This window comes from Oppia nitens, unplaced genomic scaffold (assembly GCF_028296485.1).
Source record: "Oppia nitens isolate AA-2021 unplaced genomic scaffold, nextdenovo-longstitch-racon4-pilon3 scaffold6_pilon_pilon_pilon, whole genome shotgun sequence".
Classification (NCBI taxonomy): domain Eukaryota; kingdom Metazoa; phylum Arthropoda; class Arachnida; order Sarcoptiformes; family Oppiidae; genus Oppia; species Oppia nitens.
Window position 1 is genome coordinate 2,982,957 of NW_026533250.1, and position 60,948 is coordinate 3,043,904.

General features: G+C 26.6%; 3 protein-coding genes across 3 annotated transcripts; 1 reads left to right on the forward strand and 2 right to left on the reverse strand.

Annotated features, from left to right (window-relative positions):
* Positions 1 to 34,662: 34,662 nt before the first annotated feature.
* Positions 34,663 to 39,642, forward strand: LOC128962044 (iroquois-class homeodomain protein irx-4-A-like). Its single transcript, XM_054308366.1, has 6 exons — positions 34,663 to 35,409; positions 36,231 to 36,560; positions 36,622 to 36,885; positions 36,950 to 37,253; positions 38,528 to 38,747; positions 38,829 to 39,642. Exons 1-6 carry the CDS (start codon positions 35,353 to 35,355, stop codon positions 39,580 to 39,582), a joined length of 1,929 nt encoding a protein of 642 aa, XP_054164341.1. The 5' UTR covers positions 34,663 to 35,352; the 3' UTR covers positions 39,583 to 39,642.
* Positions 39,643 to 54,174: 14,532 nt separating this feature from the next.
* On the reverse strand, positions 54,175 to 56,517 carry LOC128962064 (tyrosine aminotransferase-like). The gene is made up of 6 exons (XM_054308392.1): positions 56,339 to 56,517; positions 56,088 to 56,260; positions 55,031 to 55,464; positions 54,845 to 54,914; positions 54,638 to 54,766; positions 54,175 to 54,559 (listed from the first exon to the last, which is right to left on the reverse strand). The coding sequence occupies exons 1-6, from the start codon at positions 56,487 to 56,489 to the stop codon at positions 54,230 to 54,232; spliced, it is 1,287 nt and encodes a 428-aa protein (XP_054164367.1). The 5' UTR covers positions 56,490 to 56,517; the 3' UTR covers positions 54,175 to 54,229.
* A 963-nt stretch (positions 56,518 to 57,480) lies between these two features.
* On the reverse strand, positions 57,481 to 58,577 carry LOC128962495 (DNA polymerase beta-like). The gene has a single exon (XM_054308869.1). The coding sequence runs from the start codon at positions 58,480 to 58,482 to the stop codon at positions 57,481 to 57,483; it is 1,002 nt and encodes a 333-aa protein (XP_054164844.1). The 5' UTR covers positions 58,483 to 58,577.
* Positions 58,578 to 60,948: the final 2,371 nt, after the last annotated feature.

A 60,948-nucleotide genomic window follows, 5' to 3' on the forward strand; every position in this document is an offset into this window, starting at 1 on the left:
AGTCGTGTTATGAGATGAGTGTAACGTATGTATCACTCAAATAGATTACCCATTATTTTTTCATTGTTTGTTCCCAATAGTGATTGCAAGTGTTAATACATTATCGCTAACAAACTTTATGGTATAAAACATGTTTTACTCGACAACATTGGCTGACTTACACCAGCTGTAGACTTACTCTTTAATGGTGAGTGACATATTTGGTTTGGGAAAGGTAGATAAAAACAACAGAGTTAGGCAACACATGTGGTCAACCAAATAAAAAGAGACAAAAAGAAAAAAAGTAAAACAATTGGAGCGAAAAAAGGGTCTCCAAATAGTTTACAATTAGATTTGACATCAAATGCAATATCAACTCAAAACTCTCTCTCTCTCTCTCTCTCTCTCTCTCTCTCTCTCTCTCTCTCTCTCTCTCTCTCTCTCTCTCTCTGTTTGTCTTTTTTTACTTTCTCTATTATATGTAACACATTTTGAAGTATCGATGAAAAAATATCTCGTAAACAACACATGAAAAGTGATGTTTGAAATGTTTGATCCATTTTAAAGTATTTCATTTTTGTTGATCATTTCATTGACATTCCTCTCAAAACTTTTGTATCATATATTTCTTATTTTAATACCAGTGTTAGCCAAACACATACACATTGATACATACGTCACATGTAATAACCGAAAATATAAATATATTGATATATGAAATAAACAGATCCTTTTTGGTTATGTTGTATAGTATATGTATGACATAAGCAATCATTTTTGTGACTCCAATATTCATGGATCAAATCAGCCATTCAAGCGATATAAAGAGTTTATCGCACGGATCCCACTCTTAGAGAGTATAAAACTGAAAGAGACAGCGATTCATATATTTAGAGACCGTTTGCCCACACATTCAATGCATTGAATTGCATAAAAAAGTCAACATATATTCCATTATAATCTGGTTTTATTTGATAAATAAATGTCAAAAATAGTAATAAAATTGCTTATCATCTCTCCAGATATGAATCAAATACAAGTTTAACACTCATATAAATATAGAAAGGTTTATGAGATTAAATACCACATGCAATGCAATGCTAAGAAATATTTTAATTCATTTCAACCAAATTTCATATAAATGTTATGTTCATATCTTATGATGTGTTATGATATTATATCATATGATATGATATGCAGTGCATATTATGCACCACATATTATTACTTTAACATTTACAGTATGTTATGTATGCTTACGATGTCTTATCATGTATTAGGAGTAGGAGTAGGGTTAGGGTTAGAGTTAAACTATTAAATTAATATTGCATTTAAATAAATTTTATGTACAAAATTAATTTACTAACTTTTTAACTAAAATAAGATCTGAAAAACAGTTATTTAATAAAGAAAAAGATATATATTTTATAAAACATTTTTATTAAAATTTATCAATGTTTACAAATAATAAAAATATAATGATTTTATTTAAGATTTATTTATTTAGAACTTTTTTACCACTTCCTACTGTATATATATAGATATATTATTTACAACAACAACACCAACACAACAACAAAAATAAATCTATTGATTGTTTGAACACTAGTTATAGTAGTGAGCAAACAATAGTATATACCTTTAAAGGTGATGTCTAACAATATAGTCACCAATGTTTTGTTGATTTTGTCAAATATTTTCAAACATTCAATACACGATTTTTCTATTTTCTGATAACTTTTATTTTCTATTACTATATTTATTGACTCGATTTTGATATAAAACTTTTGTTGTAAATACAAAAATGAAGTTTCAAAAGAGAGAGAGAGAGAGAGAGAGAGAGAGAGAGAGAGAGAGAGAGAGAGAGAAAGAAAGARAGARAGAGAAAGAAAGAGAGAGAGAGAGAAAGAAAGAGAGAGAGAGAGATAGAAAGAGAATATACAGTAAGTTAGGCATAAAGTGATGCAATGGTAGGGACTTTTGTCCGCATCACCGCTTCTTTTGACAAACTGATGCGGACGTGAAGGCAATACGTGTGTAAAAGGGCTGTTACATCATTTCATACAACACACACACACACACACACACACACACACACACACACACACACACACACACACACACAGACACACACACACACACACACACACACAGACACACACACACACACACACACACACACACACACACACACACACACACACACACACACACACACACACACACACACACACACACACACACACATACATACATACATACATACATACAGTACACACAGTGACAAACATCTACAGTAAACTTACGGAACAAATACTCATTTTGTCTAACTCTTCATTGAATTGTGTCAAACAATAAACTGGTATATAATTAAAAGTATTGCCAAATAGATTGCTATATCATTTCATATACCACTTCATACTATAGTTCATCAAACAATGCCTTTTCCTACTTATTCAATGACTTTTATATCATCTGTTTTCAAAATTCAACACTACTTTTAACAAACACAACACTAGTCTTGTGTACTATTCATGGCCTCTCACGACATATAAGAGGATATGTTATATAAGTAGTGATATATTCTGTATTCAACGTCAACAGTGATATTATATCTAAATTAAATTCAAATCAATACATGAGTTGAGACTCCGATGTTTTGCACATCAAATAAGTAAAGACTAGTTTTTGTGCTAAATTTCAATAAAAAAAAATTTTATTATTATTTAAAGCCAAACAATAATGAATTGAAGATTTTATCACATGTTCTTTTAAAAGATAATTTTATTTTTATAATGTATTTTTATTATAAAAAACAGATTTATTTAATTTAATATACAAAGTATAATAATAATATAATGAGAATATAAAAAAGGGAAAAATTATCTGAAAGTAGTCATTGAAGCGAATAAGTTAACAATTTTTGAACATTACTGACACTCGCTTTCGTTTCATAAAATCGTTGATACATTTAGTAATCCAATTGAAAAGTATTGTTAAATAAGAGAAAATATGTCGGAAAAGTTTTTTCCCACTAAATTGATGGCAATAAGCAATTCATTGAAGCGTATGAACTGTTTTTTTAAACTTAAGTTAAACAGATTTAAAAATAAAATAAATATAGATTAAGACGACAAAATAATTGATACACAGAAAGGGAGATAATATTTATTTATATATATATATATTTCAATATTGTAATATTAATTTCTTAAATTTCAAGCTTAAGTTATAAAAAATAATGTTTTTGCAAATAGTTAAAACATAATTATGACATACAAATAAAATAAGATTTTTTTATTTTCATATTTATATAATTTCTTCACATATATTTTTTAAGTTATGATTTTTTTTGATTTGAATTTCAATATAAATATAGCAAAAGAAAGTTTATGTAAATAATCTGCGCTCAACCCTAACATTCACTTAACATACAGTAGTAGTTATCTTAGAGTTGCGAATAATAATATTAAATATAATATCATTTTATGATTTTCTGTCAACAATTGACTTAAAAAAACAATTTTATGTTATACTGTAAATACAGTAAACTATATTAAATTTATTTATTAAAGTGTTATAAAAATTAAAATTAATTATTATTCTTAAGATTACAGTTCAATGTTGTGATTATTTGTATTTTAATGATGAGTTCAATGTGTCGGTGTGTGTAATGTTTAAATCACTTCTGACTTCTGTGAATAATAAAAAAATACAATTTTTACTTTATTTATTAGTATTTTTATTTATTTTAATTTGATATCAAGCTAAGTAACTTTTTTATCTCTTTTACTCATTCCCTCACTCACTCACTCACTCACTCACTCACTCACTCACTCACTCACTCACTCACTCACTCACTCACTCACTCACTCACTCACTCACTATTATTATATAACTTTCTTTTTTATTATATTTTTTCTGTAAACTAAGTTAAACATTAAGTATGGAATAATATATTATAGCAAATAACAAAGTATACAACAAATAATAATATAAGAGTAAGAAATATAAAGTAAAAACCATTAGAAATTGTGATATAAAACTTGAAATTATTTGCACTATTAATGTAAAACCAGAAAAAAGACAATTTGATATAACAAACAACAAAAATGTTGATACATAGCATATAAACATACTGTAAATTGTTTATTATGATATATAATATAAAAGTATAAATATAAGTTAGAACTAAATTTTTGAAAATAATATTTCTAATGGTTTAGTATATACAGTATGTAATGTCCTAATATACCGATATACCCGATGCTATCTATTTATATAAAATATAGTGAAAATATATACAGTATTTTTATTATTTAAAGCATACAATATATGATTTAACTTAAGTTTAAATAGTAGTCTCTAATGATCGCAATTTCTTTCAAAGTAACTTATAGTGCAATCAAATACGACTACAATTTATTTTTTCTGTTTAAATGTTATATTTTAAACTTTTTTGATAGTAATAAAGATGAAATTAAACGTTTTTAAAAACATTATCAACAAAACAATAATAGTCTTAAAGTTAGATTATATCAAACAAAAAACTTGATGTTTTAACGTTAAAAGTTAAGTTTTCTTTGTGTTTATTATGTCATAAACCAGATTAATATTAATATAATTTTATAGTAAAATTGTAATAAAATCTAAAATAAAATATACGTTAATTTAATAATGATTTTTCGGATTTTTGCTTTTATTTAACAATTAAATTAAATATTTTATTATAGCTTAATGTATAACTTAAATAATGCAATATTTGTTTATAATAATCTTAGTTCATAACTATAACTATAAAATAGTATAATAAAGTGATTTGATATATCCTACAGGAATAATGAGCTGCAAATGTAATGTAATTTAATTTAGTAGTGAACTCACAATCAGTTAATGGTGTGAGACTTGGAGTCAATCTAATGATGTTTCACATCAAAACATAAGTGGATTTAGTGTCGGGTCGTAGCACTCATTTGCGGCATTCAAATGCCATATAAATACATTGTCACCACTCGAGTACAACCTATCATATGATACACTACTACTCCTCGTCCAAAGTACCGACATATTAATGTACTAAACACACACACATACACACACACACACACACACACACACACACACACACACACACACACACACACACACACACTCACACATAACATAACTACACTCTATATATAATAGTATTAAATTTGTTTTACATCACAACCGAGTTTTTATAACTATAAAATTTAATTAAATTACTTATAATAAGATAATGATTTTTAGCTAAATCTGCGCCAAATGTTTAAGAGTTATGTTTGACACGAATATTAACACTTTTAATGTATTCATTTTAAACATACATCTCTAGTGTTTGTTATTTTTATATTTAAATGATATTTTTTAAGTCAATTTATTTACTTGTATTATCTTTAATTATATCATATAATAATAATTTAAAACATTTTTTAATGTATTAATTAGAACTATTTAACTTAATTATCTAAAATTTATAGCACTATTTTATATAACTATGTTTTATAATATTATATATAATATAATGTTATATTTAAGTTATATTAATAAGTTTTATATGACCACCACATCAACATTTCTAGTCAATTGGGTTTATGTTAATCTAATGATTATTATAAGTGCACTTAAATTTATTTAAAGCATTATTTGTTGTGCAATAATATCAATGGCCAGTAGGTATAAAGCGTAAGTATATCATTAAATTGATGTTTTCTTGTATTATGGCATTCATTGATGGCATCGGATCTGCCATTTCCTTACATTTTGAACTAATATCATCAATGACTAGATATAACAACTAAATAAATGTGAACTTAAAATTAAATTCAATATATTTATACAAACATTTATATGTTATTGATTTATTGAACAATGTTATATTAAATAAATTTATTTATTTCTTTAAGTTATTAATATTTTAAAAACTAAAAACTTTAATGTGATTTAAATAAACATTTTTTCTATATTAATTACAGTACATGAAATAATCAAATAATTATAGATATTTTAAACATTTTCTATTGAAAACATGATATAAAAAGGTAAGGATATTAGGTATTGATAGAGTACTGGTATAATAAATTTAAGCCCCAATGCTTTTATTGAAATTGAATTTTAGACAAAATAAAATCTAAAGTAATAATAATAATGAGAGTGTGTTTGTGAACAGTCATAATAATGGTGTGGAAGTCATCGTGAAATCGATAGCATAAGACTTAACACACATTGTTTAGTATTAGAGTCAATATTGAGAGGAGGCTCGGGATCACTGGTTAACGGCTTTTATAATATATTGATTTGTAAGTAAAAATAGTATATTTTGAATGCAAATTCCCGAGCGCTTCGGCGCAACACTTAATAACACATATGAGTAGTGTTGGTAATTTTTCGCAATTCAATTTTCGATTGCGGCAATTGCGGAAAATTGCGTGAAATTGCTTGAAATTGCGCGCATGAGGGAATGTATAAAAACGAACTTTGATAACGTTAAAAATTTGATTTACTATAGATTAAGATAATTTACAAATCTATTATTATTTTTACATGGTTTTTAGATGACAACATTTTAAGATAAAATAATTAAAATTTATATAATTAATTTATGTTTTTATTCATATTGTTTTACCATTTAAATTTTGTTAGTTTTTAAAAAATTATAATTTATTCTATGTTACAATTGCGATTTTTGCAATCGAGCTTTTCGCAATTGCGGCAATTTCACGCAATTTCCGACCAATGCAATTGCGCATTTTGTAATCGGTACATCACTACATATGAGAGACTAAAGTCACTGTTTGCGAGAGCTTTACATGAATTAGCATTCAATTGAAATGTTTGTGAGACTAAAATAGTACCATAAAATGTAAACATACTGAGAGAAAGAGAAAGAGAGAGAAAGAGAGAGAGAGAGAGAGAGAGAGAGAGAGAGAGAGAGAGATGTATGAAGTGTTAAATTGATGGTAAGTATGTTATAGTTAGGCCTAAGTGGCGATCGACTAATTATTTTTACGATCTCTTTCACACTTAAATAGATAACTGTCGCACACACACACACACACACACACACACACACACACACACACACACACACACACACACACACACACACACACACACACAATATGAATGGTGTGATTCAACTGTATGGCCAGTAATGTATTGCAGAAATGTTGCCTCAAAAATGTTTTTAACTTTATTGCTATTATATTTCTTTCTCAATGCTCTGAAGGATTCACATGAATTACAATAATATTTAGTTTTATAAATATTATGTGAGTATAGTATAGTATTGTATAATATATGGCAAAAGCATAGCATATACTTCTAAATGTAATATTACAGTATTTAATGCCTGTTTATGGCATCACATTTAGTTACTAAACACTATTAGGTCTACAATTCTTATGGTTTTCATGATTGCAATATTAGTATAAAATATTACTATAAAATAGATTGTCTTCAAAGCATTTCCCGAATGCATTGATATCAACAAATATTTAATGACTATAAATATAATATTATTATAGGATATATTAGTTTTTTGAAAATCAAATATATTTTTACTCATATTTTAATGCAATCATAAAGTTAGGAATGGGTCGTCAATATCTCTTTAGCGCGATTTGTCTTACTTGAAGCTAACTGTGCTATTTTCACGACTAATATCGAAGATTAGTGATTATATAGATAAATATATTTTTTATATGCTATTTATGAGTATAAGTGTCATCACATAAGTAATCATCTAAAACTTACCATAATATCAAATATTTATTTGTTAAATCTATGTTCACAACCATTAAATAGACCAAATATAGTCAAATACTTTATGTATAACAGTATAAGTAATACTATAACTACTATAGTATTAAACAAAATTTTATTTTTTTAATACAATGTATTTTAATGATTAATAAAATTTTGTAAATAAATGTGTATATACTATATATATTTATACTGTACTGTAGTTTAATTATTTTATGTTAATGTTTTATTGTAAAAGTAATGACATGAGAACAACAAGTAAACTACTGTATGACTACACCATCACTACTATTATTAATGACTATAAATGATTATTAATGTAAATAAATGTAGTTTTGCCATAATTTATATGACACTTTAATACTTTATTTTTATAAGTATAAAGTATAAGTATAAATATATATTTATATATATATTGTGTGAAACCTTAAAAGAGTTGGCAACCTTATTTTTACAGTGATGAATAAACTTTTTAAATAAATTTAATTAATTTAGTATTTAATGATGTATTTTTTGGTTAAATTTTATTTATTTATTTATACCTCTATGTACTGTAAAGTATCAATTGTGTCACAATATTATAAAATTGTCAACCAATATAATTAAACTAATTTAATGACAGAGACTTTATTATAATATAAATTGACAGACATTGTAGTATACAAACTAAAAACAAAATAAAAAAGTTTGCACTGATTTTGAGTAGTTGTTATTGAAAACATGCTTATAATGGTTTGATTTGCAATTTACACCATTAATCACAAATGATTAGCGACACTAAACTGGTATAACTTTTTTCATTATCTTATTGAGCTGTTGGCTGTGTGATTGTCTATACTGTTATTTGTGATGTCGACTAATTTAGAAATACCCCCAAAAAGCCATCGCCAACCCCTTGAGATAAAAGTACAGTATATGGTCTAACATTAAATGAAAAGCAATCTTATAGTGAACGAGACAGTTATCCAGAGTATAGCTAACGGTGTTAACTAACAAAAATTAGTGACAAAATAAGGCAAATAGACTAACGATTGGCATCTTTTTTCACCATATGTTTACTGGTAAACGTGTTTAAGAGAAATGTACTGTAGATGACTACATGGTTGCGTCATATAGTCGTCCCAATTGAATCCCATTTGAGATTTCAAAGACATAAGAAAAGAGTGAATTATATTTGACAACTTGTTAGTGGAGTTTATTATTAAGAGATATATATACTGAATATATACAGTCATTCTATACATACGATACTGGTTTGCAGTGCCATTAGTCTGGATGGCCATCAAACTGATCCCTTAACTTCTTTTTTAGCCTCATTTTTATTGTATACTATCTATTGGCTCCAGAAGGCAATAGACAATGTGGTTGTCCGGGAAATGGTCTGAAATTAATGGTAGTCGACAAAACTGCCAGAAGTGGCTAAAGATGACACATACACACAACAACAACAGCAACAACAACAACTTGTACTCTATCATACAGTCTGTATGTCTAAGACTATGAGTGAATCAGTTTGAAAATGTTTTTCCATTTGTTTGGATCTCTGATTGCAAAACGAGAGGAAATTGCTTAAAGAGAAAGAAAGAGAGAGAGAGAGAGAGAGAGAAAGAAAGAAAGAATGAAAGAAAGAGAAAGAGAAAAAAGAAAGAAAGAGAGAGAGAGAGAGAGAGAGAGAGAGAGARAGAGAGAGAGAGAGAAGTATCAAAACAAAAGCTAAGACTAATATTACTTAAAATATTAGGCCTCACATCACTTCGTAATGTTAGACACAATAGTAGCCAATATTGTCTACAATACTGTTTACTACTTTATATTGTTATTCAGTCAGTGATAACTTTATACAAGTAATATAAATTGTCTCCACTATTATCATTAAATACAACAAATGAACACTCAGTCAACTCTATAGCCATTAACAATGCATTTCTCTATCACTCTCTCCCTGACTGTCCTCTCTATCTCTCTTTAGTTGTGCACAGGATTAGCCTAATTGAGTTGAATTGCAATACATAGGCAATTGGGTTGTCAAGTCATTTCATAACTAACCTTTCCTTATAGTCGTTACACACTTTTGCCAGAAAATCACATTTACAACTAAACAATTGTTATTATAGTTATTATAGACATTATCACACTTAGGAATTAAATACTGAGTATATATTTTACTAAATGACTAACACTTTATTACAAGGCATACAATCTATTTCTGCTAAAGGATTAAATGTATAGTAAAATTGATATATAAATTATTTTTTATATTTTAAATCTAATTTATTTTAATATATTTTTCGTTTATTTAATTCAAATAAAAATATATATAATTTGATAATTATTCAACAAAAAAATTAATAAATTACTGCAATTTTAGTAATCATTATGATTACAAAAGTTAAACAAAAATAAAATTTTCAATAATTTATTATCTCTATAAATATCATGTGTTTAAAAATAATTACTAAATTCCCAAATCATTTAATTATAAGTTAAGCATATATTTTAAAGTTACACAACAACAAAATTCACAAATAAATTCACAAATTGAAAACAATTTATTAATGCTTACTAAAAATCACAAAATTAAACTTTATTTGTTTAACAGTTATAATTTATTATTTACAAAAAACATTTATAAAAAATATCTTAAAACTAATAATAAAAATTTATTATATTTTGTTGATAAAATATAGGTTTAATAAAAAAATGTTACTTAATAAAATAAAATAATATAACATTTGAAATTTGTTAAACATATATTAATATTGGTTGATATTAAGAGTATATTATATAAATAATAAAAGATGTATGTTTTATTTAAAAATATTTTAAGCACTCAATTGATTTATGTATTAATTTTTTACTCACTCAGTCAGTCAGTCACTCACTTTCTTACTTACTTTAAATGGCATCTGTTTTTCAATTTTAATGTTTGATCTCTCTTTACTAAAAATATTATGTGTTTAATAGCAATAAGTTATGAAAAGTTGTGAAATGTGTTACAAATCTGAGCCCTGATTATTGAGTTTTACTCTCTTTTAATGTTAACTGAAGAGTAATTGTCGCCAATATTAACGAAAAGCGTTGCATTGAATGAAAAATCAATGAAATAAATATTAAAAATGAGTAAAATGTGTGTAAATATATTATGGGTATAACTGTTGTCATTATTGTTGAACATTTGGAAAGTCGTTAAACTCTTCCAATTAATCTAACAGAAGGATAGCAAAGGACAGGAAAACCTCGACACCAATCGACAGGTTGGGGGTATGGGTTGTACCGTATGGGGTATGGGGTCTGGGGTCAGAATAAACCCAACTATTTAGCAAAACAGACATCACAACACACGTAATGATGATTTGACGCTAAAGTATAAATATATGACCGGATATAGTAAACATTGGTATGAAAACCCAAACCAATGAGTGCCTTCAAAATTGGTTAAATGACAGCTGTATTGCATTCAATGAGAAGACTAACTATAGTTACTGTAGGTATTAATAACAATAAAAATGTGTGAATAATAATAATATGAGAGTTTAAGCTTTGTATAAATGCTTTACGTTTTTTGCAAATCAAAATTTAGTGAATGATATTGTGTTTGAGCCCACACTGTGTTTAACAGTTTTTAAGCGCAAATCTATTCATAACCAGAAATACTAATAAATATTATAAGTTTAGCAAATGGATCGCTTGTTTAACCATATATTGTGTGTATTTTAAGGACACACATACAGTGTGTATTTGTGTACTATTTGATACTTTTTGCATCAATTGTCAACCCAAACATGGTATATACATATTATATTATATTATACATATATATCGCATATACAGTACATCAACTATATGAGCAACACTAGAGTAAAGCAAAATTTATTTATATAATGTGAAACGTCTGCTGTCTTTGACTAAGAATTGTATTTTATTTAGTAATACAGTTGAAGAATAGTGGGAACTGTGTGTTGACAGGACTGGGACTAATGTGAGGACCAGTTAGTGCCTATGAGGTTGAGGCCACTTGTCTGGTGGCTGTCATACAGTCATAGCATATACTTTATAACACAAAACACCTTAAGAATAGTTAAGAATAGTTGTGAATTGTATTATTGGTATTATTGGTAAAGCAAGTCATTGCAAAACTCATCCAAACGACAGTCCCCTCTATTGATATCTATTGATGAAATATATACGCTTTTGGATGGCATTCATATATTAGAGGAATATATTTATATATTGTGTATACAATAATAATAATTGAATTGAAAAGAAATAGTGAGTTAGAGACAGATTATATAGCAAACAGTATAGTGAACTCTAAGCCATAGTTCGTGATATTCAGTGTTTAATACGGGAGCTATAGTTTGCCAAAAGTTGACGTATTAAAGAAACACATGAAAAATAGTGAATAATAACACATCTATTCATACAACACAACAGTATCACTGACCTCAAGGTCCTGAGCCCAGCCTCGGGAACGCCTCATCTCTTTTTGATGCCATACAAGCCATTACAAACAATGTGTGCAAACAATGTGCTGGTCCTCCTAGTCCTCAAAATGATGCCAAACTAAACTGTAAGCCATACTCGAGCCATACAGTGTTGATACTCAATAAATCCAACCCCTCTATTGCCATACTAACTAAAAGCTCTAAATTATTCTCATTTAAAAAGAGCAGTTAAACCTAAACACCTTAGCATTACTGAATATATTAATACAGTAGTAAACTATATTATCAATACTAATACAGCCATAGTATACCAATAGTATGCTTTACATTGTAAATGCATAAATCCAATTCACTGATGCACTGGTAGTCAATGGTAGAGAAACTGGGAGAGACTGGGAGAGACTGTGAGAGTAATACAGGAAAGAGAGAGAGAGAGAGAGAGAGAGAGAGAGAGAGAGAGAGAGAGTCAAGCAACGCATTCTTTGCATCAATTCTTTAGCCAACTATTCTCTCTCACATACTTTTTCTCATTCAGTCATCTTTTTATTCAATAATATATCCAACACTAGAACCATAAATGACAATACTATGACTTCAGGGGTGGCCTAAAACTGAAGCTAAAAAGATATATATAAATACATTATATAGTAAAAGATGTATCACTTTATATATTATTCATTTTAGGTGGTCTTTCACGTAATTCCGAAGGCCTTTTCCAATAGGTTTATATCATTTTTAAAGTATTTACAACAAAACATTTTCTTACAATTTCTTTTCCTACCAGTAGTTATTATATTTATATGTGTTTATGTATTATACAGTTTAATCATTGTTTGATATAAATATTTTATTTATTTTTTACTTTTGTCAAATTTTAACAATATATATTTATATGTTTAAATATAAATAACAGGTTTGTAGTATATTTTGACATAAAGTTTACTTTTTAAATTAGAACTATTTTAACTAATATCTGCTATCTATTATAAATTTATTTTATTATTTTAAGATACTTTTAATTAATGGTATATAAATTTATTTAGTTTGCAGTCAGTTCTAAATATTTAACAAATTTATAAAATTACAAAATCATTTTTTATTTATATATTTTTATTTTTTATATTTAACAAAAAATCTAATATTAAGTCGCTTAATAATATGTGAATTGTAAGAAAAATAGGATTTAAATAAATAGCTTAACATTTTCTATTGAATTGAAGTGAAAATATATGAGTATTTTAAGTGATTAGATTTAAATCTAAATCTAATATATTTTGCAAAAAAGTGATGCTTTTTCTTCTGTAGTATTATAAGTGAAAACATATTCTGTAGGTATTGTTGTCGTCTATGACAGCAATTGTTTGATATATTGAGAGACTTGTTATGAGAGTGAGTGAGTGAGTGAGTGAGTGAGTGAGTGAGTGAGTGAGTGAGTGAGTGAGTGAGTGAGTGAGTGAATGAATGAATGAATGAATGAAYGAATAAATGAGTGAGTGAGTGAGTGAGTGAGTGAGTGAGTGAGTGAGTGAGTGAATGAGTGAGTGAATGAGTGAGTGAGTGAGTGTGTGTGTGAATGAGTGGGTAAGAGGGAGAGTATTGGATATATATAGAGCCTATTACTGCTGTTTTCAGTTGTTGACAGGATTTAGTCGAGTATTTTTGAAACAATCTTTAAAAGGATTTTCACTGTACTCTAGAAAGCGCAATGAGAGTCACAAATCTGCCAAAACATAAGGCATTGCATCCAATTTTTCATTGCTTTTATTTGGTGTCCAAATACACACACACACACACACACACACACACACACATCTATATATTCTTAAGTGACTATTTTGTTGGTATCATCAGCGGTAGTTTTACTGCTATTTTTGCATTTGAATTAGAGATTTTAAAAAACACTAACAATTTTTTAACTCTTAAAAACACTCAATGTTTTACCCAATTTTAACAAACAAAAAACTGATGGATAAGCTATTGGAAGACTACAGAGTATTATAGTGTATGTTTGTAGAGAGAGAGAAAGAAAGAAAGAAAGAAAGAAAGAGAGAGAGAGAGAGAGAGAGCTGTATATATCAATAAGTAAAGTGTGAATATATTTGTTGAATCGCATCTAAAAACGCAATTTTAACACAAAATAAAACTTATTTCGGCAGATTTGACTGTTTTTGGATAATACACATACTGTACAATAAAGACACTCAAAAATACCATTTGATTGTTTAAAATGTGAACCAAAATATACAGCAAATAGTGTACCCAAAGTACGCATGATTGGCTACCCAATTGCACCGATACCTCGGCTCATGTATTTTGCATTATATGGACGAATATATTTGGATATATTTGTTTGACATGAGTTTATATATGTATTGTATTATATATTCACGTAATGTATGATTGAGTCATTGAATCACTACATCTTTATTGCAATGAATGGTATTCTTGTGTCGAAACCCTATAGCCATTAGTTGTGAGAAATGCTTCTCCGGATCGCATGTTCCTAATGAGTAAGTCTTTGATAGGAAAGTCATGTAAAATGTTGGGGTCGGGAAAGGCCTACTCAATGTTAAATGTAATGTCACTACTTTTAGTTGTGTTTGTATATTGAAAAAGACTAAATCAGTAAATCAAAAGAGCATTCATTGCCATTCATTGCCAATTCATAGACCAATCAATTGTATGTCTGGTAAGTAAAGGTTGGCTGAGTTTCATGATTTCAGAGCGCTTTTTGATGAACTAAATAAACACATTGTTATTACTTATGTTTTTAGTGTTACTCCAAATAACACATACATATTATTGGCATTACATTACAACATATAACAGCAACCATTGACTATACTTTTTGTTTTATTACAGTAAATGCTTTTACTTTGGACTATAACTTTGTTTTTTCACTTGTAGTGAATAATAAGTGGTATATATTGGCACTCAAATAGATTTGCACATTAAATTCATCGGTAGTGCCCATACTATGAGCCGCACAAGTATTATATTTACCAGAAGTTATTACTGATCAATAGGTGGTAGTAATTCTCTGGCATAACATTAGCTCAGTTTATCACATACTTTGTAATAATGTTTGCCATCAAACCATTGAGAGTTAGTTTCAAGTGAATAGAAAGCACTGTTAGCTTATTTGATACTATGATGCCTACTATTATCATCAGCATCTGTATTATCGCACTACTTATATAAAGGTATCTATGCTATGATGCTGAGCACCATTCAGTGCTATCATATATATAACATAAGTCACACGTTATATACTACTGTATATATAACAACAACAAAAGTCAAAAAATAATCTAATAGTAGAGAAAAAAAGAGAGTTAGAGTAAAATTTTTTATTGTTTGTAAAGCATAGTAACACATACTGTATAACACACACAAACCTAATTGTAAAGTCTAAACAGTTTCACAAAAAGCATCTAAAATAAGGGATGCGTTTGTGATGTTAGAGAGCACTGGGAGTATTGAAACTATGAAAGCAAGAGTAGCTGTTTGGAGATAACATACGTTATGTGTAAAACAAACAGCGGTGCCGTTCAATGTGATGATATGTTAATTAAGCCTCTATTGCAGCGACTTTTTTACCATTGATGCTGACATTGAGGCAAATCCCTACAGAGCTATCCATCACAATGGCCTGAGATGTGAGAAAAGAGATGATATGGTAAGGCATGTCAGCATATAGTCTATACACACGTATATACTCTGTGTATATATATTGCAACTACTGTACAACCATATTGCAGTTGATAATGCAAATTGTGTGCCACTTTACTTGTGTTTAACGGCTAACATAACACTCATTTTGCTCTTGTATTTCATATGAAATATGAAACGTTTTTGTCTATTAGTCTCATAAAATGCATCGACACTTGAAGGCACTGATATGACACACCAGTCAGTCATCAAACAAAGACATAGTTAAGAATAATAATGTCATTTACAGACAACACTTATCACAACTTTTTTTTAATATATACCGGTTTATGCATTTGCACGCTATCTATACGTTAGTTTGATATTATACTTTATATTATATGATGTTATACATATTTATATACGATATCACTATAGTATATACAATATTATTATTATTATTATTTATAAATACTGATGTCTTTCAATCTTATATATGTTTATATAACACCAAATATACACTATGTTTTTTATAATTACCAATACACAGGAAGATAAAATAAAAACATTACTTTATTGCAAGTTTTATATTGCAAATTGTAATTTTTTGAATAAATCTAAAATTATCTTAGTTGAGAATTACATATTGAATTTATTTTGGCTTTATATACTGTAATATAATAAAAAAGATAAAAGATTATTATTAATAACGATAATAATAGTTATGATTCATGTATTTAAATAAATGGCAAACATTGACTTAATCTAATGATTATTTGTAAACACCATTTGAAAAGTGCATTAATATAGCGACTAAACCACGCATATAATGGATTTGTGTGACATATCATATACACAAAGTATCTCTGGTGTGTGTGTGTGTGTGTGTGTGTGTGTGTGTGTGTGTGTGTGTGTGTGTGTGTGTGTGTGTGTGTGTGTGTGTGTGTGTGTGTGTGTGTGTGTGTGTGTTATAGTTGTGTGTAAATATACATTTGTGATACAAAAATGAAATATGGAGTTCAGTAGCTTTTATTGAAAGGATGAGTCGGTAATCGTAATAATTAAGTTCATATATAAGAGTCAATGGGAGAGAAAGTAATAGTGAACTGATGGCAATGGGTTTGATAGCAAATATGAAATACAATCGGGAAATGGTTTGTGCCGTTCACTGGCAGCCAATATGAAGTAGTGGTAAAGTTATGCCTCAAATACTAACCTAACGTTAAGCCTCAGCTCTATTTAATGACAATGTAGTCAATGCACTGGCTATGAGTTTCCCCTAAAATATTAGTCATATCAAGAGATATGAGGATTATATCGATATTGCTATCGACTATTCATTTGGGGCTTTCGTTTGATTTCATTTCTGGATGAATGCCTCAAATGGATAGCAATATACGATCTCTTAAAAGACAGTGACACACGGCATGTCATATCATAGTTGCTATACTTGTGTCAACCGGACAAACCATGAGCCCACACATGCACTGCCACTACCAAAGCTAACACATACAGTATACCAAAAACCCGCTTCAAAACGATGCACAAGAAACCAATGGTTCAATAGATTAGAGGTTGACTTAGTTCACGGACGGGTGCAAAATAATTGAGCAATAGTTTGCAATTGAGCTCAATATACAAATTATTATCAATGGCACAGACATCACCAGACATGTCATGTAATATCAGGTATAACTTAAATATACATATTATTACTTATTAAGCGGCAAATAATCTCAACAAATGTTTGAACAAAACACACCTACGACTATACAACAACTATACAACACCGGACCAACTCTGGACATGTCGTCGCCAATGATAGACAAGACGTCTCTCATTAGACAATATATACATATATATAGAGAATAACAGTTTTGAAGAACAAGATTAAGACCGGAGCGGAAATGGTTAATGCCTTTTGGCTTTAAGTAATGGTTATGTCTAATGAACTGTTTTGGAGGTATACTGTATTACAAACCATAGAGTCAAACGGCAAAAGCGCTGTATTATAAAGATATGAGAAATGGACGCTAACTTACCGACACCATTGCTAACTACACCAACACTTCACTTATCAGTGCTGACACTAAAACTACTAAAACCCTAACCATTGTTTGCTTAGTTTTGCACTTTTTCATTCATTATTTCACTTTTACCGCTATTATTAGTATTACTATTACTATTTGACTATCACTACTACTATATACTAATACTCTTTACACTGAAATTGTGTTAAAACAGACACAACGCTAACATATTGCAGATAATCATTCATTTTAATTGATGTCTATCTTTAGAAAATTGTAAAATAATATTATTTAAAAAGTGTTCTCTAAAAATATACAGTTAAACAAAATATTAATTTATTATTTTCAAACATAATAAAGCGTTTTTAAATTTAAATTTTGTTATTTTTGTGGTGAAAAATATTTATGTCAAAATCTATATAAATTAAAAAGTTTTTTTTAACTTAGTTTGATATCTTTTTTCTGTGAAAAATAATAAAATAAATAAATCTTTAAGACAAATGTTGAATAGAAAACTCAAACTCGTATATAATATTTGAATTCCCACACAATTATTGTGAATTTTTGATGAACCATTAAATCATCAAATAGTATATAAATAACAACATTTGATACTGCATTTCAACAAATTTGAATTTTGAACCAATTTTTTAAATATTCAAAAGATATGTGAGAATGAAATCTAAGCAGAAGTATATTTTTATTGATAATTATTGTCAATTCATAATAATTATTAAGCATTAAATTATTTTTAGCAAAAAGCTTGATGTAATATATTAATATATATACTGTAAGTATATAAAGTTTATATATATATATGTGTGATATCATAACATATATAACAAAAATGTAATTATTAAGAGTCAATAAAATGCAAATCCGATTAAATCTTCACATAAATATAAAAGCGATGGCAATGAAACAAAAACTGATTTCTCATATAATATGAGAGCAACTGTAGCCTCAGTGCCGGCACTCCTCTCGATCAGTGATGTGGAGGCACTGGCGCTACACATAAGTCTTGACATAAGTGCTGAATTTGATGCAAAAATAGCTGACGATGTGATGAAAAAGATATGAGATTTTACTGAATAATGTGTAGGTTTGAGCGCTTAGGCAACATCCAGGCCTGAAGAGTATCATAAGCTGACGACCCATGGCTTGTGGGCTCTCATATCAATGATATGTCATTGAGAGAGAGCACAGGCATAGTGAGAGTGAGAGTGCCGTTCAATAGTTAGTCATATTATATGCGGTACTGAAGTCTCCTTTAATTAAATCTGTAGTTCGCGGCTGTCGCTCACCGACACACCGACACGTGGACAGCAATGGAAATGGTGACAATAGTGGGCACATATTGGCACACAATATACACACAATCATAATGCAATCCCAGTGCAAACAATCATTATTCAACACTACAATCAACCCCGACTTGTCTATTGCTATAACTATATTGAGTTGACAGTCAATAACTTGTCTCACATTTTCAAATTTATAATATTATTTCATATATATATATATATATACTGATAATGCAATATAATATATGAGAAGCAAAATGTTTGCATTCATTAAATATGATTTTGCCTTTTGATAGCCTCTCAAAACATTATCCCATTGTTTTGATACAAACCTTATGCAATATATTATATAATATTAAATCTACTGTATATTCTATTGTCTTACAATTTCTGTGTGAATATTATTAATCATTGAGTGTTTAACTGTTGAGATAAAAATGGCACTAAAAATATGGTTTTTAGTTATATGTGTGTCCTCTGTATTGTCTACTAGTTTTGTATTGACACGTCTATTGTCAAGAGTGACTTACCGTAGAAATATTTATTACGATCGACACATGCAATACACAGACAAATAAATATATAAAAGTAAATATTTGTGATTCACATCTCATTTTTTTTTATATACAATAAGTGTCTCAAATAATAAGAAAATTTTATTTCTAACAAAAATTTTTCAATAATCGTAAAGTTTGACTAAAATTGATTTCTATTGAGTTTGTTATACTATTGTATATATTTTTTTGAAAACATTAAATGTCTTAAAATTGTCTCTGTGTTTGTGTTCACAATTTTATGCACACTATTATTGTCGATAAGATAGTTGTGATAAATTTTTGTGAATTCAGTTGTGAGCTATGGTTGTATAATATGAGTTTAACCGTAATATTTTTATTTATAAAAGCAAAAATAGAGAGTAAAGAGAGGACAGGGAGGACACAATTTTACGGGTGAAATATTATTATGATTGATAACATGCGAGAAACTAAAGTAAGCAAAGAATAACTGCAAAACACTTATGTTAAGAGTTAGTCACTGAGTGTCAGCGGTTTTGTGTGATTTCATAGTATCACTAGTTTTAGACTCAAGTGATATAATAGCAATACTTATTTTAGTTGAAATATATATGAAATTTTTACCACTAATATTGCAAAACCTTTTTTTTTTTGGTGGATCACAATCAAGAATTTGATGTTAAGATAGGCAACACATTAGATTCAACGATTGACATCAAGACTCTTATATAAAGATCTTTTTTTCTCTAATAATTTTTTTTGAAAAAATACAAAATGCAATTATATTTGTGCTCTAAAAATAATAAAAGTCCTCTTTTAGTAAGAGCTTAGATTGAGATTCATGTTATAAGAGTTATATAGTTTGTCGTTTAATATCTATAATGTTATAACATATAAGTGAATAAACAGTTATATCCTTATAGTTCAACAACATATGCATAGAAGTGATGCTCTTTCTGGAGGCTCTCTCTCTCTCTCTCTCTCTCTCTCTCTCTCTCTCTCTCTCTCTCTCTCTCTCTCTCTCTCTCTCTCTCTCTCTCTCTCTCATCCTTTTTGCTAATATATTGTATTCAATATTTAGAGAGTGAGAGCACAAGTAGTGTTTATGTAAAGCACTGGTAGTATAACAGAATTACTTTGGTACGTTAACATTCATACTAGTAATATATGAGATATACTATTATCACAATATAGTCAATGTTTGCATCCAATGGCTTATGGCTTATGTGTGTCACAATTCCCCCGATAACTGAGCCAAATGTGAATATTGAAAGTGTGGCACAAATGAAAAGATGTGTCACATTATGTCACATTGCAAGCCATGTCAGCCAATGTTACTATCATTTTAATAAATCTGACACAAGGATTACAAGTAGCACTCATTTGCTGCTAAAGCACACAACACATTGTGATCTGCCATCAAAACCTACCAGTGCTCTCTTATATGCTTTTAACACTAAAAGTGCAACAAAATTATATCATAACAGTATATGAGAGGGATGAGTAACAAAAAAATATGATAAGCAGCACTTGTAGTGTATGTAATGTATAATGTGGTTATGAGACGCTTAAATACAACTCACGAGAATTTATTCAAATTAACTTTTTTTGCTTACTTTTAAACACAACATATAATAATATATAGTATAAGCAGATATTAAGTTTTTAAATATATTGTGTGAGAGAGTGAAAGATGATGAATAAATTAAATTTTAGCACAAAATTACTATCAATGACTTCAAATATCTTTCACATAATCATTACCTTAATGTTAGCTGTTATGCGGTGTTATATCATATCATATTAACACAAAACTTATTTAATATGTTTGATGATAATAATGTTTAAAAATAAAACATTAATAATAATTAGTTTAAGTTGTATTTGTTGCGTTAAAAGCTTTAAGCCCTATAATCAATTTATGTCTTATGATTTTTATTATTATTTTTTTTAAATATGATTAAAAATAAGTTTCAAATAATTTAATAATTATACCAACTATTTTTAATTTAATAATTGTTTTAATTAAATACAAAAATCACATAAAATTTATATATTGTATTTACATATGATATTTAACATTTATTCTTACAAGTCTCTCTCTCTCTCTCTCTCTCTCTCTCTCTCTCTCTCTCTTTCTTTCTTTCTTTCGTTATTTCTTTCTCTCTATTTGTTTAACAAAAAACTGGTATAACTTTCATAATAATATCTTGTGTTTGATGTCGACATCAACTAAGAGAACATTTGCTAAAAATTTTCTTTTAACAAATAAGTAGTGTTTCAGTTGGTGTAGGAATGAGACCATTGAGAGTAAGGGATGGGACAGTAAACAGAAGCATAGGCTCCACAACATACTCAACATTATATGCTATATATATTTTATACCATCAAAATTAACAATATTTTGTGTGTGTGTGTGTGTGTGTGTGTGTATGTGTGTGTGTGTGTAACATAAATATTTTTTATATATATTTACAATTTCTATATATATATATATAAACTATTGTTTGCTTTTTGAGTTATACTTAATGGTCAGTTATATTACAGGGTAGGGATGCGATTGAAGAGTGAGTCTAGAATTAACTGTGGCTAAGAAAAGTCTCAAACCTGTAATATTACTGACTATTAAATATAACTTAAAAGCAAACAATATTTTATTTTATTTCGAAATACAGAACATACTGTAGATTGTGAATATAATGGATATTATTTAGTATTAGACACACACACACACACACACACACACACACAAAATATAGTTAATTTTGATGGTATAAAATATATATAGCATATAATGTTATGAGTATGTTGTGGAGCCTATGCTTCTGTTTACTGTCCCATCCCTTACTCTCAATGGTCTCATTCCTACACCAACTGAAACACTACTTATTTGTTAAAAGAAATTTTTAGCAAATGTTCTCTTAGTTGATGTCGACATCAAACACAAGATATTATTATGAAAGTTATACCAGTTTTTTGTTAAACAAATAAATAAATAAATAGAGAGAGAGAGAGAGAGAGAGAGAGAGAGAGAGAGAGAGAGAGAGAGAGAGAGAGAGAGAGAGAGAGAGAGGTCAAAATCCGGATTGACTATCAAGAAATGTTGAATTTTATGTCATATATATGTAATATTTAATGATTGCTTTCAGTATTTTGTATATAATATTATTTTTACATTTTACGCCCAAATATTATATAAAACTAATTTCTGAGTGAATTATTTTATTCAAAATCTAAGTCACTTCCCATAAACATGTTTTAAGCAATCCTATCATTTCTTGAAAAATAAATGTAAGAAATAATAGTATTATTATTAGTATGTATTACAACAACAGTGTATTCTATATATCAATGAATTATTCATTTTTTTATTTCATTTTTTATATAAAATAAGCTTTTTATTTATTTATTTATTTATTTGTTTATCTATTTGTTACAAAACTACTCGTCTGTAAAACTAAATAATATATTTTACAAAATAATTATAACAAACTTCGAGTTCTATTAAAAATACATAATAAAATTTAAATTATTTTTTAAATTGAATTTTAAAAATTTGTATAACTAATATCAAAGTGTTACAGTATTTTTTTAAAAAATTACAATTTAATTTTATGATTAAAAATTATTAATTTTAACGTTATATTATTATTATTATTTGTCTTGACCTGAAATGAAGTTCATAACTCAGATGAAGTTCATAATCAGTGATGCATTAAATAAAGTAACATTTTGTACAATTGATTGACTAGAATTGTCATTATGATGATCACATTGTGATGCAAAACCTAATAAACTTTTATATTATTTTAATATACTTTACAACTAAAGATTGACTTATTGTCATACAAATAACATGACTACAAATGCAATATTACCAAAAAATGCTATATTTTAAGATCGTTTAGTATGGGATATACAATGTAATGGCATCATATTTAATGTTATAAAAAGATATAAAAATGTTGCTTTTCATTCAATATAACCATTAAATTTTCAAACAAATTTAGACTCGCATTTTATTTAAAATTTTGTTGAGAGGAAAATGTAAGTTACAATACACTTTTTCCTCAATCTATATATTGTATATAAACTGTGAAATGTAACTCACTTTTGGTGAATAATTTCCCTCACTCTCTAAAAAAGTTATATAAAAAGTAGGCTTAAGTTGTTTGAAAATTTAATGGTTATATTGAATGTAAGCAATACTACAATTTACTTTAGTTTTTATATGCGGTGTATATTGAAAAATAGTGTCAATTTAATACTTTAAAATATCAAATTTCTTATGAGTTGGAGATGGGCTTAAAGTTAACGATGATCTCTACGTTGACTTCACACACAAAATAATGATTGCTATAATTTTATCGGACAACCAAACAATTGACTAAATCAATGCCATGAATAGCAATTCAGACAATTTAAAAACAAGTTAAGCATAAGAAATAGTGTATATATTATACGGCGTATACTATATTGTAAAATTCATTATTTTTAAAGTATTAAATTTAAACCTACCAGTGCGGCAAATGTCGAGTAGTGTTTAACTGAGTGAGTGAGGGGAGAGGGATAGATAGATAGATAGATAGATAGATAGATAGAAAGAGACAATAAAATGAGAGAATTGTATTACATATAATATACTGATTTTATAGCTCTCTTAAACACATATAATCTTACATTTTCTTTATTTATACATAAAATATTATCTTATTGTATACAAAATATTTAGTTAAGAATATTTGGTTTGGTTTGACAAACTAAATGGTTAACACCTGGGCTTTGTTAGCAAACTATGAGATGACAATTCAAATGAAATTGTATACAAAACTTGTATAACCCGTGCGTTTTGCAAAACAACATGTTTTATATTGTGTTCACAAACTTTCAAATCGATTAAAATGTAACACAAAATACAAGAAATCAGAACAGAAAAGACAATCAATGGATTGGGAGGAGTATTGGCTATAGTATTGGTTATGTCTATGATATTGATTGTGGTATTGCTATTCATTAGCAATGATATGGTTCACAAAAATAATTTTGTCGCACATAATAATACTAAATAATAGTAAAGTTGTCAATGATTTTGGTTTCTTAACAGTTCCGCATAATATACTCACAAAATTTACACAAAATTATCATTGTTTACAACCATTACTCTTATTGCTTTCACTATATAAACATTATTTATCTCAATTATCTATTATTATGATTAATCAATAAATTAATATACTAGTATAATCAATTGGAAAAAATTGTAACTAAATGTAAACAATTATATAATGTTATATTTTAATCAGTTTCAAATTATTAAAGAATTTAAATGTAATTTTTATTATGATTATCTATTCATATAGTAATAATTGTTATATAAATTTGTTGAAATTTGTCTTAATATATTGATAATTTTAATTGAAAATTTAACTTACACATAACTAATGATATTTTCTATAATACTATTTAAGTGCATATTTTTATATTTAATGTAAAATCGATTCTCGAAACTTAAGTGAATGACAAACATAGCGCTAAAATGAAAACTTTTTAAAAAATAGTTTGAATGAAAAATGATTTATTATTGATGTTATTTATGATTCAATTTATTGATATACCACATAAAACACAATTCATGTACTTTTTTATTATATTAAATTTGACCATATATTAATAATAATAATAATAATAATAATAAATTTTGTAAAATTCAATTTAACACTGCAATTACTGTATTAATGCTATGATAAACTTGTATGTGAAGTGCAAATAGCAAATTGACAAAATCAATGAACAAATGCCACCCAATGTGTTGGTAATAGACAAAGATGTGTGTGGTATGGTTGGTGTCCAGTCTATGCCATCAAATGTTGACAATAGATGTGTGACAATGAATGAATCGATGGCTATATTTACAACTATTTCTTTGACACCAATTTAATAAGTCTTCAATAGACCGAAGTGAGAGACTGACCAATAAGATAGTCAATTGTATGCAAAACATAGCAATTGAGTACTATATGAGGTGTGATAGCACCTGCACTCACAATCAATGAATCACTGAATATATCTACTATTACTTTAAATACCTTAAAATTTTTCTTTACTTTAAATCAATGCATTTGGTGCTGTTATTTCAAGTATAGCATTTGAATATTGCAATAGTGTTTAATACTACACACCAGTCAATGGGGAACCCCTGCATATCAACAGCAAAAGAGACATATATTCAGTAATAATAGTAAAATAAGAAAATATAAGGAGTGGTCTAAATATACGACTAACGTTATCCTCAAACCAAACATATATTTTTACTCACAAATATTTAAACGTTAATAGAAATATTTTTGTACAGAAAAATAGCATTTTTATCTGGCATTGATTTTCAAATATCTAACCAAATATTTTATTAAATTTAAATAATTATATAAAATATACTTTATTAATATGTATGTATGTATTAATATATATATATATATATATAATGTATAATCAAATTACAATATTCTAAATAAAATTTCAAATTAAAATTAAGTATTAGTACAATGCATTCCCAACAGTTAATATAATAAATATTTTATGATATAATTTACTGTATGTTTTTGCTGTATATAAGCATATTATTGTAAATGATATATGGTATAAATCTATAATGTATAAACTGTGTATATATGGGTAACATAAATAAAACTGTTATACAATCTACAATTTATTTTTTTAATATTCAATACAAACATACCCGTATTGATGCAAAAATTATTGTAATAATAGAAATTGTTTGACAAATATTTTAAAATTAAATAATTGTAATTAAAATAAAGATTAAAACCCTGTCAGAGATCCAAACCGATACCCATAACTTAAGTTAAGTATAATATCGAGTACTACAATCCAAGTACTACTACTACAGTATATGTATTAGTTTTATATTATCAATAAAGTATTGTATCAATAAAGTGAATCATAAATAACATCAATAATTAATCATTTTTTGATCCGAAAAAAATATTTGAAGTCGTTTTTCATTTTAGCCCTAAGTTTGTCATTCAATTTAAGTCCAAAATTATTGATTTTGTATTAAATGCAATAAAATAAGTATTAAAAAGTTATAATACACTGAAAATCATTAGTTAAGTGTGGGGTAAGATTGTTAATATAATATATATATATACTTTATGATATTATGATATTATTTAATAAGTTATATAATACTGATATGATATTAGCAAAATTAATATATTGGATAACATAACAAAAATAAATTATACACTATTTACTTATTATTGACAATATTTTATACATGAAAACAAAATATGAAAAATGTATTTCATATGGTTTTCTAAACGAGTGTTGAGGCCATACGTGTGCCATAAGTCTGGACTTTTCAAAATAGTTATCAAATATCACTGCTTTTCAACACTTAACGAGTGTTAAAATATAGTTTATCACAAATGGATATAAATGTAAGTCTGTTTTCATATACATTATATGATATATGCCATCACAACAACAATACCGATACCAATGATACTATTGTATGGCTCCAGTCGTGACTTATTATTGAGACAATTGTGTCACGAATTGCTTTAAAAATATCAAAATTGATTCAATCATTCAATTGAATTGTAGTCACAATCAGGGCGTCTAATCACACGACTCAACCATTTACCTAATAATACACCAAAATATTCATTTATATCAAACTATTATGAAAATATCATATAATAGTTTTATCACTTATTATGCGAGTCTTATTAACTTTCGGCTACTTTGTGTTTACTAACTAACAGTTTATCCAATTTTTATTACTATAACTGCATTATTATAAATAAAAATAAAAATTCATAAATATTTACTATAAAAATATTTAGTTTGTCTAAACAAAAATAATATATTATAAATATATTATATATAATAAAAAAAATTAATTTTAATATTTCATTTCCTTAATAAAAATGTATGAATGATATAATTTATTAAATAGTATATTAAATATTTAATACAATAATACATTAACACAAATAATATTTAATATATTTTAATTAAAATGCTTAACACAAAAACATATAATTATGTTTGCAAACACTCAACACGTTATAACAATGTTGCAAATAAATTGCAATATTGTATAACTATTTTTTCGATTATATAATATAATACTCTATCTATACTACAGTACATAATAATAATTCATATGATATAGAGATGAAGTATAAGGACTGGTATTCACTGGAAATGGGTTATCATTACATACCAGAGTGCGACCTCTGTTCGCAAGAGTTGGTAATATTATGTGAAATGTTTGGATCACTTAATACTTGGGACTATTTTTGGGGACAGTTTGGGAACCAAACCCTTCGACAACTCTATTGTCTGTGTTTTGGATGCCTTGTGTTGTAAGTTAACAGTTATAGCCGTAACCAACACTATAGCCACCAATACTCCTCCCAATCCATTGATATTGTCTTTTCTGGTCTGACTTCTTGTATTTTGTGATACATTTTAATCGATTGGAAAGTTTTGTAAACAACAATATAAAACATGTTATTTTGCAAAACGCATGGGTTATACAATTGTTTTGAATACAATTTCATTTGAATTGTCATCTCATAGTTTGGTAACAAAACCAGGTGTTAACCATTGAGTTTATCAAACCAACCAAATATTCTTAACTATTTTGTAGACAATATTTTTGTATAAATAAAGAAAATGTTATTATATATATGTTAAGGGAGTTATAAAATATTTAAGAGCGAAAACCAAATCCCCAGATATTGGTTATAAAGTTATCTAAAAGTTTTTTTTCTTTAAATAGATTTTTTTCAAAATATATTTGATGTTATTATTTGTGTACTGAATAACAATTGTATAAAAAAATATATGAGAAATCAGTTATTGTGTTTTCAGTCGATTAGCAAATGGCATACTTAATGTGTCGACAATTTACTAATAAATCATGTGTTTTGTTGTGAACCCCAACTGAGTTAACGCCACAAACACATGTGAAAAGTCAAACTAAATATCTATATATACTATTTCTATATATATATATATCCAATATATATATATTTGGACGGTGTTTGCATTTTGCTGTTTTTGATGGCTATTCATCCGATATGTTTTCAGCACTTCTTTTGTCACTAACTATTATAACAATTTCTTATTATATTATTGGTTAACCACTGATTCACTTCATATAACATAAATGTGACATTAAAGTGAATGTTTGCAAAATAACCAATAATATTGTGAACATTTTTTAGACATTACCTAAAATATATGATACGGAATCACAAAATAAATATATTTGCAATTCATAATATTGTAATATTTTTATGTTTAACTATATGTAAATATTTGCATCATTTTGTTAACATTATATAGATATTTTAAAATATCTAATTGTTTTTTATTTATTTAAATCTGAATTGTATATTATTAAGTTACTAAAATATTTTATATTTTTATATTTGTTATTTTATAAATTACAGATTTATAATATTTTATTTATTTATTTTTAAAATTTAATGTTAGTTGTTACTTTATAAAAATTATATTTGTTAACATTTGATTATATATTACTTACATAATAAAGTATAATAAGAGTATATCAAATGTTTTTTTCAGTTCATATGAACAATAATATTAGTTATAATAATAATATGAGTTGAATGGGGTTAAGAAATTTGATATACATATGAATCTCAATTTTCTAAACCATATAATTCCTTTCAAAGTAATAGTATATAAATGTTTAGTTGAATTGAATGTTTGCTTACGAAGAGATTGCAATTTCCTCCAAATAATGGACTTAAAGGAAATGTGAGATCACATAAAAAGTGACCGAAGAAAAGGCATTCAAAATTGCTTTTTCACAGCCTATTGGCTATTGATTTGCTATATTGTTATACATTATTGACATCAATATACTGTATATGTATAAGTTGTATATATAAACTTACATTTGGTTCACAATTTGTAGACAAACATTACATTTGAAAGCAACTTAGATATCGGTTCCGTTTGGCATTAAACATGGGTTACAGAAAATAATAGATTACATTAAAGAACTGAATACGCGCGCCGTTGCCTAATATCTGTGGCAAAAATCTGTATCATTATATTATTATTATTACTTGAAAACACAATTTTCATAATATTATTACTTTTCATATATATATATATATATATACTCAATGCATATGCATTGTATTACTGTACAGTATATATACCTGTTTAAGCAAATGTATTGACTAATGCTTCGTCTGGGGAACAATAAGTCAACCAAACAATACTACAGGTATATGAATGGTTAGCACAGGTATTGTAATATAGTGTAAAACTTATTGAAAAGGTGTGTTCAGTGTTGGCTTAGTTGTGAACCGATTCTAATGACGGGTAAACGGCTTAGGGATCAAAAAAGCACAACATATATAAGTGTTTCAATTGCCATTTTGATGACCAATCCTCTAATTATTTGATAAGATTCGTGACTTGTGGGCAGCACTGGGCCTCATGGACTCACTGTCTACATCTCCCCCACAAATGCATTGTCTGTGTGTTGATTGTTATCATAAGAGTGCTATGTATGGTATATATACTGTCTATGTTTATGTGTTATTGTATTTTACTGTATAGACTGATAGCGGAAATGTGGTATCATTTTCTAAGTCGACTCCAATTTAAATTCAAGTAAAGCACACAATAAATAATGCTAAACATCGTATACCAATAATTTAAATAATGCCGACAACTATATAGACAATTGACTCGTGTCGGGCATCACTCAAGTATTATACATATCATATGAACACTACTTTTTTCATTGCAAATAACATCAAACAATACATTTGAATACCAAGTCATCATTTTATGGCATCATTTGATGAAATTGTATGATATATATAAAGCTATGCATAAGTGTGTGCATCACTTATGTGGGCGGTTGAGACCCAAACAACATCTCTGTGTTTATCTAAAAAACTAATTTCCTATTCTTTTATATAATACTTATATTACTTTTTTATATATATATCTTATATTTAATTTAAGCAAATGTTTGCACTAATGTTTGTGGGCGTAGTTTGTCATCAAAATTAGGAGAATACACATTAAGAATAACAATCAATGACTCTCTCTCTCTCTCTCTCTTTCTTTCTTTCTTTCTTTTTAAAGTCATTTATATATAACTATCTTAATATATAGTAAGATATAGTATCACAACAATATTGTTGACAAATGAGCCAAAATAGTGTTTAGTGACTAAACTACAGTAAGTAAATTTAGTATTATATTTGATATAAAATGCAATGAAATTAATATGAAATGCTATCATATCCAGGATGTGGTCATTTGCATGATATTTTCATTGTTAACAACTTGTATTATAGTTAAAAACATTTTATACTTTTTAAAATTAAATAATACTTAAAAATACTTTTTACAAAATAGTACTTATTTTAGAAGTATAAACACAATACTTAATATTAATGATATTTTATTTTGAAAAAATACATTAATTTTTGACAATTTATTCAACAAAATAAAAATACAAATGTTTTATCTGCATACTTTTGTAAACAATATATAAATAAATGTTTTTATCATCATTTAAAATATAAAAGACATTATATAAAAACATCACTGATTATTATTATAGTTAATGATTTTTTCTAAATATAAAAGTTTAACAAACTAATAATATTTATTTTTTCTGGTAATACAAATAGACAAATAACCTTTAGATAAAAATTAATTTTGTTAAATTTAAATTTTAAAATTGTATATAAATTATTTATTGTGGAATTTTTAACTAACACAAATATTATTTTAATTTGATGACAACTCATAAATAAGTTTTGTTTTTTATTTTTATAAAATTTTTATGTTAGGCTATCTTTGCAAAAAAATGTGAATTTAAAACCAATAAAATTGTATTAAAAAGCTATAAATTTATAGAAAATCTCAGATAAATGGCATAATCATTAATAAAATTTTTATATTTTTAATTTTATATTAAACAAGATTAATGATATTTTAAATATAACAAATAAGCTTTTTAATTTATATATTTTAAAACAAATAAAAGAAAAATAAATTAAAAACATATTTTCGTTAAATTATTACTATAAGATAAAATTATTTATATAATTAATATTTGTTTTAAAGTTTAAAATAAATGTAAAATAAATTAGTATTTTTATATAATTTTATAATAATACTACAGTACATCATTTTTTATAAAGCTTAATGATCTTAATTGTTAACATAACAAAAAACAATTAATTTAAACTATTAAAAGCATTGTTTTAAAAATGTCAAACAATACAGATTTAAATTACTTATAATGTCTTCTATAAATAGTTTACATTTGACTACATATGCTAACATCATGTCTGTACTAAACATTTTTTTTTTTGAAAAGCAAAATCAGTGGTTAACCAAAATTAGTCTATTGTATAATGCAATGAATTGTTATGATTATAAAAATTTCTTCAAAAGTTGCAAACATTTTGGATGAATAATCATTTTAAAAGAAAGTTTAAAAATTTTCGACATTAGTTAACTATAGTACAGCACATATGTTTGTGGCGTTAATATCAGTTGGGGTTCACAACAAAACCAAATGATTTATTGTGTGATCTATATATTAATGATGCCATTTGCTAATCGACCGAAAACTTACTTTTTTTATAAATTATACTTAATATATATACAGTATATAATATTGTATATATAATACATCGAAGTTTGTTTTTTTAAATATTTGTATTCATATAATAAAAAATAAAATTTATGTTTTAAAAACATAAAAACTATTATACTATATATTATATTGTATATTGAAAATCAAAGTAAAAAAATTTTGGTCAACATTTCAAATCTTTTGACTTTTATGTGTTCAAAGATTTCAATTGATTTTACACTATATTTATGCATAAATATTGTTATATGAATGAAAACAGTGAAGAATTTGGTTTGATTTGAATGACTGAATGGCACACACCTGGGCTTTGTTCACAAACTGTGATCACATTCAATGAAAATGTATGCAAACTTGTCATACATATGACATGTTATGAAAACATATGTTTGAAAAGTTTTGACTGACTTTGCAATCGATTAAAGATATCTTATTATATTTATATAAATATATTTATTTATATACAGTATATATATATATATACTGTATATATATATAGACAACTAAATGGGAAACAATCAATGAAAAGGCAGGTCAGAAATGGTTGACAACAATATAGTCAGTCATACATAAGAAATCAAAGCATACAATTGTATGATATTAAGGGAACAGTAGGTGACAGTCATTGAATATCTCAAGAATCTCATAGAATGGTATAAAACGTTACAAACAGAGGTCGCAACTGATTGTGTCTCAAGAAATTCAAAAGTCTTGAGATTTTTTTTAGATATTTGTCTCTATTTTTTATATTTTAATAAATATATAACAATTAAAATTAATTAATTAATGTTTAGTTTTTGTTAATTATATTTAAATTTATATAGTCTAGAGATTTAAAGTAAATGTTATTATTATTTAATCTTTTTAATTATTATTATTGTTTAACTAAAATACTACTTAAATTAAAATCATAACTATTTTAAAACTTCTAGATTTACATAAATAAAATTTGTTTGTTAGTTACAGATAATTTTAAATTATAGAATTTAATACTATATTTGTAGATGTCATAAATTTAATTAAAAATTTATTTATTTATTTCATATTGTGCATTTATGAAATTAATAAAATTTTTAATTTAATGTAATAAATTGATTTTTAAAGTAATCAATAAATAGTTAAATTTAATGTTATATAATTAGTTTATTTGATATATGATAATAAATATTTTTTAAAATATATTATAATTTATCTATTAGTATAAAAATTATTATTTAAAACTATTTTTTAAATATTTATGATCTACAAATTAATTTTAATTATTTAGAAAATATTTTATAATTATAACTATAAAAATTACAGTAATTTCTAAACAATTTATTTGGAGTACATTTTCCTGTAATTAATTCATACATTTATTAATACCGTTTATCACTTGATAAGAGAAATGTTTCATTCAATCGGAAATGCACTGAACGGCAGTTCAAACAGTGAATGAGGGCTCATATCCTGTCAACAGTTTTGCGATGTTGTGAGCCATTGGGCGGAGACATAGAGTCATCAATCAGTGTTTGGTTGTATAAAAATCGATATCATGTGTGCATAAAATATGCAGTTATACGCCCAGAGGGCTAACCAGACCAACACTGACAGGGGCTTAAAGTTGGACACCACTACCAAAACACACTATTTTATGTTTATAGTAGATATATATATATACTGTAATGTTTAAATGCATTTAGATTTTAGTGCAATTGAATAAATGTAAAATTCCTTCTTTAAATTTGAATTCCCTTATTTTTAAAAATTTCCTGTATTGCAAAAAAAAACATATTTTTACTAAAATTCATCAAATAATGATACAAATAAATAGTATTTTGTATTATTATTATATAAATTAATTAACTTTAGATTTTTATTTTTGTAAAATTCGAATTAATTTATTGAGAATTAAATGGAAACTGAATGGGAATTGAATGGGAATCGAATGGGAATCGAATGGGAATCGAATGGGAACTTTCTATTATTAAATTGATGTTTTATTTTCAAAAAACAAAATATTTGTCGATCTGTTCGATACCTGAAATACAATCGAAATATTAGTGCAAAAACCAAATCTTACATAAATCCCACCTCTTATTAGTAGTGAGTCCAACACATTGTGTTTTTTATTTACACCACTACTGTATATATACTATAATTTAATCGATGCATACATTCCATGACTACACTCTCCCTTATTCTCTCTCTCTCTCTCTCTCTCTCTCTCTCTCTCTCTCTCTCTCTCTCTCTCTCTCTAAAAAGTTGTGACAATCAGTTGAAATCAGTTGGAGAGATGAGGACTGTTGTATAAATGTTGTAACTCTTTTGTAGTTTTACTGCTCAAACAATTTAGAGGATGTGGCGACTAATCTGATGACTAAACCCGGTATCTAATATGCAGTAATACCAGAGCTGGTGGAGCACTGTTATACATGAAAGTGAATTATTGGATGCGAGTCACTAACAACTGGGCTTTCGTTATATTGGCTGATAGTCTTGTGTGAGGACTGACTGTTTGTGTCATAAAAATGTCTTTCCTTATGTTAGGAAACGGAATTGACATTTTGACACTTGTATGACATACTGGAGCACTGTTATTGTGGTTGAGTTACATTAATACTACACATAACTTTGCTCAAAGACTACACGTGCTAACTGTGCTCTCAAACATACACACAATACAAATGATACACGAGTTGTGAGACTGAGTACCACTGACTTGAGTGCAGTCTCTTCTTAGACACACATATTTGAGAGTTTCATTAATAAACAGTCAAACACTATGAATGACTTGTCTTTTGCTAATATATGACTCGTTTGACAACTTTATTAATGTCATCACTCATGAAGTCTTTTATTAATAATAATTGAATTAAACATCACTTGTCTCTCATCTCACTAATAATCATAAAAACATAAATAATTTCTGTTTTTTGTCAACTTTTTAACACCACAAGAGACTATGTCTTACACTGGATTTGCTGGATATCATTGTCATACACAACAACTGTCATCTCAGGTAAAACATTGAAAACTTTTTTAAAAATATTTTTTATTTTATAAATATATACTCTATATGCGATCTTTTAATAAGCAAATAATCAAAATTTATTTATGCAAATTACTATATAACTTAGTAAATACTTTTCTATTAAATAAAATAATAATGGTATATAAAGTATATATATATAATATGCAAATGATATATTGGTTTTTATTTGTTTAATAATATAATAAAGCAGTTGTTAACTAATGATTGGCTTAAAATAACATAATAATATAACGATATGGCTTTTATTATTTTTTCTGCCAATTTCTATTGAATGATTGAAGCAAACATATTATCATTTTGAATACATAAGTGGTTATCTCTCAATGATATTTAATGCCAGTAATATCATTAAACACAACATTAATCAAACACTGCTATACTTTACTATTAAATAGATACCAAGCTTTGGGGTCAAAGAGGACCCAAACAATAAGTTATTGTCTATCATTGCAAAGGTTTAGATGATTTGCATATGAGAACAGATTTTGTGTTAAATTATATAAAAAGCTTTATATAAATTCAATGCTAAACAATATGTAGTAAATCTATGCGAATAAATGAGATGTTGTACTGAATTGTTAAATTGATTTCCAACTTCAGTATAACTAAATGACTGTTAGTTTGCTATGAAATTTAATATTGATAATAATGAGAGCACCAGATGTCTGGATCCAGTACTCTGTTATGCCATTTAAATGATAGCACACTGATTGTCAAACTATATAAAACATAAAGTGTTGGCCAAAATTGTCATTTACCACAAAATGTTATTTGTTTGCTAATCATAGCTTTCAATAATGACATCCAATTCAAACAACTCAACCACAGACTCTCCGTGTTGTGCTTCCAGTGCGGGCACTGATAGTCGTAGTCATACTAATGTGAACAGTACTCCAACTATGAACTTAAATGCAACTGAAGACAACCACTTACCACCGAGTGTTGGTCTGACAGCAACACCAATATCTCCGTCGACATCATCAGTCTGTGCTCTGACTACTCCCTATGATTCCCGTTTAATATCAGGTTATCCTCGACTCGGAAGCTTTTATGGCTCGTCATATTCCGAACAAAACTCTTTTTATACCTCAGGAACCAATCCTTTCTATTCTTCATTTGTAAGTTTTAAAAATTACTATTAAATAAAAAACAAAAATAAATAAATAATTTATGAATTAGGGTAATCCATATGACTTAAAAGATCCAAATGCTAACGGATGGGCTCCGTTACCTCAAACCACGTGCTATCCTTATGAACCAACTATATATAGTCCTTATAGTGAGAGGTATAGTGCAATGGATAGCGCGACCCGACGTAAGAATGCCACCCGAGAGACGACAAATACATTGAAGGCCTGGCTCTATGAACACCGAAAAAATCCATATCCGACTAAAGGAGAGAAGATAATGCTCGCAATTATTACTAAAATGACATTAACTCAAGTAAGACAAACAAATTACAAAAGTTTGTATTTTTCTAATAAATAAAACAAATTTTAATGATTAGGTCTCCACTTGGTTTGCAAACGCCAGAAGACGTCTAAAAAAAGAAAATAAGATGACGTGGGAACCCAGGAATAAAGGTAATGATGGCGACGGTGATGGCGATGGACAGGACTCGGATGACAAGGATGACTCGTGCAGAGATAGTGATGACAACTCATCAAACATTAATATCGCTGATAACAGCAACCAATGTCTCAATGGTCGCAATAAGCTGTCCGTCAAAAGTGAGTCTGACTCTCGAGTCTCTCATAAGTCTAACACCACTGATATAACAACATTGACTGTCAGACAACCAACTGATTTGGGTAAGTCTTATATTTATTAATCAATTTTGAAAATAACAGATAAACCAATAAATTTGTTTTGTAAATATATTTACTATTTTACTTTATTAATAATAATATCAATAATACTAATATGATTAGTATTTCATATTTATTATCCCATTGCGTGACTCATGATTAATGGACTTCATATACCAAACCATAAGATTATGTCAAATAATGTGATAATAATCTTCAGTTTCATAAATAACTAATATATAATATTTTTATAGTTTTTATAAATTAATATTATTGAAACTGCTATGTGTTTAATTATGTTCATACTTATTTATTATAAATTATAATTTAAAAAAATAAATGCATTAAACTTCAACAATATTTGTAAAAAATAATATAATTAATTAAATATAATTTCATTGATAAGCAAAAAACTCATGAAATTATTAGTTGTTTTCACAAAATGTATTGAAGTTCAGGGAATTAGTATATGTGATGTACTGTACATATTGTATACAGTATAATAATATAACAATAAAACTAAATAAAAATTTATTTTAGGATTTAGAGTAACATAATTGTTGGGTAAAGATAATGACAGTAATGGGATTAAATATTACATTATTGTACTGTATATGAAGTGATGCAAGTGTTTGCAGTCTTTAATATAAATAGCAATTGATTTGTGCCAACACATCGTTGTGTTGTGTGTTATATATGAATGAAGTGCCGGTGCTGTGAATGGAAAGGAAAAGAGTTAAGAGAGAGAGAGAGAGAGAGAGAGAGAGAGAGAGAGAGAGAGAGAGAGAGAGAGAGAGTAGTATTAGAGAAAAGTGATGTCTTTTCTCTTATTTATTAGACATGAATTTGAATGATATAAAGCAGTCGTAAATAGCATAATAGGCAATACACATATACAGAGACACAATAATAGTAATACAGTGTAACAGTAATACTAGTGATATAGTGTTAGGGTTTACCGTAAAACCATTGAAACTATTTATTCTAATTATAGTGAAACTCGCAAAACAAATTCAAAATACTTTAACACACCAGTGAATACACATTACTTAATACAGTACTGAAATTGCTGTGAGAAAACCATTAGTTTTTTGTAATGTTTTCTCAAACTTTAACTACTATATCACTGACTCGCTCTCTCTCTCTTTCTCTCTCTCTCTCTCTCTCTCACTCTCTTTCTCTCTGTCTGTCTTTCTGTCTGTTTGTCTCTCACTTATGCTTTTAAATGAGTATAACTAATGTAGCGATACATTAGTAATGTCTAAATTGTTAAACAGATTCAGCAAACTCTTACCAAACATCTAAAGAGGTTATTGTTGAGAAAAGTCATTCCGAGCACATCCATAATGGACACGACTCTAAATCTATTGTATTGCATCAAATAAATAACAATTCAAGAGTTAGCGCACAATTAGCAGCGAGTCGTCATCATATTAAACAGGACTCGGCATCAAATATGTTGGACAGTATGACCAGTATTGATAACATAGGCCAGAGGTATAGTTTACAATAAATTATGTATAGAACTTATTTTTATCAAATATCATTATCTTATATGGTTTGCGATTTAATCAATAGACCAAAGATATGGTCGTTGGCACAAACAGCTACATCACACAGTCCTCCATATACTGGCAAAATAGGTACCCCTACCGAGTGGGCACCGACAATGCCTCCGGGACCGGATGCACCCATTGCGCCCCTCTCTATATCTGATTATCAAAGAGATTGTCCACAGGGTTCACGATTTCCAACGACTAATTTACGCAAATGTTCACAAAATTTAGCAGAAGATCACTATATAACTAACTATAACAATACCAGATCTTCAGCGATGCAGTTGTTCGGCTCAGAGACTATTGGATCTCATAATTATTTTAATAGTCATCAAACTAATAAACCAAGTATTACGGGCACATTTAGCGGTAATGGCACGACTTACTCACACCTACCACTGTCAGCACCTGTTCCTCATTTGATGCACTCAAACAGCGATTCCTTTAATAACACATATAACGGAATTCGTCCGATCCTTGAATCCCAAACATCTCACAACACTATGAATGATATTAATGATAACCGTTTGTCAAACGGATCCCTTTCCAAATCAAATACATTTTTGTGTAAAGTGTTTCCTGATTATATATCCTCGGGTCCGGACGCACTGTCACTCAATGATAATAACAGTGACAGAGGAGGCTCTACTCTAAGCATTGAAGACTCGTCAATGTCTTCATCTTCGTCACCGAATTTGGACATAAATATTGTTAAACACATCAATGGTTCAAATTCTTTAGGTTTTTCCGCATTTAGACCAACACTTAAAAGATAGTGAGTTTCAAATATTTTTATGTTTTCACACTATCTGTTGGACTTTACATCAAAATATTTCTAAGATTCAAATTAAAGATAATATTTACTTAAAAATATCTTTAAATTTTTAAGTTATAAATTTTAACACAAGTGAGCTTTTAGATAAATAAACATTTTTAAATATATTATAAATTTTACCTATTATTTTACATCAAAATACGTAATATAATTTAAAAATAATTATCATAATTAAATTACTATAAAACATATATCAAAAATAATTTTTCATTTAGTGTAAAATATGTTAATTAAATTGTTAAATTATTAATTTATCTGCTAAAATTATAATTTGTCATTTACTTGTATTATTTTGTAAATATTTATAAACCTAATACAAAGTTATTGTACATTATAAAAGTTGTATTATAAAAAAAATAATAAAGTGACTTAAGTAATATTAAAAATAATTACTTTTTTGTGAAATTTGTCATTAATATAAAAAATAAATAAAAATTCATAAATTATGAATCATAATAAATAGCTTTTTCATTGATATAAATTAATTTGAAATGAGTATCGATAAGAAGTTATACAAATATCATAGAAATTAAATGTTTAGTTCCTGTAATAACACAACAATATAATAGAGATTTAGTTTTTAGAAAAGTATTAGAGTTGACATTATTGTATGATTTTTGCGATCGACTTTATATTAAGTTTGTTCAGCGATTTTATTGCAAAACTTATTTACAAATATATATATATATTGTATGTGAAAAGCTTGTGATATATATTTGGGTTTTTACTTAAAGCTGTATTGTCTGAACACACTGTAGTATAGTATAGTATATGATGAGTTGGTGAAGCATTTATTGGTCGCAAATAGTATGTAAATATGTGTCTATATATAAGTTTTGGTTGATTTGTGCATCAAATACAATGCATTATCAATTTCAATATCATGCAAATTAAGTGCCTGTTTTGATAAATACAGTGCTTTTAGTACTACTATCCAAGTGTTAGCATAAGTTTTGTTTAGCAAAGGAAATGACACAAAATTTTGTTTAACAAAATACCAAACTTATGACTACTATATTAGCCATAAGCCATAAGCCATTTGACAAAAGAGCTGATCACTGCTAACATATCAGACCACTTGTTCTCGTTGTTCATTCAGAAGAATCTTAAAGTGAATGAGAGAGTGACTACAGGATGGATGTGCTCACAGATACACAGACACAGGCAGTCATCATAAATGCATCAAATCTGATGATATGTTCTGTGCATTATTAGCAACCAATTCTGCAATAACTTATCGCTAATATTATAAACTGTATACTAATGTTATGCCTATCTCTGCGTGAAAAGAGTTTGCCTTTCATTTGCAGATGTGATCCAAATATGTGAACCATATATCCATAAAATATCCATATATTCCTCTTCAGGATAACGTGTCGTATATTTAGACCACTCCTTATATTTTCTTATTTTACTATTATTACTGAAAATACGGTTTTTTCTTTTTTTTCTGTCGATATGCAGGGGTTCCCCATTGACTGGTGTGCACTACTAAACACTACTTTAGTAGTCAAATGCTATGCTATACACTACTGTATATAAATGCCAAAAACTTTTGATTCAAGTGAAGAAAAATTTGAACATTTAAGCCAATTGTATAGACATATAGTCATTCATTTATTTATAGCGAGTGAGTGAGTGAGTGAGTGAGTGAATGTATGTATGTATGTATGTATGTATGTATGTATGTATGTATGTATGTATGTATGTATGTATGTATGTATGTATGTATGTGTGTGTGTGTGTGTTTGTGTGTGAGAGAGAAAAATTGGTTTCAATAACTCAAGTCTGCAGGTGCTATCATAGCTCATATACCACTCAAATGAACTGTTTTTCATACCAACTCTCTTTCTTTCTCTCTCTCCTTTTAAGAGCTACTTATATAAAAATAGTGAAAGAAAATGTTAGTGAATATAGCTGTCGGACCATTCATTGTGACACATCTATTGTCAACATTTGATGGCATCAACTGAACACAACACCACACATATACACATCTTTCATAGTTAAAGCCCTGACATCTCAATGACTGACACATTGGGTGGCATTTCTCTATCGATTTTATGTCAATTTTCAATCACATAATATACTCAAACCTATTAAATATGCTTTTTGTTAAATTAAACATATTTTTTATTGATAAAACCAATAAAATTAATATTAGAAAATTTAATTAAAAAACAAAATTGTGAAAAATTAAAACGATTACAAGATTAATACAATTCAATAAGAAATATATTAATATAAAATAAAAATGAAATGAATTGTTTGGTATGAATGTATGTCCCGATGTTTGACGCGTGCCATCAAATCTATAGTCGTGTAACTCATTTGTGGTTTTATTTAATATGATGTGTGTTAAGGGCTCAGCACAGGCATTGCAAGTCTACCATAACTAAAATTACAGCAATAGAAATGCTATGGTTTATAGTGTGCAATGATAATGTCTATGTGTTTGTTGCAAAACAGTAGGAGATTCATTACTTGCAATATGGTTTTACCCGGCATTGGGACTACTGGCACAACCAGAGTGCCAAAGCCAAGTTCGGGTGCTCTCATATTTCATTAAATGGGCGTTTGGATAGTTTGGCAGCTGACGCATCCATTACTTTCAAGTGTTGCTGCCTTTCATAACAGTGCCGATCATTGCGATCGGCACAACACATAACAGTCCCTTTTATACAGTCAATAGCTTAGCTTTCATTTTCACTGTAGTCATGGGTCCTAACAGTGATGTTCATCTCATTCCCCATCATTTGCTTTCATATATGACTTTCACTTTCACTCTCTTTTTTTCTAATATACAAAACTCAAACTCACTCTCACTTTTAATGTGACACTTATTAAAAGGATATATTATATTATATATACATTTATATATTGTAGTGCACATACATCACTAGCACACGACTGACCGTCACATACATACACTATATTCATAATAAAACAGTCTATAGTAAAAGGTCTGAGCTATCATTTGTATAGTGAGCTAATTGTTAGCACATATTTTTTCCCATCTAAATACTAATATCATAATAAACTAATCATTAATAAGCTTTATATACATTAAATTGGCTTTTTTGAAGCAATCATATAATGTGGTCTCTGGCCATTACTGATCTATTCCTAAGTGGAACGGTATTGTATTACATGTATATCCGTAATAATAGTCTAATGCCTATACAAACTCATGTAATATAGTTTCATCATTCGCTTAGTTGGCTTTATGTGACATTTTGATCTGATAAACACAATGTGATTGATTGCACTTGCATTACATCCATTGATAATACAAAACAAGTCATACATATACTATATGCCTATTACTACCAGTGTTTATCAGTTTTGGCGGTTTTACTCCAGAGTAATACTAATTAATGCCTTACCATTCATGCCATTCATGCCATCCATCCATTTTCATCCGACACTTTGTACTTAAACTAACTTTCCTATTAAAGCATACTTTCGTGCAATACTTACAACACATGACAGGTAGTGGACGAGTGGGTAATACATGCATACTGTGTGACCTCACATTAAAATATTATTTTGTTTTTATTAATATAAAGTCTGTGACATAAGGGTGCGAACTGGTTTTTGCTTAATATCTCTATAAATAATTGAGCTAGATAAATAAAAATTTTATTAGAAACATGGAATCCTGGGACGTATAACTTAGTATAGTTAGTTTTTATAGATTTAAGCTTATGTAGCTAAGCACCGGTAGGTGCCATATCTCTAAAACTATAATAAATATCTAAATTCTGATAATGTGAATTTAAACTAGGTGAAAATTCATTAGACACGTGTTTCGGTAATTTTTAAAAAAATTAATAAATTTTAAACAAAAAGCAAAAAAAATGTAAAATTTGTAATATTTTGATATTTTCTAGAAAAAAAGTGTCAAGGTATTTTGATACGAAATTAATCTATTATTATTTGTTATTTTATTAAGAATAATTATTCTATTTAGAATTTTTAATTATCATGCTTAGTTTTTGAGATATTAAAGATAAACATTTTTACCATTATATAATTTTTTCTTATAAAATTTTATTAATTATATTTATTACTAAATTTATATAATGGTAAAAAGGTTTATCTTTAATATCTCAAAAACTAAGCATGATAATTAAAAATTCTAAATAGAATAATTATTCTTAATAAAATAACAAATAATAATAGATTAATTTCGTATCAAAATACCTTGACACTTTTTTTCTAGAAAATATCAAAATATTACAAATTTTACATTTTTTTTGCTTTTTGTTTAAAATTTATTAATTTTTTTAAAAATTACCGAAACACGTGTCTAATGAATTTTCACCTAGTTTAAATTCACATTATCAGAATTTAGATATTTATTATAGTTTTAGAGATATGGCACCTACCGGTGCTTAGCTACATAAGCTTAAATCTATAAAAACTAACTATACTAAGTTATACGTCCCAGGATTCCATGTTTCTAATAAAATATTTATTTATCTAGTTCAATTAGTTATAGAGATATTAAGCAAAAACCAGTTCGCACCCTTATGTCACAGACTTTATATAATAGTAATACTGAATAAATTTGATTAATTATTGTAATTAATTTAATTTAAATTTCTTTAATTTAACATAAAAGCTTTTTAATAAATATAATAATTCATGCATATTATGAATATTACATATACTGATACAGTTTAATATACAATATATGATAATACACTATACATTTATTATATAATATCGTTATGCAGTACTTAATATATTATAGTTTATAAGATTATAAAGTATATATAGAATTGTATGCATATATAAATAAAATGATAATAAAATAAAACAAGAGATGTTTCTTAAGAGTTGATGAATGCATTTAAGTTGAATGTGATTTTGTCGACAATATATTATATGTAATACTTTTAGAGCAAACACGACATGCAATAGCAATAGTAGTGATAAAGTAATAGGTTTGTAACGATTCAAAAGTGTATGTCTCAGACGTGTTATGTAATCCATTAAAGAGAGAGAGAGAGCATTGATTTTTGTGTAGTTATATAGAAGAGGTGCGAAATGTAAGATTCAATGCTATTTTGCTTGTTATACGTGTTATACGTCTAAACTGACGACTAGTAGTTTCAGTGATAGTATTAGTGCTGAAATTATAGCAAATGTAACGATAGTATGGATATGACAATCAACACATGTCGACAGTTTGGCTCAATATTACCTAAACCTCTAAACATAGAGAGCTGCAAAAACAAGAGTAAAATATTAAAGTATAAGAGATGCCCTAACCTATAGTGAAAATCCATGTTAAGCTTGAAACCCACGAGAGCAGGCCTTACCATATGAGACAACGTGTGTCCAACTGAGTGCCAAAACATCGAAAATGCATTAAAGGCAACGATTGCTTCAAACAAATGGGGGTAAAACTCATATAATGCCCGTCTATGTGAAAATCTATGTCTCTTTCACTATCAAACTAACAGTGCTATTCACTCTTACTGCACATACAACTTACAGTCGACTATTTTCAATAACTATTACTAAAAGAGAGAAAACTACACATACTGTACATAATATAAGTTGTATGTATGTATATATTTGTGTGTATGTGTGTGTGTGTGTGTGTGTGTRTGTGTGTGTGTGTGTGTGTGTGTGTGTGTGTGTGTGTGTGTGTGTGTGTGTGTGTGTGTGTGTGTGTGTGTGTGTGTGTGTGTGTGTGTATGTGTGTGTGTGTGTGTGTGTGTGTGTGTGTGTGTGTGTGTGTGTGTGTGTGTGTGTGTGTGTGTGTGTGCACTTTACAGTATGTATGAATGTGTGACTCGAGTGTTATATTGTTAGGTTTAGTGCATAGATTTTAGGCAACAACTTATGCCAACAACTTGTTTACGTATAATACAAACTCATCAAATCATACCACTTCTCTAATCACTACTACTTTTACTTTAACAGCCTAACAGTCCCCTAACAACACAACAAACTAAAAAACATTTTTTAATTTAAAGTTTGATTTAAGGATTACAAAATCTTATGTAAATTTTTTGTTTTTTCTAAACAGTGATCTTATCTTATTATAATAACATTTGATAGCATATATAAAAATTACAAATTTATTGGTCATTGACTTAATGTTCAAACAACGACAATAACGACAATAACAATATCAATATAGATGAGAGTCTCATGAATTATGGTAAATGAAATGAACTGAAAGAGACTGTTAGCTAATATAGTGATGTCCTCTCTATTTGAATCCTTAGTATTCTTTAGTATTTTTTTCTTCATTTTCCCAATGGATTAGTGAAGAGCATCTGACATCAGAATTGGATGAATGATTGAGTTGTGCTATAAAAGGTAGTCCACTGATTGACCTACCAGTGCTTTCAAATGTGTGTACCATTATTGAAGTGTACCATCACTTTAATTTGGTTCACTTTTTTCCTAAGTGTTCCTTTCATTTACTGTTTAAGTATAAAATGATGAAGTGATCCATTAATAGCATAGTCATAGAGTCAGTCTTTGAGAGCATTGAGACCTTCAACTAAAAGACAAAATGAAGCGAATAAACGAAATGCAGTGAGAATTGACTGAAAATTAGGAGTGAGCCGACAGTCATGTTAGATATATATATTGTATTATCAAATTGTGAGTGAAATGTATTGAGAAATGAAACTGTTTTTCAGTAATTGTCACTCACTATTGAAATAAACTATGGTATAAATAAATTTATACAGTTTGTATACACATTCAGAGAAGTAACCATTTAGTAGGCCAGTGCCATCACATATTGAATTGAAGTGCTCTATGAGTTGATATATAGTTAACTAATATAATAGTTCACGAAATGCCAGACCGGTTTCGGGGCCCACTGGGAAAGGGATCACATTTTGCTATTACACTTGCAATTGTAAGCCAACCATAAGATAAATATATTTTTCTCTCGATATAATGCTTTATCATTCAATTGATAGACACTCTTATAACAAAGTTTGTCTCATAAAAATATGTTAAGCTAATAGTCATATATTGAATTTGTTTGACATATCTATCTTAAGCTCTTAAAGTTATATAAAGTCTAAAAATCATTGTATTGTCTAAAAACTATTTGGTTTTTGGATAAAATCGACAATCAAAATGCTTTAATACGGTTTTGAGGACTCATACAAACTTATTCAATATGATATATATGTTATATATCTATGACTTTCACAATTATATATATATATACAGTGTGTATGTGTCTCTAAGTGTGTGAATGATATATATTATGTTTTAGATCTCATATAAAGCTTAACCAAAATTTAGTGGCTTTCCCTATCAACTGTGTCTCCCCTTTAATGGATTCGGGCGGAGATTACCGTTCAAAAGCACTCTGAAAGAGAAAGTCGTGTGTCGTGTGTTTTGACTGTTTCGCTACAATAAGGCATAAGCCATACTCTAAACAATCAATACTATGTCTATAAATGCATTCAATTGTTGGCCAACACACCATTGATGGCCATCACCAACACTTCCCATCATTTGTGTTGCCATTCATACACAAAATGATTGTTCATCTCATTGTAAAAATTGATATAATTTTTTGTGGTGAGAGTATGTATAGCAATAAGCAAACAATAATTCAATTTTAGTATTAAGCGACTTCTGCCCTCAAATATCAATATATGACATACATTTGAATCATACAATCATTTTGTTAACACATCAAATAAATAGACTGACAATAGTCTTAACATAACAATGTATACAATGCTTATATGCAATCAATTTAATTAACCATCAATTCTCACAGCAAATATTATAATCACTGTTTCCTTCAAACATATTGAGTGACATATTATTTAAATAATTTGAGTTTGAAGTCATTATAAAAATTTACTATAACTTGAAAGACAATACAATAAAGTTAGAAATTTATATATAAATCAATACAATTGGTTTATAATGCAATCAAATTGTCATGTGTTGAGTACTTACAACTTAATACATTAATATTTATGAACTCTTTAATATATTCCGATAGCTTTAATGGTAATTTAGTATACAATAGTATAGTCTATAGTAATGTACGATATATAGTATACCATATATTGATAAATGCATTCAATGATCAAATAAAGTATTTCATACAATATATACCATATACCTAAAGTAAGTTATATACAGTATATAACACATAGGTATATAATGCACATAAGTATATTTATATATACTGTATTACACAGTTTGTATATAATTTATATATATATATAGGTGGAATATACCAATATACATACAATATACTTATATATACCAATAGTTATTTGATTATAATGTACTGTAGTATAGATAGAAACAAATCTGTGAATCTTTGAATATAGCATTCAATAAACTAAGGGATTATTGAAATCCCTGGCATTTCGTCAGATTTGTGGTCACTTTATGGCACTTCTCAGGTGCCAAATGTTCACTTTCTCAGCTGTCAATCAACACATATTTTAATCTCATTTAGCGTTTCCTCAAATTTACATTTGAAACATATTTCAAGTATTGTATTTTTAATATGTTAACACATTATTTGAATAACAAAGCGACACAAGATTTGCACATTTAAATAGTTGTATTGTAATATTGTAATATTATATTAGGTATGTTGTACTATGATTTAAGTAATGGTTAATTTAATAAATGTAATGTCATTTCTAATAAATTTTTAATATGACAATATTATATTAATAAACAAAATTATTAATTATTGGTAAATTGTATTATTTATATAAGTTTATATAGAAATAATTTATCAGTAATCAATTGTATATCATGTATCGAATAAGTGATTTAATACTAATCAGATATAAAGCTATTTTATTTAATTCATCGTTGATTTATTTTTAATAATTGAAGTAAAGTAATGTACGAAAAATATTTGTAAATTTGTTCAATAATTTGTCGATTCATTGGTCCGCAGCTGTGCTGTAAAAGTATTGTCTATTGTATTGCTAAACATAAGTTCAATATTAGCAGTGAATAAGTATTTGGTTGGAAAAGTGAGAGAAAAGTATTTGAAATAATAATATATATGAATAAGATTAGGATCTGAATGCAGATTTGCACCATCACTGGCAAAGACACTGTTATATTGCCATTTCGGATATGTTGTGTTATGTTGATTGTGTTGGTGTTACAAATGTATGACAGCTTAGAGGCTGAGTTTGAGCAGTCAGTGATGTTTTTGTGTAGTACTGAACTATGGGTCCTCTTTTGCCGTGTTTTACAAAGTCTCACATAAAAGACTACAACTTATGATATGCTGTCCTTACCATTGACTGTATGGGAAAATCAATGAACCCATTCTCAGCTTATTTTGATTGTAAAGCAGGATAAGGCTTATATTATAGATAAATACAAATATCATAGAAGACCAACATCACAGCTTCTCATACTTTTAGTAACACATATTCTGATACATTTACAATATACTGTATATGTATTATATAGTACTATAGTTATGTTATTCAAAAGTCTATATTATAAACATCACTGTATTTAGTCTTACATTTCATTTTCACTCTTCAATGGCTTTTTCTTAAAATCTTAAAGCAAATCAAAAATGCATTGAAGTTCAAAATATATTTGTTATATTGTTATTATAAAAAACACATTTGAATGCTCTGAAAGAATACCCGATTTTTATATTCAGATATAAGTATCACTGCATGTTTGACATATTGAATGCCTATTTTGTGTATTAAGAAAAAATATATGTATATATAATAATAATAAATGCACACAATATTCAACAAAAGGACAATCATATAACATAAAGGAGACCCTATTTTGTGTAAACTTTGATCCCGAGCTCTGGTCTCACTCACTAAACACATCCCAAACACGTTATTACACGGCTGTCAATCATTGGTGACATAAAATTAGTTGCATTTCAGTCAAATTTGTTTCATATCACGACAAATACATTTGATATTTACTATGTTTTATATTCAATAAAATATAATAGAATACATGCAGTTTGCCTTGATCATTTTTCTAGATATCGTATAAAGCATTTATGTTATGATCGAAAAATAGACATATCTTTTTGAAATCCATATCATTGATAACTTTTGCTACCATTATATTAAATACTGTATAACATTGTAATACATGTATACATGTGTTTATCTCTATATCCAATTGCAATATAACTGTTTTTTTTTATAACAAAAACACATATAATATCTGATAGCGTAACAAATTGTAAAATATTTGTGACATTTTTCAATCATGTTTTTTGATCACAAATGTTCACATCATTTGAACTCTTCAAACATGATTTTATTTTGTAACAAAAAAATAGTAAACTATATTTGATAATATGTGTAAAGAAAACATATTTTTCAATTTTTTTCTTTATATTGAAGACTATTTGTTAACATTTTGTTTCACATATATAACATTATATTGTAAAGTCAAACAAGAAAACAGATTTACTCGAAAATTGAGAAAAAATCAGATAATAAAATCTTATGAAAACAACAAATACAATGTTTGATATAAATATAAACCATATATTTTTTCATACATTGGGATTCAAAAATAAAAGTAAAAACAAATATAAGTTTGTGATGTTTTGAATTATTTTTGGAATTTAAAGTTATGTTTTTATCACCAAAAAAAAAACACTGAGTGGTCATTGATTTGTTTGTCAATGTATAGCTTGACTGCTCATCAAAAAGATATTTATTGACAATTATGACATGTATTTTATGATTATCACAATTTTTTATTTATATAACAAATATTGATTTTTAAAATGTCAATTTAATTGAAAATAAGTGTAATTTAAAGTTTTGAGATAATTTTTTAAAACAGATTATTATATTTAAAAATTTAAATTAATATAATTTTTTATTTTTTGTTTGTTGAACTTTTTTATGTTTACAATATGTAGATTTTTGATAAATAATCCATTATTTATAATTGATTTAAAATTTGAAATTTTTGAAATAATTATTTTTATTGTTTTATATTAGTTATATTCTTAAAATTATACATTATTTATGATATTGTGATATTGTTAAGTTTGCATTTAAAAATAATTCAATATTTTTGTCATATTTAGGAAACAATGCATTTATTATCCTTCAAATACCTGCCGACCTATTTATGGTTCAATCCTTTGACTTTAACCCCTTTAAGTAATAGAACTGACCATACATTTCATGACTACTTTACAACTACTACTATAAAACTAACAATTGAACTGAATTTTATTATAATGAATGCCTTTTTAAACAATTGTATCATATATTCATTAATTTTAAACACAAGTTTTAATGAGTTATTGCACCAATAAATATTGTTTTATCCAAAAACATCAACAAAAATTTTAACAAATATATTAGCAAAATCTTATTATATTAAAATTCAAAATTCTATTTTTTAGTTTATTTTACAATTAAAACATAAAAATAACTTGCTTAAATTATAAATATAGTTTAATGTTTGTACCTGATTTTAAATTTAAACAATTTTTAATATATGATATACAATATTATTATAGAATATTTTTGTAATATTTATAACATTGTAATTATATTGTTTTATTTTAATAGTTTAGCTTAGAAATTTGTTGCAAGTGAAAGCTAAAATTATCATTATAAACACTATGTTATTAAACTATTATAATAAATATATAAAATTTTTAAAAAACATACAAAACTTAATAAACATAAAAATACAATGATTGGTGTAAAGCACGTGTACTACACATACCAGTATATACAGAACTAAAAAATATTGTATTAATTTTATTAATTAATAAAAAAAAATATCAATAAATGTTTTTTTTTGTTATGTTGATTAAAATATTAATGACTAATTGATTACTAAATTAATTTTAAAAATTTTAATAATAAATTCAATATGTTAAAATAAATAATTTTATATTTTAAATAATATTAGTAACTTATCAAGAATCTTAAGCTGAATATAGTACAACATATAACATAATCAAAATACTAAACTAACTATACTATACATGAAATTAATTTATTACAATTCATTCTGTTATTATAGTAATAATCATTAAAAACTATATATTTTTAAATCATTAATCATTTTTTTTGTCTCTTTTTTGTATTTACTTAATCATTGAATGACAACAAACTATAAAACAAATGATAACGTTTTTTTTTGAAACAAAACTAAATTAATTATATCAGTGCTCTAAGTTAAACCTATGCCTTAATGTTGTTAATAAAACAAAAGAAATAAATAAAATATTTTTTGTTAATCTTAAAAAAACGTTTGAACACAAATATGCGTCAACTTATTGTTTGTCAATTATGTCTGAAAAAGAAAGATATGTCAAAAATATTGTAAACATTTTGATGTACAACAGTCTTATGGTTTACACATTTGCCATAATATTAAGTGTATTATAAATGGCAAGTATATTATGATTCCCACTGAGAAATGGCATGGCTTAGGCATATAACACATAACACAGTTGGCTTACTATAACCACGAAACGGTCGGTTAGATAGAAAGAAAGAGAGAGAGAGAGAGAGAGAGAGAGAGAGAGAATATGTAGTTCCGATTCTTAATGTCTGGTCATTGAATTCAGTGATTGAGTAATCACTCAGTGGGACTACTAGTGATGAGAAGGGTAGACATCGGACCTAATGTTTTATATGTTGACCGTTTCGGAAATTTTAATCATTTCATGACTGGTTAACGACTGGTTATAGTGTGTCTCCCCATTGAATCAAACCCTATGTCCAATGTCTCACATCCTAATAGCTGTACTTTAATAGCTATACATTTGGCCACAAAGTATTATTATTATTATTATTATTATTATTATTATTATATATATATATTTGTTTGTTTGACATTACTTTTATAAGCGATTTATGCACCACTAATAACATTCATTTTATAACTTGTTATTAATATCATTGTTAAACTATATCAACAAAAACCAATACTATAACAAACACCACATTAATCACTGAAATTTATTCAATCGACAGTAGGTCTGACTATTTGACTGTCTTTATATTGATTACAGTGATTGCAGACAAAAGAGTTTTGCTTCAACTCATATTATAACAACGGGTTTTCATTAAACATTGGACATGTAGTTCATATAATAGACCACAAAACTAGTCCTATAAAACCACTCATCCCTCCATTCATTTAATGTGAATAACAGATAGAAAACATTTCTTATTATAATAACAATTGATTTCATGTAAAGCTTGATTAAACTTATTACTGATTAATACATAACATTGTTCTATATTTTAACAAATAATTTTAAATGTATATTATATTTGAGACAAAAAAATCTATCAAATATGCTTAATATTATATAATTTTAAACATTTAATAATTAAAATACAGTATACAATAATATAATAAATGTAATGCTTATATTATGTTTTATTTTAAATATCGAAAATTATATTAATAGTACATTATTATAATATTGTGTTATTTATACACTTAAATAATTTTAAAGTCATTGTAATTTACATAATATATTTAATTTATAGCAACAGTGATTAGACATACAGTATAATAAAAATAAATACTTTTAAATGACGTTCATATCGACGATGATATTTAAAATAAATTTTAAATTGTATTATACATGTATATTGTTATTCAATTTTTAACTATTGATATACTTATAATTAAGTACAGTATAATTAAATAATTATAATAATAGTAATAATTATTTTTATTATATTAATTTAATGGTTTAAGTCATTATAAATTATTTTTAATATATATTTGAAAGACAATTACAATATAGAAAAAGTACAGCACTTTTTAAATAAATATTTCAAAAACAATTCTTGTAATTTAAAATTTTATTTATTTAAAAATGATGTCATAGACTCATAACTTTATTTTTTTTAAATAAATTAAAATAAATATTTTATTGCCAGAACGTGTTTACATAAAAATATAATTAACTATAATTAGTAATTCATTACTTAATATGTTTTTTAGTAAATACTGTTTAATTTTAGTGAACTCATAGACTTTATTAAACAAATATTACTTTAAGAACATAGTTTAATAAAATGTATTTAATTTATTAACTTTAAATAAAATCACTTAAAAAATAGTTTAATCATTTTCTAGTTTATACAATTAAATGTTATTACTAACATTTTAGATTTATTTTCTCAATTTAACAAATATTTTTATAAATATTATTGTATTTTAATTTATTTTATATTTCCCAAATAACTAAAAAAAATAATTATTAAATTTTATTTATAAGTAAATGTCATATAAAAATAATACTGTAACAAATAAATATAATTATATTTTAAGATATTAATGTTTAAAAATATTAAAAATTTATTCAATCATAAGCAAAACAGTTGATAACATTAATTTGATTTGATTATAATTTGTAACATTTGATAACCATAGTTATTTCGATTACACAATTATTATTATTAATTATAGTCAAACTAAATAATTGATATGTTATACTTACATATCATTGATATAACATAAAAATACATGATTGATTATTCACTTGAATCACATAATCAATTAAAAAATAATAAAAATACGTAAATACTGTATTAAAGTAATCAATTAAAACCGTTGTCATAGCCATCGATACCATTGCTGCGGACAAAATGATTTCTACAGAAATAGTCGATTCTATTGAGCGCTTCTTTAAGCAGATCTGTTGGTACCGACAGAACAATCCTAACATATCCGGGATATTGGAAACACTTTCCCGGCAAACAAAATACTGATTCTTCACTAACAAGTCTTTCAACTAATTCCAGATCAGACGCAAACTCGGGAAAGTATATCATATCGACGCTTACCATTATATACATAGCACCCGATGGCATAATAGGTCGTAGACCCGGCACTTGACTTAAAACATCATAAGCAAGTGTTGCATTTATCTTTAATCAAAATAATTATAATAAATTAAAATATGGTATTAAATAAATTTATATCGAAAATAATATAAACACAATTACGTGAAGAAATTCAATGGTTGAGTCAAAAAAACTTTTCGGAGTATTCTTTAGTATGTAAGGCAACGCTCCTTGAGTTACGCTATTAGGTCCAACCAAACGTTGTGCCAATGCATTCAAACCATGTCTTATCTTCAAATTATTTTTATTTAAAAATATTACATTCAGTAATTAATATATAAATAGTAAACTAATTTTACAAAAGCATACCTCATATCCAAATCGGGAATGTCTATCATGAATAAGAATCCATCCCATTCTCCAACCAGGGATTAAAAATCTTTAAATATAAATATAAATTTTGTCAATTAATATAAATTAAATTTGATAAAATAGTATCTTATTGTAAATTTAATTAAATAATTAATAATTAAATAGTAATTATTCATAACAAACTTCTTGGTAGTTCCGCCACATGACAGCACCGGTATTTCAGTAGTAAGTGATGCAATTGGATGGAAGTGATTGCCAGGAAATACTAGATCTTCATATATTTCATCGGCAATTATGGGCACAAAATATTTTTCAGCGATGACTAAAAAGTCTAAAATGTGTTTTTTGCTAAATACTGAACCGCAAGGATTGGAAGGATTGTTATATACAATGGCAGCTGTTTTGCAATCAATTTTGTCCTCCAAGTCATTCAAATCAATTTCCCAATTTCTTTCGGGCAACAGTTCATAATGTCTTATTTCAACGTCAATTAGTGCCGACAATGTCTCATACAATGAAAATCCTGGCCGCGGCACCAGTATGTTTGCACCGGGATTTGTCAATACAGTCATACATAAGTCGAGTGCATGCGAACAACCACTCGTCAAAATCACGTCCTAATTGTGAATAAGAATCATTAAAAACATTTTAAATAATAAATTGAGTTTTATATATATATATATAGTATAATAAAATATGTGCTAATTATTTATTACATAAATTCAAAACACGTTTTATATCATAAAAAGTGTTTGAGGAAAGACATGAGTTGTTACTAACCAATCGGTTTTATATTCTGATACAATAACTTAATTATATTTCAATATATATATAATCATTATTGAGAATAACAAAGTAAACTTGTAAATAAAAATTAATTTATCTATTTTTTAAATTTTCACAATAATTATTTGTAATTTGAATAAATTAAAAAATTGATGTTTCCTATTATATAATATATCTCATTAATACATAACATCACAAATTATATGTTAAGCTTAATAAATGGAAAGTTTATAAATTTTTATGTAAGTCAGAAATAGTTGAAAAAATTGGTGGTTTGCCCTTGGATTGTATGTTGGACTGGGACTGGGATTGAATTGAAATTAATTTACAACAAGTGCTGCACTGATCGACCTTCTAATGAAATGGTCTTATCTGTCAAAATCTATGAATTTTTAGTAATCACTAAATTTTTAGGTCTTTTCTAATACATAACACCAATAGATTTAGGCTATACCTTAGCCTCTACTTGTGCTCCAATGACTGAGCAATACTCGGCCACAGCATTCCTGGCCTCTTCACAACCGGCGGCCGCAAAATATCCGTTATTTTTGGCTGATTTAACGCTTTCTATCAATCCATTTATTGTCTCTTCACATGGATTTAAATTACCAAAAATTGTTGGATCGCCTAAATTTAATAAATAAAAAATAAAATGTAGTTATTTAACAAAAAATTAGATAATTATCAAAATAAAAATTATAATACCAATAGAAAGTGGTATAAATTGTTTGTCGGGATTTGGCTGCAGTTTAAGGGTTTCGACGACATTTCGGATCGGATTTACTGTCAATTTAGCCTTTTCTGAGACACTAACTGACCATTCAAGTCGTCGTTTGACTTCTTTTTTCATTTCCATATTTATTAAGATAAATATCAAATAAATTGTCAACTATTTTGATGAATAACACCAAATACTTAATAAAATTTTCACTAATATGTATTAATATTTAAATTACTAATAGTAATTATAATAGTAGAAATAGTAACAGTACGTATAATAATATAAAATGTTTAAATAGATTTTGGCCACAATTTTTACATCCATTAATAAAAATTTAGTTTTCAACTAATTATCTAATATAATAAAAATTGTTTTATTACAATGGGTTTATATATATTATAATTGTTTCAATATATGATTTATATGTTTAAATATTAAAACAACATATTAATATAATTGGTAAGAGTTTTATAATTATTTATCACAAGAAAAAGGATAACAAAAACAACATATATATACATAACAACACTTATGATTAAGTTTTGCGACAAAATGTGATCTCGTATTGAATGTATTGCTTCGGGCTATTAATGTTTAAAATATCAGCAAAAATTGGTAAATAAATTCTTGTGATCTAATGTAACGATCAAACCGGTTGGTGAAGACATTTAATTTGATGAAATATTATCAATGGTTAAGACGTCATTATGACGAAGAAATTTACTTTATTTCATCGCAAGGACATCACTGGTATGTCTGTCGAGTGAGTCGTCGACAAGAATTCACAATTGGTTTCAAATGATTTGCTCTGAGATTAAGTCATTTGACAAATAAATAACAATTTACTAAATATAAGAAATATTTATATAAAAAATAATTATGAATAAATTATATAATCATTTCTAATGATTAATAAGAATTGTTTACTATATTATATTTTTAATTTAATTTAATTTAATTTATCACAAATACTATTGATTTAAATTTTTATATAAAATTAATTGATATGACTGTTAAATAAATAAAAGTGAATAACATCTAAATTAGATACAAACAAATGATAATAAAACTCGAAATCTGATAATAATCGAAACAAAATTAATTTATTTATTGCAAAAAAACAAAACTAGAAATTTCTATCTTTAGGTTCTTTAAATGGAAAGTCAATGTATTCAAAGATTTCTTTCTCAGAGATGATAGGTATGGGTTCTCCGGGAACTGAAGTCAATCCTAATTTTCTTAATGAATATTCATTTAAAGTAAATCCCATTTCGTTGGCCTTAACTCTCATTTGTTGATTAAAAAAGTCATTTCCTGTAAAATACAGGACACCACAGAAATATTGATCGTACGGTAAGAATCGTAAATCAATTCGACGATGCGGTCTATCTGTGGACAGTCGACAGACACCCATAAACTTTGTGTCACCCAATGAGATCCTGTCGGTAATGAGTCCACACTTTTCAAGACAGCGAACATAATCTTTGAGATACGTTTGTTGTCTGGATTTTAACTGTTCAGACGTTAATCTCTGATGAGTCATAAGGACATCAATATCACCACTTTCTTGAGATTCGCGACGAAATGATCCACAAATGGTTAACAAAATATTTTTGTTAAATTCATTCATTTTGTTTATAAGTATAGTCTCGATCTTCATTATCTCATTTCTTGGAATTTGTTGTTCAAATTCTTCTAAATACTTGAGTCCAATCTTCTGGTGATCAGTCAGTGTGTGTGCGATTGACTTCAACTGATCAATAGTATTGATACCGTCGGCCATGAGTTTAGCGGCCACTTTGGGACCAATGCCTGAAACTCTCAGCAAATCATTGATTGTATTGCTTTCATTTGATTGTCTCACTCTATCTAATTGACGAATGGATCCATTGGTGATATAGTCCATAATCTTGGCCGCAGTCTTGGGTCCGACTCCGGGCAACTTAACGGCCTCAGCGGTCGATTCGATACGTTTCGGGTAATCCGTCACACTTTTGGCCGCTTTTCTGTACATCTGATACTTGAATCGGTTTTGATTGACATTCATCTCATGTTTGGCCAACTCTTGTAACAGATCGGCGATATCTGAGTTGACATTCGCCGTCGTTATCGATGTCTTTGAAGTCATCACTCAATTGATTCAATCACTCAAATCATATGTCATTCAATTGTAAACAACAATTCAAAACATTTAGTGTTATTATTGCATAAATAACGCAATTATAGTCCAATTGTCACTAATATTACAATAATATTATACAATAATAACTACAGTTTGCAAACGTAGTGCTGATAATCAATCTAAGAGTTAATACAAACAAATCAAATAGTTTTAATTCAATTGATTTAAATATAAATTGAGATTTTTTCAATTAAATATAATTTATATATTATATGACATATTATATTTTATTTAACAGTAACAACTTTTTAATTTTCATTTTAATTATATAAAAAAGAGATTTATTTAATTTTCTTTTAAAATAAAATATAAAATAAGTAAAGTATTGTATAAAACTATTAAATAGTTAGAAATTATTTTAATTTTTATGACAGATTTTATTATAATTAAAAATCTTAATTTATATATAATATAAACAATTTGTAAAACTTTCTATTGATTTATATTAAGTAATCAATTATAGAAGCAATCGACATATTTTCCAATATTATTATTATCTAAAACTATTTTTTAAAAACATTTACATTCAAGTTTGTAAGTCTCTTAATCACATAATTTACATTTACTTATTTTTAATTAACATTTTATTTTTTATTTATAATAATAATAACAACATATTTTCATATAGTCAAATATTGCTCAACTTATTATTTAACTTTTTTTTAAATTAAAAGTATTTTTTTGTACGACAAATGAATATTTTTATTAGTTATATTCGTTTAATTATTTATCAAAAGTTTCCATTTAAAAAAATAATTATTATTGTATTTTTAAAAATTTTACTAAAACTATTAATATAATTTTAAAACAGTATTACTTTCGGTATTAAATATATGCTATATTTCAAGTAGATATAAAATTTTACAAAACTTACTTTTATTTAATGGTTAGTTTTGGATTTACTTAATAAAAATCATGAGGATAATATATTTTGAAATATATACTACTAATAATTAATTAAATAAATCATAATTGATAATTCAATTCAATTTGATATGATATAATTAATAATTGAATATACTAATAGGTTTTATTGTATTTGTAATTGTATTTTATTGTATTTTAAAATAGACTTCAATTTTGACTAAATCTTTAATCATGTTTAAAATACAGCAGTTTTATTACAATATATTTATTATTTATTTAAATGACACACACCCTTAAATACAATATTGATAATATAATGCATTACGAATATTGTACATGTACTGTATAATTACATTACCGTATGTATATTAACCATAAATATATAATTATTTATTTAAACATCTTAATATACGCTACTTATACTGTATTTTATCTAATTTTAATTTAAGAATTAAATAATTATGATTAAAATGTTTTATGAAATACAGTAATATAATTTAAATGCTTTTTATCAATGCTTACTATTATAGTGTTAAACTAATTGTAATGCAAGTGATGTCTACGGCTGTGTGTATACAATGTGAAGACAATTGAGTGCAATGTAGACATCGATGTCAGTCAATAACAGTTAACAAATAATAAAGAAATAAAATGAAAATTAAGGGATCAGTGTTGTGACTATTAGTGCCATATATGATAACCTGAGACGGGAAGAGAGGTTCAGACGGGAATAATGACACAGAAATTGTGTGGAAATTGATTATAAAATTTGTGTGCTTATGATATTAAAAATTTAAAAAATAAACAATTTTTTAATACTAATAATATATTTATTGTTTTTTTTAGTTTCAAGTATATTCTAATTATATATAAATTTTATATATTTGTTTACTTTAAATAAAAATATTTTAATTTAATATAAACTGAATGACAAAAAGATTTATCTATTATGATATCGTATATTCTTGTTATATATTTTGTCAAACAATTAAATTTGTGTAAAGGTTTTAATTAATTTCTGTACAATATATATAATTGCATCAAATGCTAATTCCATGATATAATATCGTATATTAATATAATGATTGAATAATAACTGTAAACAGTATAACATTTAATTATAGAAATTAAATAAATGTCAATTAAAAAAATAATTTAAAAAAGATAAATTAGGATATTTATACTAATAATTAAATAAACAAAAGTAAAGATTAAATATTGTTATTTACATTATCATATATTTCTATTGATTATGTACTTTATATCTAAGATTAGATTAGATAATTAAATTAATTACATAGAAAATATCATTTTATAAAAATGTTATTAATGTCTATGATTTTGTAATAAATGATTGTTTATGTAACTAAATTTATAATATAATTAGCAATATCCTATCACCAAAGTCAATTAAATTTGATAAACTTTGCTAATTAATTTAGTGTATAAATCTTATCGATAAAAACTATCTTTTTGTTTAATTTATCTGAATCATATTTTTAACAATATCTTAAATCTATATATAGTTAATATCAAATATAGTAA

Coding starts and splice junctions, on each gene's coding strand:
- LOC128962495 (XM_054308869.1), bottom strand. CDS start 58,482: ATGACTTCAAAGACATCGATAACGACGGCGAATGTCAACTCAGATATC.
- LOC128962044 (XM_054308366.1), top strand. CDS start 35,353: ATGTCTTACACTGGATTTGCTGGATATCATTGTCATACACAACAACTG. Junction 36,561..36,621: donor ATCCTTTCTATTCTTCATTT/GTAAGTTTTAAA, acceptor TTTATGAATTAG/GGTAATCCATATGACTTAAA. Junction 38,748..38,828: donor ATTGATAACATAGGCCAGAG/GTATAGTTTACA, acceptor TTTAATCAATAG/ACCAAAGATATGGTCGTTGG.
- LOC128962064 (XM_054308392.1), bottom strand. CDS start 56,489: ATGGAAATGAAAAAAGAAGTCAAACGACGACTTGAATGGTCAGTTAGT. Junction 55,465..56,087: donor GAGCACAAGTAGAGGCTAAG/GTATAGCCTAAA, acceptor ATTCACAATTAG/GACGTGATTTTGACGAGTGG. Junction 54,915..55,030: donor TGTGGCGGAACTACCAAGAA/GTTTGTTATGAA, acceptor TTATATTTAAAG/ATTTTTAATCCCTGGTTGGA.